Here is a 72,089-nt window from a genome sequence, read left to right as displayed (position 1 = left end):
TCCCTTCTTACCTTCAGCGGGTATGGTCAGAGCGGGGCTGCTGCTAGGACTGACTCCAGGTGCTGCAACAGAGAAAAAGAAAAATGCTTTACCGCAAAGGCAAACTCAGTGTGACTGTTCCTGGGCACGGACCTACACCACTCCTCTGTCAGTGGCCATTCTGTGGTGGCAGCTCATATACAAAAAAAAAAAAAATGGAGGAATATTCAGTGGACGTTAGCTCAGGGTTAATCCTCCTCAGCAAAAAAAAAAAAAAAAAAGACTCCAGACTTTGCCAAATGTCCCTTGAGGGCAAGTCACCCCCAGTTGAGAACCATTGATTATATATCTTCATACACAGCACTATATAATTTGTATCTGTTAATGATACTTCAATAAAGCTAGAATCAACTTTTCACCATAAGTCTCACCTTCTTTTTCTCCCTCTTAAAGAAAAGAGCAATGCTGTTGGAAAATGTTTTTGAAATGAAAAAATGTTGATCATATATTGTTGATCAAAAGAGCAGGCAGCAGACCAGTAGATATAATGTGATCTTATTTTTATATATGGAATATGAGAAGGATATGCAGCAAAATGTTAAAATCTGTTGTCTCTAGATGGTGGAATTATTGCTAGACCTTTTTTTTTTTTGCTTTTTTGGGTATATATTTTATTCTTTTCTACAATTTAGCATGGATTATTTTGATAAGCCAAAAAGTAATTTTAAAGTAAATATCTACAACTGCTTTATCAATCAACTTCTTAGCTATAAGCAGTAGAAGCCAGCTCTTGGTTACATAAGTGGAAGGTGTGTGTTGGTTGGCTATTGGCTGGCTTATGAAAGAGATGGGAAGGCCAGGGAACAAGGCTCGAAAGGAGCAGGAGCCAAGACTCAGCCGCATCTATAGCCAAGGCCAAGCTGTAGAGAGAACCTCATTAGCATGTTGCTGCTGGACTCCACTGTCACCACTGCCATGGGAAACTGTGGCCACCAAACTCACTTTGGCTGCCACTTCCTGAAAATTGCTGCTCTGAATGAGTTTCAAAGGTCCTGTCACTTTTGCATCACTTGTTCAAAATTCAGCATTCTGAGAGCGAGCCTCCAGTTGCATGAACCTAACTCACATGCCCGCAGCTTAGCATCTGTGAGGGGGAAAAAGCATATGTAAGCTCTCTTTATGCTTCCCTCTCCTAACAAAGTCTTCAAAGGAAGAAATTCTAAAAATGGAACGGGGGTTTGTATACTGGTAACCATAAAACCAAAACAGGCAGATGTCTTTTTAAAGGTGATATTTTCATCTGTGTACATGTCTATATTTGCTAAATTTTATGCAATGAGTGTTTCATAAAAGTTAAAAAGTAACCAAAATGATTCTTCACTTCTGTAATCAAGAGCACCCTCCATCTGTCAATCTATACACACATAACACAAAATAATGCACATAAGGTAACAGCATCAGTCACACTCACATGCATGTCTAAGAAATAGTTAACTCTGAATATCAGAATTTGTTTTTAACACTAATTCGATTCAAATCCCAGTGGTCACCCTGACATTCAAGGCAAGGGAATTGCTCTTCACTGCGGATGAACGAAGCGCGTGCCGCTGTCTGGTGCGTCGAGTGTTACCAGCGAGGACAGCCAAAGAAATTACACATCTTTTGTTTCTCTCTTTCAGAAAGAGCTAAGCTAAATCATTTAGTAAATAATTTGAAGTGATCCTGATAAAATGGAATTTTCTGCTCTTCTGAAGAGATTTAAAATCTCCTGAAGCCCTGCCTCCAAACCTCAGTAACAGGATTTATTTCCAGATGAAAATATACACGATTACCTTAATCCAAAGGAAAGAAAGTTGTCAGTCTTTTTACAAGTGGATTAGGTTTGCGTCAGCACTTTTTACGTGTTTCCAATCCTCGTGTTTGTGGGTTTGGTTCCTGTGAGAGGTCGTAGTTTGCAAAGTCCATGAAACAGATCAGTTGTGGTTTAATAGGGAATTAGAAAGCTTTATGCAATCGCTTTTCTTCTGACCGCTGGAAAGAACTCTCTTTATTGAATGGAGCGACCAGGAAACTAAAATCCACAGATAATACCCAGGCTTCAGTCTGCTATGAGTTTTATTCTGCACCACCTCTGCATTCTTTCTTTAGCCAGTGACTGCTGAATGTTGCACCACGTAAAAGCATCCTTGAAATAGAGAAAACTTTACTGCTTTAAGTTTTATCAACTTCATACCATTTTATCCCTTCTGAAAATGACGATTGGGAATGAGAGAGAGAATGAAACTCTAGGGCCTGGGGTAGGAAGTGCAGGTGGGGTGGGGCTTGGAGCTGTACACAGTGGGACCAGGAGAGTGGGCTTGAGGTCAAAAGGCTTGGTTTCAAATCCCAGCTCCACATTGTCTAGAAGTGTGACTATAGGCAAGATTCTAAACTCTTCTGGGCCTCAGTTCCCTTACATGCACACGGAAAATGCATAGCACAGCCATGGGACGTGTAAGACAATAAATTTTAACTGTTATTATATTATCATTACGTTTACTGTATCTATTTCTACCTTTACTAGATATGAGTAGAGAAAGGTCAGAGAACCTGACAGAGACAAGATTTCCTCTTTCACTGTCAAACATTAAAAATTCCCAAATTTTGGCCCACAGAGGAAAATGTTTATAAGCCACTATTAACTCCCTTTCTAATGACTTTAGAAATGGAAATGTTTCTAGTAATGGAAAGTAAGTTCAAGAATCAAGTGGTAAGACTGACGATATGTGCTCATAATTACATGCTACAGATAATGGTAAATGCTGCCATTACATTAATAACATGCAAATGCCTAAAGGAACTAGGATTTTAGCAGCTGCTGCGAGTGCCATCAACCCTCTTCATTGCTTTGTGTGGTTGGTGTGGAGACGGTGATTCTCATACTGTATTGAGAAACTGCTTTTATACCAAATGTGACTTTTTTTATACCAAAGAATATTTCAATATAAAAACCATGGCTATGGGAACATACAAGCAGAAATCTCCATAAACTAACGCTAAGCATGAAAAACAAGATGAGAATTATCATCTATGTACCTCTAACAAACTGGGCTGAGGTTTCTACGCTGGCTGACATCTATGTCCAGTCGCTCACTCAAGCTCTCTGTTTGGATAAGTAAAAGGCATCTCAAAAATCAAGTCAAAACTGAGTTCCTGGTTTGGCCCCCTGCCTCCCAAACCGGCCCTTCTAAACTGCCCTCCCCTACTTGTTAAATGGTAACTCCAAACTTCCAATTGCTGAAGCCAACTTCTATGTCATCCTCTTTCTTTCACTCACATCCAGTTGATGAGCAAATCCTGTTGGCTTTACTGTCAAGGATACTTCCAGAATCTCACCTCTTACTTCCAGTCTAGTCTAAACTGCCATCATCTTTTGTCTGTATTATTACAGTATTGATAACAATATTAACAAATAGATGACAACGTGATATATGCTAGGCATTGTTCTAGGAGTTTTGCATATAATATTTCATTTCATTCTCACACCAGCCCTATAAAGTAGGTACTACTATTCCTAACTGGTAGATAAGGAGACTGACGCTCAGGGAAGTTAAGAAATTTCTTGAAAATGGCAGAACAGGTGTGCTGGCTGGCTTTCACTGTTTTCTGCCTCCACCATTCAGGGCCTACTCTCAGCATAGCACCCAGAATCATCATTTAAGTCCCATCATATCAGCCCTACGCTCAAAGCCTTCAATGGCTTCCCATATCACTCAGAAAAAAGTCAAGCTCCAGGGAAGGTCCAGAGTGTTCTAAATGACCTCATCTCCCTCTACTTGTCATCCCCTTCATTTGATCTCCCTCTATACCAGCCACAGCAATGCTTCCCTTGTTGTTCTGGAACATTCCAGATATGCTATGTGTAAAGCCTATCCACAGATATCTGCATGGCCCCCTCCATGTCATCCTCCAGCTCTTTACTCAAAGGTCACCTTCTCTTTGAACTCAGCCCTGTCACTTTATTTAAATTTGCACCTCTTCTCACCCCCAAACTTTCAATCCACCTTTCCTGACTTATTTTTCCCCTCAGTAATTGCCATTTTCTAACACACTATATATTTTACTTCTGTTTTATTTATTATCTTTCTCCCCCTACCAGCGACAAAAGGCCACCAATTTTTATCTTCATTGCTGTATCCACACTGCATAGAACAGAGTCTGCCGCATAGTGCTTGCTTAATAGATATCTGTTGAATTAGTGAATGAAACATGTTATCTTGTGTGGGATAAAACAATTATCTTGCCTGAAAAATTCCTTATGCAAGTGCTAAACTTATATAGATGAAGTCTTGTAAAGAATGCATATGTATCTTTGTGATGGTTACAAAATGGACCAGTGGCTTATATACATTATATTTAGTCAGGATATAGCCTAATTCTTTCTGTCCTAATTATGTCCATCTTTAACTTAACATGTACCTTTATATTCCACCTCAATCTTCTTCCCTCCAAGGCTATGCCCTGTTTTGGTTTTTGTCCTCTTTTCCTCTTCAGAGCTTCTTTGGTTTCAATATGAATTGGATTTTGCTGTTAAAAAGACTGGTGAGTGGAGTTTCACCCAAAACAATTTGCCCGCAACTCATCAACCCAAGGCCTGGCCCATGTCGTCTATAAATTGGATGCTCATCTCTAAATAATCAGGAAATAAGCATACATTGAATTTACCTTCCCCTAGGAGGATTCTGAAAAGCTAGTGTATTCAATCCCAATCTTCCACTTCCATCTTCTTTCTCTGGTATTCCACATCTCTGGGCATGTTAGCTGTATTGTCGTTATTTCAACATCCTCCTTCCCAGCCAGGAAGTAGCTTCTCCTAACATGATGTTCTTTAAAATATACTCAGGTTAAAATTGTACAGAACATTTGAATGTAGGTCTTCATTTTCAAAGACCAATGCATAAATTTGCCTTACTTCATAAGCTTGTGGCATCAGTGTGTGATAAAAATATACCACACATTTGAATTTAAGGCTTGTTATAACTCTAAGAAATCTCTTACATGCAGAGGACAGAAGAGATCAACAGAACAAACCCAAGGAAAGCGAGATTTCTCCTGCTTTTATTTAAATATGTCTACACACCACTTACAGTGTAGACTTGTAGCTTATACTTTTGCTCATTTATTTGTGTCTTACTCAAAAAAAACTCATAAAGATCAGCTCTCTATACTACCCCTAATGGCCTTTTGAAGTAAAATTAAACCAAATTACAACACAGTGTCTAAAGTCTGGAAATGCTTTCATTTACCGGAGTTATTGTAGAGGCTCATTTCTCACATATCAAAGTATCTTAGAGGCAGACAGCTTTGTGTTAAATTCATTTCCAGTTGCATCTTAACACCTTATTAAGTGAAGAAATTTGATTGTTACTCTTAGAGAGGCTTTTGTTTTTGTTTTTAAAGTCTGTAATAGAATAAAAGTCAAAAATATAAACTGCTAAATACAAATTGGTGTATCTAATTCTTTATATTAATTAATGCTATCCATTAAAATTTTTGTTTCTATCAAAACGGAAGATCGGAAATACCATGATGATTAAGGCGTTAGCTGAAAAAAAATAACTTTTTAAAAAGTGAGTCTATTTTTATGAAAATTTTAACTCCCTACTTCTTTTTTAAAATACTGTTTTTACTATATGCAATATTTAGAAATTATTCACCTAAGTACAAACCATCAAATGAAAAGTAAGAAACTGAGATCAAACCAGGCTATTTAAGATATGTTAACACAATTCAATTGGTTTAACTATTTTTCTCCCCATAAAACCATCCAGGTCTAGTTAGAGATAAATAAAACAAAGAACAGTGTTAATGTTATAGGTTGGATAGAGGATATCATAAATAGGAATATAGGCTTAGGTTTTAGCTATAACTTTGGTTGCTCAACAAATGATATTTTTGGGGGGAGGCGCTGGTGAGGAAGATTGGCCCTGAGCTAATATCTGTTGCCAATCCTCCTCTTTTTGCTTGAGAAAGATTGTCACTGAGCCAATGTCTGTGCCAATCTTCCTCCAACTTGCATGTGGGATGCCACCACAGCATGGTTTGAGAGTGGTGTGTAGGTCCGAGTGTGGGATCTGAACCCGTGAACCCTGGGCTGCTGATGCAGAGCACACGAACTCAATCACCACCCCACTAGGCCAGCCCCAACAAACGATTTTTAAGTTTTCTATTTTACTTGCTACTTTATATTAGTTCAAAATTTTCATCATTCAATGTGATCAAAATATGTCAGTCTTCTCATAGGCTATGCAACGGACTTAAGCAATGTGTATAGCGTGTTATGAATTTAATTAAAAACTACATTTACTCAATATACTGAGATCACTATAGATTCTGTAACCATTGAAAAAATAATAAGGGGATATGATAACATGATAATAAGGAGATTTTACAATTTAGATGGAATGCAACAATTTATCAAAAGGCACAAACTCTCTCTCCCAATATGATATAAATAATTTATAGCTCTCTATTTATTTATAAAGATATGTATATAGAATACATAGAGTGTATTCCTGCATGCTTGGAATAAATTCTACTTTGTCACGGTGTGGAATTTGTTTTATGTATTGCTTAACTCCATTTGGCATTTTGTTGAAGATTTTTTGTTTTCAAGTTCATGAGAGATTGGTCTAACAGTTTTCCATATTCGTTTGTCTATATTTAACTATTTTCTGTTTTTTTGGTATCAGGGTAATGCCAGCCTCATAAAATGAGTTGAGAAGTGTGCCCTCCTCTTCTATTTTTTCTTTCTTTCTATTGTTTTTGTTTGCTGAGGAAGATTAGCCCTGAGCTAATATCTGTGCCAGTCTTCTTCCACTTTATATGTGGGTTGCTCCCACAACATGGCTGACAGTGGTGTAGGTACATGCCCAGGATCTGAACCTACAAACCTGGGTCACTGAAGCGGAGCACACTGAATTTAACCACTACGCTATGGGGCTGGCCCCCCTTCTCTTCTATTTTTTGAAAAAGATTGTATAGAATTTGTGTTAATACTTCTTTAAATGTTCAGTAGAATTCTCTAGTGAAATCATTATAGCCTGGAGATTTCTTTAACTGGATATTTGTCCTATTTCCATTCATTTCTTCTTAAAAATAATCCAGCATCTGATTCATATTGGCATTAGTACTAGTCAATTTTCTCATTCATGATGTTATTTTCTTGGTATAAGTAATTTTCAATTGTATCCTTATGTCCTTTCGATACTATAAGACTCTGGATCCTATTCAATCTCCTATTTTAGCAGACAGTCCCCCCTGCTGAGGTGTAGTACAAATTACATGTGAATGTGTACGTTCAGCTTCTCTCCGGATCTTGCCAACCCACCTAGCAGAAGTGGGGCATTGACTCACACTCATTCATTGCAGATGGGGGAGGCAGAAGTTCAGCTCCCCCTTCAGCCTGGCTGACGCCTTCAAACGTGCTTAACCTCCTCCATGTGGGATTATAAAATCAGCTTCCCACTAGGCTGACACCAGAGTAGCGGAGAGAGAGAGGTGGAATGCCAGGTAGCCCAGCCTTCCCGCACCTCATCCTGCCTCATTGATGCTGGGAAGGGTGGAGGCTTAGCTCCTCCTGGGACCCACTGACACCAGGGGAGGGAGGAAGCGGGTTATCAACTACCCCACCCCCCACCCTACCTATTTCTGCTTGAGTGATGCCAGGTCAGAGTGTGAGGGTGGGATTTCGCTAACATGAGGTGGGGGCGAAGCCTAGTGGTCACCAGCTCAATCTCATACTGCTTAATTAACTCTAGTTCCTATGGGAGAAGGTGGAGGCTCAGCTCACTGCTGGTTTTCTTCCCCCAGGAAGATCATTACCCCCCTCAGTCCATCCAATACTGCCCTGGCATGGTAATTGGAGCACCCCTTGATTCCTTCCAGTGAGGGTGGTGGGTGGAAAATCAGCTGGATCCCAATGACACTATCCCAACAGGGAATCTAATCCCAGCTGCCTGCTTCCCCTAGAGTGGAGGATGGGAGATCGTCTCTCAGCTTAGCCTTCCAGTACCACCTGGCTGGGAAAATGGAGCACACCCTTTTCTCATAGGCTGGAGATGGGGGAGATGGAAGACAAGCTTCCACGTTGGCCGGTCAACACTAACAAGAGGGGGATTGGAACTCAAACCCTACTTCTGTTGGGCAGCCGATGAGGGAGAAGATCAATTTATGCTGGACCAGGCTGAAACCAAGAGGGTGGAATGGGGCGAGCGGTTTTCCCATTGGTGTTCAGTTTGAGTATGGCTGTGTTGCAAAAATGTTTTTCTATCATTAGGCCATCCTTTACTTGGACTTTGACTAGGCAGACAGGCTCTTCTTAGAGCATTTTTTTTTTCTGTCTGTGCCTGTTGGCAGTTCCAGGATGGAGATTTCTGCAGCGTCCTATCTGTACAAATGAAAGACAATAAGGAAAGCCAGAGAACTCACCTCTGTGTCATTCCTCAGTTCCTGAGGTCTCTAGGCAGTCCATCCTGTTTCCACCACTCATAGACTCCTCATGCTTCTTGTATTATATCCAAGGATTTTTAGTTGTAAAGGGGAAGTTGTGGGAGGAATGAGGCTTCTTTATCCCGGCAGAACCAGATGTCAGCTGTATCCATTAATGTATTCTCTCCCTCTCTCCCCACCTTCACTTAAATTATTGAATATAATGGTCATTATCCTATAGAGCATCTCAGAGTCTGAATTTAGTTGGTTGTGTCACTCTGATGATGTTTCACAAGTCCATATATCCCCAGGATTTCTTGAAAATTCGTGTTTAGATCTGGAGGCTTTATTAGATTCAAATTCAATCGGAGGGCCAGGAGTCCAAGATTAGTTCACAGTTGGAAATACAAAATATCTGGTTGCCACTTGACGATTCTTATATAAATCTAATTCATTAGGTGTTGTAAAATGATGACAGTCTAATTCTATCACTCCTTATCCATTTATTAGCCAAAATACTCTATAAAGAGAATCTTCCCTCATCAATCATTTGAGTACCTGAAGATAGCCTAAGATAGAGATCTCTCATTCTTTTTTACAGCTATGTAGTACTCCATTTTGTAGATACAAGTTATTTAACAAGTCCCTATTAATGGATATTTGGATTATTTCTATCCATTTGTTATTAAAATAATGCTGCAATTAATAGCCTATGCTAACTACTTTTTGTGTTTTCATCACTGGTGTTGGGCCTGATTCACAGAGGGGGTTCAAAGGGTAAATGCATCACAATTTTCCTACATATTGCCAACCTCCTCCTCATATGAATTGTACCACTCTGTATTTCAGGTAGGACAATCCTAATAAAATAATATTTGTGTGAAGGGGCTCTAAAAGAAAGAAATAGAGAGGTAGAGAAGAAAGGGATGAGAAGGATGGTGAAAGACAACTAGGAGGGTTCAAGATGCTCACAAAGACAAAGATTTGCCAAATGAAATCTTAAAAGAACAAGGAATTGCCTTGGAGATAATTAAACTTCAGAAACAGCAAACAAGAAGGAGTAGAAACTCAACTGCACAAGATTATTAATAGCAATAACCATTGCTTAACACTAGTTTAATCCTTTTAACTTTTGCAAAAGTCTTTTGCATCTACAGTCTCATCTTTAGAGCAATTCCTGGAGGGTGAAGGAGAAAGACAAAAGGGACATACGTAAGTGATTTGCTCAAAGCCGTGCAAATGCTTGTAAAGGCTCTTAACTCCCAGGATAATCATGACTCAACAGACTAGTTTATGAGAGTTTTTTTCCCCCAGATCAAAAATGCTGGTATTTGTAATTGAAATTGTGGGTACTGTTTGCCTTATTAGATTATTCTCTTGGATTAACTTCCTGGAATGCAACACTAGGACAAGCTCACTAATAAGCACAAGGAACCTGCCTGAGATCATTGTTGGATAAAAGAAACCCTCCTCTTAGGTTCTGACAGTTAAAATATATATTCATGGGATCAGGAGAACAGAATCATAATTATATTAGTAACAGCTCACCTCAATGATTCCTATTATGGGTCTTTAGTCATCGAATAATAAGTAGAATATCTAGTGGCTGGCGGCCCCTTCCGTCTAAAACATTAGGATTTTGTTATCCCTTTTCTTTACACGCAGCTTGCTTCCCGTGATGGTGTTTGTCTGAGAACAAAGAGTACAATTTTTTTTAAATCTATTAATTTTCTAGGCTGCTGTAACAATCAACTTTGTAGTGTAAAACAACACCCACTTAAGATCTCACCTGTTTGTAGGTCAGACGTCCAGCAGACTTGACTGGATACTTTGCTTAGAGCATCACAAGCCCGGAATAAAGACGTCAGCAAGGCTATGTTCTGTTCAGGAGGTCCTGAGGGAAGAATCGGCTCCCAGGCTCGCTCAGGATGTTGGCAGAATTCAGCTGTATGCAGTGTAGGACTGAGGTTCCCCATGCCCTCACTCGGTTGTTCTCAGCTTCTCAAGGTTACCCGCATTCCTTGGCTTGTAAGTTCCTTCTCCCACCATCAAACGCTGCAGTGATAGTCCGAGTCCTTCCTACATTTCGAATCTCCCTGGTTCACCTTCTGCCTCATCTCTTCTACTCTCTTTTACCACATCTCTTTCTGATGGCAGGTGGAGAAAGTTCTCTGCTTTTAAAGACTCCGGTGATTACTTTGGGTCCACCTGGATAACCCAGGCTAATGTCTATATTTGAAGGTCCGTAACCTGAATTCCATCTGCAAAGTCCCTTCAGAGCAGTACCTAAGTTAGTTTTAATTGAATTACAGGGGATGGTACTTTTGCTGGAGGGGGTGGGGAGTCTCTGTCTGCCGCAACCAATGGGCATGTCACATTGCAATTTTTCCGTTTTTATTCTTAAGTGTTACAGGGCGTAGAAGAGTTCTCTTTATCTGACTAAATTTGACCAAAATGTAAAAGCTTCATTCAACAAGTATTTATTGAGCACCTGCTGTATACCACAGTGTTCTGGTTACCAGACTGACAGAGAACAACAACAAAAGGGACTTGCTTCATGGAGCTTATTTTTAACAGTGAGACAGACAAGAAAACAAATGAACAAATAGACAAATGATATGAGAGGACGAAAAGGAATGTCAGAAATGCTATGGACAGACAGATCATGACCCCCATAGAAAGTTCCAAGGACTTTAACTTCTATTTTAAGTGAGATGGGGAACCTTGGAGTTTGGAGGAGGGAAGTAACATGACCTGACATGTGTTTTAAAATGATCACACTGTCTATTGTATTGAGCATAAGCTAGAAATAGGGCAAAGGCAAAAAAAGGATGATCAATAATAATATTGCTTAAATAATTCAGATTAGAGGCTAAGGTGGTATGAATAAGGATGGCAACAGTGGAGGTGATAAAAAATGTCAGATTCTGGATATATTGTGCAGGTAGATTAGGATGAAATACAAAGAAAGAAATAAAAGATAGCTCCAAGTTTTTAGTCTGAATAACCGAAAAGATGGCATATTGGATGCTCTCATATAGTGCATAGATCCCTCTGTGGGACAGATTGACTCATTCCCTCAATTGTGAGATGTGTTACCAGCAGATAGTCCTCAACTCCCAGGCCTCTCTGGAAATCGACTTTAGCTGAAGATAATTTCCTTGTTCAAAGTCACACCCCCTTGCTGGCAGTGTGCATCTAACAGCTGGCTGATATGGGAGTTGGAGACAAAAGCCTAGCACACTTAGTCCATTGAAGGATGATTCCGAAGATCTGCTCCAACTCCAAAATTCCCTGTGAGATCAGCTGAGGCCTTTGCTGACTGCGTCTCAGCCCGGCTTCTCCCTTTGCCCCATCCCGCCTCCTTCCCTTTCTGCGCAGTCATCGATTTTGAGAGCTCTCTCTGATTAAACTTCCTGCACAATAATTTCTATCTCAGCGTCTGCTCCCCAGAAAATACTCAGTCTGCAGCAGACAGAGCCTCCATTTACTGAAATGGACGAGACTGTAAGGAAGAGCAGGTTTAGGTGACAGAATCAGGAGTGCAGTATTGGAAGTATTTTGAAGAAATGTTATCAATGTCTAACATTTATTGAATATTTATTACTTAATAGACACTCTTTCCAGTATTTTACATGAATTACTTTAAAAAACACTGACTAAGGTAAAACTATTATTTATGCCCCAACCACTGCTATAATGCACTTTCAGAAAGCATCCTTGGCAATCCAATGCATGTTGCATGTGAACCATACTTTGATAAGATCTTCTCTGTCTTTGGTATATCATCTGGGTACACATGACCACAACATCAATTATAAAACTCATTCCACTTATAAATATGTAGTTTATATATGTCTTTATGATACTGAATCTGTCCTGTTTAATAAATATTTGTGGATGGCTGGATGAATAGATGAATGTATATATGTATGAATGATTGAGTGAAGAATAAATAAATAATAAACATACAGTAAGAGCACCACTTATGCAAAGGCATGAAAGTGTGACAGAGCTTAGCACACTATGGAAACTTCAATAAGTTTGGTAAGACAGGACTAGATAGTGAGGATTAAAGAGCAACAAGACTTGGGTTGGACAATTAAGTAGTAATCTGATTATAATGGGCCAAGGTTCAAGGTTCCTAGTTTCTCACTTATAGGTTTCTGGAGAAAATGCTAAAAACCAAAAGGAGAGGAGTAAACACCTCACTATTAAGGATTGTTTACAATGATGTGTCAGCTTAACTGAGTATCTTTAAGAGATACTCAGAAGGCTCAAAACCAACAAATAGAGAACAAACAAAAGCAAGGAAATAGGAAAAAGCCAAAAGTCTAGAGTCAAGCTGTCTAATATGATGGCTACTAGCCACATATGGCTATTTAAATTAAATTAAACTTATATTAAAAAAATCATTTTCAGGGTTTGCCCCCTTGCGCAGCAGTTAAGTTCATACATTCTGCTTCAGCGGCCTGGGGTTCGCTGGTTTGGATCCCTGGTGCGGACCTACATACCACTTGTCAAGCCATGCAGTGGCAGGCGTCCCACGTATAAAGTAGAGGAAGATGGGCATGGATGTTAGCTCAGGGCCAGTCTTCCTCAGCAAAAAGAGGAGGATTGGTGACAGATGTTAGCTCAGGGATAATCTTCCTCAAAAAAAAAAGAATCATTTTCTCAGTTGCACTGCCTATGATTCAAATGCTCAATATCCACAAGTGGCTAGTGGCTACTGCATTGGACAGTGCAGATTTTATAGAACATACTCATCATTGCAGAAAGTTCTATTGGTCAGTCTTGGAATAGAGCCATAAGTACCCACCACATTAATGCTGGATAAAAAGCATCATTTGTTATTTAATGGATCATTTAGGACCCTTTTTGTTGGAGGTAACAGAAACCAACTTTAGTTAACAAATAAAAATGGAAGGTTTTATTTTAAAGATACAGTAATAGCTCTATTCAAGGGAGAAATGCGGCCAAGTTTCAGGGAGGGGTAGCAATCTGGAAGTACTCTCTTGTATTTCAATCTCTGCCTTCTCTTCCTTTGCTTCATTCTTCCATTTCTCTTGTGATTTATCCCATAGCTCAGTAATTGACCTTTCGCGGTGCACATCTCAAGTTTCCAGGAAAAGGACGTGACTGACCCTTACTGGGTCATGTGACTACACTTGGTCATATTAGCTAAGTTTGGCTATGGGAGAAGTAGACTTGAGGAGGTTACTGTGTAGACATACCTGCCTAAAACACATCCCAGTGAACTGGGGGCTAGTGCCCCTAGAAGGAAGGTCACTGTGAGTTGGAAAATACCTTTAATAGTGACTAGAACTTAAATTAGCGGTTATTCATCAGCATCCTTCTAATGCATTTAACTTTGTCTCTATAGCTTCTTGTTTTCAATTCCTGGTTTGGGGTGCCAGAGTGATTTGGCTGCAGTATACGTTACCCCACGTGCATCAGAGACCCAAGACAACTAAAACAATTTTATCAAAGGGGCAAGCATAGGGAGGCCACAACGGATAGTGGAGCATTTGGGGGCTGGGCACAGAGGGCTGTATTATCATTATATAAGCTTGAAGGGGCAAAAGGAGGAAGCAGATTCCCAACCCTGGGGACAGAGGGCTGTGGGAGGAGTGCTGATATATGACAGAGGAATGCATCAGTCCACAGGAACCCAGAAACCAGGGAAATGGAATAAATACCTCAACCTTATTCCCGTCTCTATTTCTGATCTGCTGGGCTCTTCCCATTAGCTGACTCCAACCCTAAGTCAGAAGGCAAGGGAGCTTGTGGATGATTTCCATACCAGTTAGCCTCCTGAGGGACAGAGTAGGGTTAAAGAAAAAGGCTAAAGGCAGAGGGGCAAATGGACACTAGTACACACCCTAGAAGCCACTTCCATAAGGTGGAATGTGGCTGAACTGGCCAAGCAGGCAAGACTCTGTTTTTCCTCCATTGACCTAAAATTCCCATTTTTAAGCTTCAGCCTCTGTTGAGAAAACAATTTCAGATTTTAGTCATGTTTATTTAAAAAATAAAAAAAGCATCATATTCTTGAGCTTATCTGGAAGAAAGCAAATGTGCAATAGATTTAATCTACTGACTATTATTTTCAGTGAATGGCAATTTCGCCACTTTATTTATTTGCAATGAGCAAAGCGAACCAGTGAGAAAGGAAGCTGGTCCGTCTCTGTTGATAGGGTAACACACAGGCAAGGTTGGTCAAGGACAGCTGTAGCTTATACCCAGCTTATACCTGGAAAAGCTTTCCAGTGACAGATTAATCCCAATCACCATGTTGAGCTAGAGATGCTCTTGGTTTTTGTTTTGTTTTCGGGTTTTTTCTCCTTTGCAGCCTCAGGCTGCTGTATATTTCAGATGACATGTTTGTTCAGATGCTTTCCTGCTCTCAGTCAAAGAGAATTTAGTCAGCTCACTCTTGGATTCTTCGGCTCTAATATGTAACCTAGGAGCCATACTTTATTTAGAGTTTCCAATTACGTTCTCCAGAGGTGTCTTGGGATTTTTGGAAAATGATTGGTCAGAGGTTGATCATCATTAGACACAGAGTGACTGATATGTGGTTGATGTGCTGGTGATGGTGTCCGCAAGAATATGGAAAAGCGAAGTTTTAAAAGAGAACAGAAAGAGGCAAACCATTTTGTTTTCTGTTAAAAATGTTCCTTTTGCTTTTGGAATGAAACAAATTCTTGTACTCTCTCACTTCGGAGAGCTCCTTCTCCAAGCAAGAAGTTCAAGGCAAGCAACTTGTATTTGACAATTTTGTCAGATGTTGATCCTGCCTTGATTACTAAGAATATTATTTATTCAACTCATTGATGAATTCTCCACTCCACAAGTATTATCTACTGAGGCTCATCTATCAAGTCATTAAATATTAGAGTACTCAAGGATAGTTTTTGTATCTTCTTCTTTCACTTTGTACACTTTTAAGTAAATGTCATCCACACTCATCTCTTCAATGACCGTCTCCAGTCCAGGGTTCTATTTTAGACTTGTTATTCTACTGCTGGCTTGTCTTCTCTCATTTTTTTTTTTTATTCCTAAAACACCTCAAATTCAAGAGGGCCATAACCAAGCTCACGATCTTCCCAACAAACTTGGTCCTCACTTAATGTTTCTCATCTCAGTAAATGACGTAACTATTCTTCTAGTTGCGTACGTCAGAAACCTAGGAGTAAACTCTAGCATCTCATTTTTGTACCCCCTCCCACAAATCCATTACCAATTCCTGTCAATTTTTTGGACCAGATATTCCTGGAATATTTTAACTTTTATCTCCATCAACAACACTCTAGTCAAGACTGCAATCAGCATTCAGCCTATTGTACTTTCAATAGGTCATAATTTGTATTTTCATTCTGTTCTCCTTCCAATCCACTCTTCATTCTGAAACCAGAAGGCTCTTTTAAAAACCCGAACTAATCATGGAGGACAAATACTGCACCCCCATCCTTAATCTCACTTAAAAATAATTAATGATTTTCCATTGCTTCAGTGGGTTTTCATTGCTGGTAATGATAAGGAAAATCCCCTTAATATAGGCAGCAAGGTCCTGCCTGTTCTGGCTCCTGCCTGTCTTTCCAGCTGTATCTCTCTCCAGGCTAGCTCTGACTCTCTCTAACCAGCCACACGGACCATGCTATCTTTGGCCACAGGCTTTTTGCACCTGCTAGTCCCCCTGCCCAGAATGTTTTTTTCTCCTCTTTATCTCAAGGAAGTCACATATCTGTATTGCAAGAGCTTATAATTTTTGTAAGTCTTCATAGCCTCACTTGTCACAATTAACATCTTATCTTCATTTCATAGTTAAGTGCATGAGGGCAGAGACTGTGTCCAATGCATCTTCAGCAATTTGAACTTAATAGAAACTCTTTGTGCTTCTGTTGTTTCATCTATAAAACAAGAATAATAACATGTACTTCACAGAGTTTCTTTAATTATTGAATGAGATACACCAACTTCTTAGGAGGGTGCCTAAATTGTACAGAAACCTGCATTAAATGATAACTCTTGTTGGTGTGTCTCTGTTGTTTTATAATCCTGATTCTCAAGGACTCTGCAGCTTGTAAACAGAGATTGGTTGCACCACTTATCTCAAGAAGATTGGAAGATTGAGTGACTTCCTAATTTAGAAACCAGGTGAGGCATCTTTAAATTGGCCTTTCACAGCTGAACTGAAAGTTTGGGCTTAAGCATTACACCTAATTGTACACCCATTCAAAGCTCTTGCCATTAGTTTGCTTTCTAAGTACTATTTAGTAGCACATGCATTCCCCTGGAAGCTGGAAGGGAGGGACTCAGGTGAAGCATGAAGCTTTAAAACAACATTTTCTTCCCTAATGGGAAATTCTGCGCTGCTCTTAAATGTCCTCTTAACCGACAAACACAACATGCCATTTCAGGATATCGTGACCAACCCTGCAGACAATAAATCATCAATGACATTTTCAACCTCAGTAATTATGCCTTTTGTTTGGAGCTTCTTGATGTTTCAAGCTCAAGCTGAGTCATTTTAGGAGTGAATTAAAAAGAATCAGTTTACAAATTGTTAAACTGTTTACCGTGAAGGGAAAATTGCTTTGGAGATATGGCTGGCTTCACAAGCCAGGATGGCTGATGACAGGAAAAACAAAACAACAACAATAATAAGGCAACGTGTTGTGGTTGTGCAGAAGATGTTGTTTATTCCCTGCTTGGATCCCCGATGCCAGACTCGTGTACCCTCCTCCAAGTTGCTAGGGTTGTGGGTGCCCACAGCTCACAGCTGTGCCCTTCTCAGGAGAACTTCCCTGTTCCCGACAGGAACCACCTCACCTGGAAATGCCTGACAGACAGGTTATCCTCTTCCCTCAGGGAGGGCCCATAGCCAACGACTGATGGCTACAGTGGTATAAAAGTCCAATCCTCTTTTCTCAAGCTGGGACAACTTCATGGTGCTATTTATGCTCCCAAGTTCCCTGTGGGATAAGGCTGAGGTGAGACAGCACCTGAAACCACATCTTTACTTAACTTTTCCCTCGGCCCTTTCCTGCTTCCTTCACATCCTTATAGGTTTCTCCTCAGAGCGCCCCCTCAATACATCAGAATCTGTCTCAGATATTATATCAAGAGAGCCTGACATAAGTCCTATTGGAATCGTTTCAATCCACCACCCAAGCATGTCTAAACATAGAGACTAGAAGTTCTGAGTTCCACATTGGAGGATTTTGGAAGGAATCATTAGAAACACAAGCGAAAAGATAGAAGGTAGAGTGTGAGTCTGTATAAAGCAACAATCTCCTGATATTGTGTCTACGTGATCTGGCTCTGGTGACATGAACTAGACAACCCTTTGAATTCAAAGACCTAAAATTCCATATTGTCTAGCAGAAGATCGACTGAAGGAAAATTCAACTACAGCCATTTTTTGTTGTTCAGATCCTCTGTGCTTAGACTGGAGAAATAGGAAGGCCCCCTGAGTAATAAAACAAGTAAGAAGACTATAAAGGTGCCCATTAGGGACTGTCTCAGCAAAAGAGATTTTCAAGATTGAATCAGCAGAAAATGATCATTCATAAAATCTGGCAGATGTGAGGAAGTCCTTGTTAAAAGAGTACCAATAGCTTCCAGAATGCATAAAATACGGCAGGTAAGAAAAATCAATGAAGAGTTATTTTTCAGACCTTTGTGTTTGTGGATGTTTAAAGATTCTGTCACTATGTTGATGCCTTCAAGCAACTTTTAGTAAAAACAAACATCTTTCCCCAGCTGTGTTTTGAAGTGTATTTTTCATATATTTGAGCATGTTATGATCCATTTAGCATAGCTTTTAATTTTTTTTGAAAAGATGATTGAGTGTCAATTGCTGAATATTTTTCTGTTGTTTATTTGCTATTCCACATATTCTTGGTCTCTTGAATCTTGAGAAATTTAAAACTAGTTTTGCAAAAAGCAGTATCTCTTGCCTTAAAGACAGAAGTGAAAATCAAACCTTATCCCCAGAACACTGTCAACGACCACCCTGAGTTACCAGGGAGAAGAGCTATCAAAAGGTGTTAATGGGGCCAGCCTGAGGCCGGGTGGTTAAGTTCCTGTGCTCAGCTTCTGTGGCCCAGGGTTTCACCGGTTCGGATCCTGGGCGCCAACATGGCACTGCTCATCAGGCCATGCTGAGGTGGCATCTCACATGCCACAACTAGAAGGACCCACAACTAAAATATACAACTATGTACTGGGGGGTGGTTGGGGAGGAAAAGCAGAAAAAAAAGTAAAAACAAATAGTTTTTAAAAAGTTGTTAACTACCTGGGAAGCATTTTCTGTGTCGTGGAAAAATGGAGTTTTTTGTTTACGTGTTTTCAGAACAATAGAAATTTAGGTAGAATGGATGAAATTAGTATAAATTCAAAGAGGGAGAAATGTAGGTTATGAAAATCAGTATGGCACTTTGGATAAAGGTAATTAAACAATTACCTTTGATAATTTGCTGAATATTTAATCAGTTTGAAACCCTCCATGCCTAGGACTTGTCATGACTGATCCACTTCTGTCACACGGATCTCATCTTAAATGTTCTGTCTTCTGGGAGGCTTCCCCTGACTTCCAGTCTCCATGACTATTCAGTCACGCTCTATAATACCATTCTAGTCTATCTCCCTGCACAGTTCTATTCCAGCTATCACCCATCTGTCTTCCTAATGATCGGCTTGGTTCCTTTCCTTTCCTTTCCTTTTGTGTCTATCTCCAGTGTCTAGAGCAAAGTTTGGTTCATGGTGGATGTTCACTAAATACTTGTTGGTTGAGTACATAAAGAAATATCCCCATTAGACTCGAAGTTCCAATGAAAGAAAGGATTAGATCTCTTTTGTTCAATGCCTTGATGGTATCCTCAGTGCCTGGCATGTGGTAGGTGTTCAATAAATATTTGTTGAATAAATAAGTTATCCTGAATTCTGAGGATAGAGTGGGAAACAAATAAGAAAATGTCCCTGGCCCTGTGGAAGTTGTTAAATCAACGAACAATACTTGAAGTGGCTCATTCACTCCTGACTTAATGGAAGCAGGAAAAAAAGAAAAAAAAAAAATTTAGAATGAATGGGCTTCCACTCTGGAATGAGATTTAAACATGTTTAGCTGTAAATGGCTTGAAGCCTTAGTGTGCACAATTGTAAATACTGTTTAGGAATATCTGATGTCAGTTTTTATTTTCTTCTCACAAGAATCTTGGATAGGAAAATGTTCTCAGTTCTCATGTGGTCAGATCTCTTCTGAAAGCCTACTTTGCGGACCATGCCTGACAGCTCTTCCATGTCACCTGCACTGGGACCGAGTGATTGCTTTTTTCAGGAATGTATTATATGCTGCTTTTTCTCAGATCCTATTACTTCAATTGCTCAGAGTTCACTTTAGCTTCAATTTTCATCGGTTGATATCTATGAAAATTTTGCTTCTTCCAACACACACTGTAAAATGTCAGAGTAATTGTTAACCCCGGAAGGTGACCTTGATCCATTTGCTTGGTTCTATAGCCGCTGCTCTTACCAGAGCAACTAATTCTCACCAATAGTTCCTTGCTTTCTGCTTAGAGAATGGAGGACAATTCAACCCATTTTTTACTAGTATGTTTAATTTTCCACAAGCATCTTTGTTAAAAATAGATTTCTCCAATGTTCAGCTCCATGACACTTCCTGTAGGCCACTGTTACGTATTCCCTGGACAGGAGAAGTCTAACCTTGTTAAGCATTTCGTGTCTAATAGCATTCCAGCCTCTCTGGCCCGGGATCTGTGCTGCCCAGAGGCTATTCCAGATTTAGCTCTTCCAGATCTCCTGGTTCTTGTCTAATATCAGATAGCTGATTACCCTCTTACCACATTACTTAATATTTGTGATTTCGTGGATGCAGAATCATTTTCATTTATATAACATTTTTGAAATGACATAATTTTATTATTGGAGGGCATATTAGTGGTTGGTCGGGGTTGGGGATTGGGGCAGGAGAAAGATAGTTGTGGCCGTGAGAGATCTTTGTGGTATTGGATCTATTCAGTGTGTTGACTGTGGTGATGGATATAGAAAACTACATGTGATAAAATTGTATAGAACTAAATAAAAGAGATACACACTCACATACACAGCGATGAGTAAGTGTAACAGGATATCTAAATAAGACTAGTGGATTATATCAATGTAAATATCCTGGTTGTGATATTATAGGATAGTTTTGCAAAATATTACATTGGGGAACTGGAAAAAGTGTACATTGGGTCTCCTTATATTATTTCTTACAGTTGCATGTGTATCTACAATTATCTGAATAAAACAAAAATGAATTGGATGTGAAATATAAAGATGCATGCAGGTGGGAGGACAAAGAGGAAAGAAAGGAGTGGGAAGGGAAAAGGGAGAAGGAAAGGGGGATGAAGCAGGAGGAGAAGATAGTGGAGATGGAGAATACAGAAGAGCAGGGGAGAGAAGACAGGAAAATGAGGAAGGGAGGGAGGACCAGAGGAGGATGGAGAAGGCGGGGTGTGGGGAAGGAAGAGAAGGAGGAGAAAGAAGAGAGAGAAAGAAAAGGAAAGAAGGAGAATAGGGAGAAGAAATGGGGAGAGGCACAGGAAAGAGAGGCAAGAAGTGAGGTGGAGAGGAGGAAGGAGGTAGAAATGGGGAGCTGGGGTTGAGTACTTTGCTGACTGTCGATCTCAAAGGGGAAGTTCTGCAACTCAGCAGAGACACCTGACTGTTTCATCCCATCATTATTCAGTAAATTACCAGCTTGGGACACTTGAATATCCCTCAAGTTTAAAAAAGAACTCCTCTCCCATAGCTGAACGTGTCCTGAAGACATGTCACCTTACCTGTGGAAGACTGGGTGTTCCGCACCCAGGTAGAGCTATTTGGGTAATTAGTCATCCTCATAGTTCCAGTCCCTGACAAGTATTGCTCTGGTGGCTTTAAAATGAAATTCAGCTGAAGAAATCCAAAACACACTCATGTTTCTTCTGAGTATTTGGATGGCTCTTGTCTGTTTGCCAACCCTCTGTGCCAAGAGCAAGCTAATTGCAACGCAACTAGCTCTTTGGCTGATAATAACTGACTAAACTGAAAATTCTTTTGCCTGATTGAAGAGTACTGTGTTCTAATTTAGACACTACTACTAATTTACTGAGTGACTACAGGCAACATATTTGACCATTGGGAATCTGTTTTCTCATCATGAAGGCAACATGGTATACTTTATGACAGCATGGTTTCAAGGCCAGACAGATCTGGGTTTAAACCCCAGCAATGTCACTAGCTTTGAGTAAGTCACTTAACCTCTCTGAGCTACAGGTATTTTGTTAATGAGGTATAATAGGTCCCTCATCACAATAGAGTTATTATGAAAATGAGAACATTGTTGTATATGAAGCCCCTGACTCATGGGAGCTCCTACTAAAAATATTTTTCCCTATTTCTATCCTAAAAGGAGTTGTAGTAATAAAAGTTAAATATTTTGAGCAATTAATGTGGACTTAGACAATGAGTTAGGTATCATCTATGCTAAATCAGTTCATCTTCAATGTAGTTTTGCAATGCAGGTATTCCCAACTTTATTTTACGATTGATGAAACTGCAGCTGAGGGAAGTTAGGTAAAACCATACCAGTGATAGAGTAACTAACAAAAAGAGGTCTGACATAGGCAGTGATGTTCAGAGACCAGGTTAGTTCCTTCAGCACTTCATTCACCACGAGAGCCCTGGCTCATGGAAGAGCAGCAATCAGGAGAAAGCAAGCCAACAAGCAGACAACATAATCATCTTCCATCATCCAAGCAACCAGAAAGTAAAAATGGCTGGTTCTCCTCTTCCTACAGCACATTCTAGTTCCCTCTTTCATAAATGATACTAGGAATGAGACTGGACAGGTCAGGATAGATGCTACAAAACCTCCACACTTTGCAGACCATCTATTCTCTCGTGTCCGTCTTGCTAGCTCTTCGATTGCTCTTCGCTGACAACCCCAGTGCTCACCGCTCTGTCCTTTTCTTGATTCATCCTTTACCACTTTTGCCTATATCACCTCTTCTAGTGCACCAATACACTTAGTTTAGAGGGTGTTTTTTGGTTGTTTCAAGCAGTCAAGTTTAGCCCTTCTCCTCAACAGTATTGTAAGATTCTTAGATTGAAGGACTGTATTTTCCTTATTTTCTGTTCTCAACAAAGTTAAAGAGTGATGGGACATAGTAGGTATGCAGTTATATTCTCAGTGAATTAAACTATAAAATTTTTGTTCTGACACCAAAAAAATAAAATACCATTCAGAGCAATGGCTAGAAGACACTGACATATTTTGAAATTCTGGCTAATTAATAACTAATAAGATCATCCTGTTTTAGTATAAATGTTGGAGACTATTCCTTTCACTATTGATGATTGGTATCTGGCACACTTTAGGAAATCAATTAAAATCATTATTGATACCATCATCTCATGGAATATAGGAAAGTACTTATTTAATCTATTGCATTTATTCATATATTTTTTCAATAAAAAATTATTGGGCATCTATGTGCCAAGTAATATGTAGGTGAAGGAAATATCGTCTCTGTCCTCAATTACTCATAGTATTTGAGTAAAGGGGGCACATAACTGAAATTAATCAAGAATGTTTTCCTCTCTGACCGCTCTGGATAACAGGAAGTTCACTGTTTCTGAACTTTGACATATCTATAATTATGTATGCTTTTCAGATATATTAACTTAAGGGAATGTATCTTTTCTCATGCTGTTTGACTCCAGATCAGTTCCATTTCTGCAGTAATGCCAGGGAAAAATAAAGTATTATTGTCAATGTTTTATTAAAGGCACCAACATTGCTGTTTTTCATTACACAAAGCACTTGGGGGTACCTGAAGTATGAAAGCTGACAAAGAGAAGCCAATTCTATTCTCTGTTCCATTGATCTGCAAGGAAAATAATTCCAAAGATATGCTGGTTGGGGAGGGAAATTGAACTTCCTGGGTTAGCTTTATAATAGTGTTTCTAAATAGAGCCATCTACATAAGCACCATTCCCCAAAATGGATTGGCTCATATTTACATGATGAAGTACATTTTCTGAGAGTAAGAATATGATCCTGGAAATGAACTCAAAGAGCAAAACAGTCTTTCGAGGTTGTAACCTGATTGTCAGACTTTGTTGTCTCCTTGAACATTTTGAGCCACATGAAAATCACATTTCATCCAGTGTAGACTGCTATTATTACTCCTATTTCCATTGAAACTTCATTTTGTAACTAGAAATTAAACATAAATTGGCAAATAATTAGAAAATGTTCCCTTTGATTTTTTAAAATATGTATACCAACAAAGACATTATAATGTTCGAACATCATGAATATATATAAATATATATATCATGAACATAAAATTCAATGTATTTTAACAACTTTGAATAAACTACCTGAAGATAAATTAATAGAATATTATTATAGCTTAATAAAACAGGATCAGGAACTATGCTAGCCTATTGGGAGAATTAACTTAAAAAATTATGTTTGTGTATCATGTCTTAGGACATATTTATTGGAGATTTTATTTCTCTTGATTTCCCTACACCACATCCAAACAGGGAGGTATATAAGGCACCATTTTGGAAGGGAAGCGGAGAAAATAGACAAGTGCCTCCATTTACTGTTACCCTGGCACTGATGGTGGGGCCACAAAGTGTCACAACCATTTTGGAAAATGACACAGCATTTTCTGATAAGATTGAAGATGCACATAACTTACAGTCTGACATCTACAGTGGAGAAACCTGGACACCAAAGGACTGGCCCGAGGGTGTTTATGCTACTGTGTTTAGAATAGAAAACAAACAAATAGAAACAACCCAAATGGCCTTCAGCTTGAGACTGGATATTTTACAATTGTGGTTTATTCAAAAAAGAAAACTCTTGCAATGAAATTAATGACCTAGAACATGGATCAACAAAATTTTTTTTAAAGAGCCAAAAAGTAAATGTTTAGGTCAAGAGGCACAATTGAGGATATTATGTATGTGCTTGTATACCTATTATAATTATATAGCTCTTTAAAATATAACTATTTAAAACCGTGAGGAGAATAAAACATCTTTACCTAGCTGGTTGTCCAAGACTTAAACTAAAATAAAAAATAAAATAAAGTACAGGTGGTGGTTTGGGTTTGATCAATGGTGTAGAGTTCACTGACCCTTGGCCCAGGCAGTTTCGCATCAACAGAGATGAATCTGAAATATGTAATGTTGATTTCGGGGTGGGGGCAATAGTCAAAGAATACATTATGCGTAATTCCACTTACAGAAATCCCAAAAGCATTCAAAACTAAGCAATATGTTGCTTAGCACTAAATACACATGTAGTATAACTATAAAGAGGAAAAGAGGATGATGAATCACAATACTCATAATAGTCATGGCCTGTTCGTGGGGCGGAAGATGATTGGGATCCGTGAGGATCACAGGGATTTGGGGGGTGTATTAGTAAAGTTTTATTTCTTAAGCTAGAGGATGAGCATAGAGGTGTTTATATTTTTTCCTCGTATCTTACATGTGATACAAATATCCTTTTATAAATATTAAATAATTAATAAAATTTTTTAATGGAGGTTAAGTATCATTTTATGAATATCATGATTTTATGTGACAAAGAAAATAAAATGCGATGTGGTCGAAAACCAGAGACACTGCATCCAACACTTATATAAAGAAGACATAACAAATCAGACTGGGAGGGAAAAAATCTGCTTCACCTCATGTTTGAAGCTTTGCCCTAAAATTTCCGAATGAGGGAAACGAATCACTTCTCTGTGACCACACCCACTTGGCTGAATCACCAATGGGACTGAGCTGCATAAACCCTTTGGTCTGCTCTTGTTTGTCTTGGTTCCAGTGAGAACTTTGAAATTGTCCGAATATCAAGTTCTGAGAATATTTCCACAAGTGAAAAAAATAACATAAACAGAAGAGAGTGCCTTCCCCCGGTCTACAGAATGGCATCTGTGATGATTTCAATCAGGGCTCACATTAACTTAAAGAGGCCACTGTACCTTTGTCATCCCTTTATCTCTGCTCTCTGACATTTGTTCATAAATGGTGACACAAACACTCAAGAGAGGCTTTCTGGTTCAGGGGAATGAGGGGAACAGCCTGGGACAGTGTGCTTGATCAATGTCACGACTGGTGTCAAGAGATGGTCATTACTGCCCCGCAGATTTATTGCCTGGGTCAAAGCAAGTTACTTTCTCTTTCTCTAGCCCTGGCTGCTGAGGTTTTTAATCTTTCTCCTATGTCTTGTCTTCTCTCTTGCTTGTGGCCAGGCCAGGGGCATCACGAGCACCTTTTTCTTTTTATTTTAATGGAGAAGGTCAATTAACATGCTGATTGACATATTGGAAATCATGAGTCCATGAGAGATGAACACAGTCACTGAATTGAAGGATTAAAATTCCTAAAACACACAAACAAAAAACACCCTCTTCAGTACAACCACCTTTTCATAATCTGCAGCAATCCCTTTAGCGGGTAGTTACCTATTAAATTGATTTGTTCTAAATTCATCTACGTCAGCACTATTGGTCTTCAACAGCAAGCTTCCAATATATAGCGACTCTATCTGTTAATTATTTTTCCACCACAGGAGTCATTCCATAAAAGCCCCTTTCACAAATATGCAGGCATGTGATGTCTGATACGCTCTAGGACTTTCTGTGTACTTTCAGGGTACACACACTCAATGGCTGAATAGACCAAGCTGCCCCACAATGAGTGGTGTGATGGGTTGATAGGAGACTGTGACTAAGAGGAGAACACAGTTCTCATCTCCAGGGGCAGCTGTTCCTCCACTCCAGCACCGGAGTCGGAATTGCCACATCTTCTTACTCTTCAAGGGAAGGCAGAAATTTACATTTTTCGGTAAAATTTCTCATTTTTAAAAACATCAGGAAGGTTCAACAAAGCATGCAAGTTAGCAAAACTTAACTAAAAGCAGCTGGTTTTCAACTTCTGACCTATTAGTCATCTTTTTCTGCACTTTTCCTGAGCCATTTTTTAATCCTCGAATTCACTCCCTGTCTCCTTCTACGTAAGAAATCCGTACCCAAGACTCCGCTCAAAGGTCTCTTCCCAGCCATTTCCTCTTGAATATTTCTAAAGCTCAGCATGCTTCACATCTTATTAATACTTCCTTAACAGTTGTGTGCTTATCTGCCTGTACTTTCCCTCCATGAGATGGCTCAGTCATCAAGATCATGCGTCATTTATCTCTTTGGCTCCATGCACCTACCTCTGTAGCTGGATCCGTTAGAATCCACTCGTGTGTTCAACATGTAGCTATGGAGCTCCTACAGGGGCCAGGCATTGTTATTGGTCCTGCTGATGCAGCAGAGAACCAATCAAAGTCCATGAACTCTTGAAGATCACGTTCAAGTAATGGAGACAAAAAAAAAAAAATCAAGAAAGTAGCAAATTAAAAGAGAAGACAAGGCTCCTAAATTGGTCCATAATAACCATAAATTATATGGATAATAATGCCATTGTTTTAAAGAGGAGTTAGATACAGCCCACAACTGGAATGAGCTGGTCTCACTGTTTTCGGTGCTCACAGAAGGGTGTCCATGGAAGGTGGAGCCTACCAGCATAACCAAACCTACCTGAAGGAGGTAGTTCTCATTCTTTCATGAATGCACTCGTTCAGTCATTGGATGCAGGTGACAGATGGCATTAACAATTGTGGCAGGACTTTATTTATTACTTTTAGTACATGAATCATCACAAACCTGAGTATTTGAACTATCATTAACAATATAATCATTATTTAGAGTGGAAGGAAAAATCAGTCAAGCTTTACAGATCCATACTATAAAGTGATGGCAGAACTTCCAAAGGCTATGGGCCATGGTTCTTATCATAATAACATTTTCACTCCTGTTTCAGGCCATCATTTATACCCTAGCTTGGCCTCCTTTTACAAAGTCCTCTTACTGAATTATGTCTGGATCAGGGTTTACAGTGTCCCCAATTTGTTTTCTGGTTTTTCTTGGAAAGAACTACATTATGGAGTGACCCATTTTTATCAGCCTCTATTTATCCCCGTGTAGAATTATTCACCCTAGAAAAGGTCTGAGGGAGATGGAATAATTCTCCAAATAATAAAACCTTGTAGTCGTTTACTCTGACAATACCCATAGTGCAGAGGTGCGGAGAAGTTACTGCCAGGCGGAGCCAAAAGATAAGGTCAGACACTGAATTTATTCATGAAAATAGTAGCAAGATGGTTTGGGTTTATTATTTTTTAAGGTTCTTGAAAATGCATTACAATGCTTTTAACAAGCATTCTGCATGAGAATATCAGCACAACGCCGCACGGGGAACCAAGGCTTCTGTTTGAGCAGGTGTTTGGGGGGAATCTATAAAGCTAATGGCTTAAGTGCAAATCATCATTGTATGAGAGGCTGCTGGCCCTGCTTAACAAGACTCAAGCTCCAAGAGAAGAAAGTCTCCTGTTCAAAGAAAACTGTCTCTTCTCCCGTTATTATAAATATATACACAGGCGTTTGAGAGCAAAGGATAATCTATGGAGTTTTATAATGCTAAAAAAGAGTAGCTTTCCAACTGGAAATGTTCTGTGAAAGGCAACAACATTTTAATATGAATTTGTTCTCATGCAAAAGAATAATTGTCATACCTATTTTACTTTTTTTTGGTAGGTGCTTGTGTAAAACGTTTTGAGGAATATTTTTAAAAACGTGAACTTTGGGGATTTAACCATAATGAAACTTTGCATCTGTATTTTAGGTCTTGTTCACATTTGGAGAATGTATTGAGTAATGTATAGTACATTTACGAAAAATGCAGCTCCAAACAGCCCATAATTGTTGAGCTACAAAAATCATGGAACCTGGGGAAATGATAAGAAGGACTAAATGTTGATTGCTTAGAGAAAGAAAAGATAGAAACTCCTGACTTATGAGTAATTGGAAAGGAATTTTTGAAAAACGGTCCCATTTTCATGAAGGTTAGCAAAGTACCAGATCAACATATATAATTTCCGTATGAAGTACTGCATATTTAGGAATAACATGAAGCAGCGTCATCATTCTAGGAACTTCAAACATATCACATGCTAAAAGTAAGGAACTGTAGTGTGCTTCCTGGCTTTATTATGCAATTCATTTGTTGGACTTCCAACTCAAAAATGAGGAGAAAAAGGTAATTTTCTCAACTGATGAATACTAACAATCAAAAGCTCCCAACAAGGCCCTGTAGGAATCTCAGGCATTTTTAACAAAGGTAGAAATAGGATGAAAGTCCAAGTGGCACTGGCAGCTGGAGATAAGCAAATGTAATTGTGAAGTCCCGAGGTGGAGAAATGCGTTTGGTTGGTCTCTTTAAAAGGAGACACAAAGGTTTAGGGCAATGTTACAGAAGAGCAGGATCTGTTGGAAAACAGAACCTTCTTAATCTTTTCGTTAGTGGGTATGCTTTTTTTCTTTTTCTGTTAGGTGTATTAATTTATAAAGCACCCTCCTTAAAAAGCAGGCATTGCCACGGAGACAATGCATGGGAACCGTTTTTATCAGAGTCACCAAGACTTTGCTGTTCTGTTGATTTGGCATGCTGTTGTTTGCTAGCAGATATTTGTGTGTGTGTATGCATGTGTATGTGTGTGTGTGTTCACATCCAATCTTTTTAGATAGAGATACCCCCAAATTTTATTCCTGTTGAAATTCTATCCAGACTCTTAAAGTCCACATGCAGCTTCTACCACCAGCCTTATTTGTTTTATGAAATTATCTAGGGAGTTTGTCAAGGTGGATCAAAATAATGCTGCCTCCATTTGGCATAATCAAGTAGATAAGGGTGGGCAAATTCAGGTCTACAGAACCCAGGAAGGTACTACGAATGAGCGCAATGAGTCTGGTGGGGATTCTGGAGACGTCTAACTCCATGTCCTATACACAGAAGGCAGTCCATAGTCAGTGCAATAACATCTTGCCTTGCCATAATGTATCCCCAAATATGTGGGAACTGATTCTTTAGAAGTGAGAAAATCTGAACATACATATGGAATTTTCTAAGTTTTCCTTGGTGATGACTAATACAAACTTCTAAACAATCGTCCCATCCTCAGGCCAGATTTTGCAAATTCAGGTTGGTCTGCAACCCCTGGAAAATCAATTTCCCATCTCATAAAAGAGGGAAGGATAAAGTCATGCCTGGTCTATGGTAAGTAAATACTGTTCTAGTGATAGTTGACAATGGGTTGAAGTCTTTATCAAAATAAAAAAAAGAAATAGAAGCAATACAAATCGGCTTTTAAGCCAAATTCTAGGAAACATTTTCACAAATTTATAGTATTGATTTTTGTTTCATTTCTTCATTTAACAACGACTTATGAGGTACCCAAACACTGCTGAGGAAATATGGGGACAATAGAAGAGTTTCTGCTTGTTTATTTGTTTGTTGTTGATGTAGGATCTCATTTCACGTTTGCAAGTGGGTGGAAAGGATCTAGCAGAACTGAAAACAAAACTGTGACTTTGCCCAGCAGAAATGGAAAGACCACACATTATTTTTAAATGTGCAACACAGCATTCTCCTGCAGACAAAGTTCCAGAGTACTCCATCCTCTGGGATGATATTTGGTTCCGCTTCTGAGGTTTCTCCCAGTGAGGGGTCTAAGGCTTAGAGCTGCAGTATCTTTTCCTTCCTCCAGAGTCCTCCTCTTCAGTCTCGCTATCGTTCTGTGGTTGGTTAAATCAGTTTTGTCAAGATAATTGGAATTTGTAGAGTTTGACGCACCAATTTTAGGTTAAAGGGACACATTTACTTTCTTACATAAAGCAGATGGATCAATTTTCCCCAGCAGCAGTCTGCTAATAAAATATTTTCTCTCTTCACTAAATGCATGTAAATATAAATACTTCCTCACCAGTAAAAGGTTTAACCCTTCATCCCATTTAAAATCTGGGAATTGGAGGGGGGAGGGGAGTAGAAGAGAGATGTAAAATTGATGGGAAAAGTTCCAAAGGAGATGGCTTTCTTCAAAAATTAAATTAACATAAACCTGGCTTTTCCAATCTCTCCTTCCTTCTTTCCTTCTCTTTTTTTTCTCTCCTAAAGCATTTTTTATTAGGGGTGGCAGAAGGGAAAGTGGAAGCATTTACCCAGAAGGCAGATAAATAGCTGCTGAACCCAGAAGCAGGCGTTTTGCTTTCGTGGCAACTGGAGCCTTCAAACCAGGGCTGCACTTCCTCCACAATATTGATAGGAGATGTTAGCTTCTCCTGTATTTGTGTAAAATATGTGGAATGAAGCTCACTGCCTATAAAGAACATATTCTGAAGAAAAAGACACTAGGTAGTTATCAATTCAATTGTCTTTGTTCTTTATGTTTGGATAAGGACTGTACATTCACAGAGAGATAAAGAAGCATGAACCCAGACATACGCAGATCTTGTGAAATACCCAAGATATTTCACACCTGGACGGCACGTGGGAGACTATCCGATAGCTCTTGTTTTAGAGACAAGGAGATTGAGGTCCAAGAGACCAAAGGTCACATTGCTAGTGAGTAACAGAACTTGGAAAGAAATCAGATTTTCAAAATTCCCGTCTTGTAAAACCTGTACCTAAGTTAAGTACAGAAAGGGAAGAAATGATAATAATAATAGAAGGAGCCACAGTACATTTCCCACGTGCTCCACACCAGGTACCATGTTAAGCGCACTGTGCTTTATCTCTTTTCACCTTCACCAGGTACTATTGTAATCCCAATCTCACAGTTGAGAAGACTGAGCTTAGATGGGTTTATAGTCAGGACTCCATACAGTTCTCTGTTACTCCTGGGATGAGAGTCTTTACCAGTGATGTAGGACATACTGGCCTGGGTCAGTTCTTTAGATGCATAAGTATGTAAAAGATTGATGGCAGTTCAAATACCTTTAAACCTACCCAATTCAGAATGAACTGATATGTTTTAAAAATGCTGACACTTAATATTATATGGCAATAGTTGAGAAGTCTGGCAAAATTACTTAAATATTTAAAAAATTTGCTTAACTTATTTTTATTCCTTCATGAAATCAAACAATTGTTTAAGGCAATTTTTATATCAAAAAAATGAAATTATAAGCTTTCTTTCAATATCAAGATAGTCCATTTTCCAACAAAATGACATGTGTTCTCCTCTTAAGTATGGTGGAAAGTTCACACAATCCCAGCATGTCCAATGCCCTTTGTGTGTCTTCCACACGAATTTCAGTATCAATTCCTGGCCCCCAGTGAATTCTCAATCACCCCATCGTTAGTTTACTTCTTGGTGTGTGCACTTGTTTCTATGCCATTTTGGGTAAATCTAAGGCTGTTGGGTGTGGTCAGCTTTCATTAAAGATTTTGGGTCATGGGGGAAGATAGAGCAGAACACATGACATATTACAGTGGTATGTTTGTCCACACTCTTCTTATGCTGTAGGAAACCTTTCATTCTCCACTTCCCACCCAAAGCCATGTCACTTGACTCTTCTCTTCCTACTATGAATTTTCTCTTTTTTCATTTTTCTCTTCCCTATGTTTTTGAGTCTCCAAATTTCTGTCTCCCTTGTCCCCTAAGGAGAAGATTCAAAATTCCATCTAATTTAATATGCAGAGTGATTATTTTTAAGTGACATAATGGCCATAGCAAATGGACATAAGCAAACAATGGAATATATTGTATCGCATAACCAAGAAGTTCCAGGGTAGAGCTGATTCCGAAAAAGAATCAAGCACAGAGGTTCTGGCAGTGACCATAAATAAAGAAGTATTTATGAGTATTTACGTGCATTTAGTGAAGAGAGAAAATATTCTTCTTTAGGCCTTGGCTCTGGTTCCTCTGCATTAGCTCTACCTCTAGGGTCCATGTGGTGGGCAGAAGCATACGTCCCTCAAGTTTTGAGTTCAAGTACAGTGTGAAAGAGAGGATGACTTTTCCAATAATCTTATAAGAGTCCTAGCGTTTATGCTTAGTGAACTGACGATGGCCAACTCAAACAATCATGCTGGCTGTGGATTAAGCCAAGGTCACTGCTACAAACCTAGGGAGGCATCAGCAAGATCACAGAAATGAACAGTTAAGGGGGACCTCAAATAAAATTTGGGGATATTTTCAGAAAAATGAGGGATGGTCTTGAGGGAAACAGCAATGGACTATTATATACATTTTGTCTAAATTTCTCCCATACTAGACTAGTCTTAGAGTAGGACTCACTTTTATAACCAACATGTCCATTGAGATATTTTTCTCTCAACAAAAAGAAATTCTCTCTATAAGAGTACTCCTGTATTCCTTCTAGCCTAACCTTCAACTCAAACTTCAGCTAGCTGTTAAAAAATAATTTCTTTTCTCCCACTATATTGAGAAACTTTCTAAAGTAATATAGATAGATTTATTTCTATGATTCTTTAATGTTCAAATACATGGACAAGCTGAATGAAAGCAGACCAAGCGTTGCCTAATGGAGGATCTGTTTTAATGGGTTGATAAAAATGATTTGCAATTCAAGCACAGCTTCTTTGCAGAGATAGAAAAGGCTGGAATAGGCTGTTGCCATAATTTGAGGGTGCCCATAAATTAATATTCAAACCTGTTTGAAAATTGTCTTGTTTTATGCTATGCTTAAAAATTGTGACATTTATCAGCAAAATGGATGACTGTGTTTATTGCAGGTTGAATTTTGAAGGTTTTAAAAGCTGTAAATAGTGATTATATATTTATAGCTTAGATATTGACAGATTTTACTGTTATTTTCCTTTATGGCTATGATGAGAATATTTGGGGTGCAATACATAAGAAATGCATTGAGTAATTAAATTATGGAATGACTATAAAATGTGTTGCACAGTTCTTGACTCAACAAGCTTTACATGAGTTCTTGCTATTATTATTAATAAAATAATGATGATAATGATGATGATGATGACTGTGTAGCTTGGAGATAGAGAGGTCCTATGTAGACCCATTAAAGATTAGACAATATCAGACATTGATTAAGAGGCCCAAAGGGAAAATGAGAGGAGTGTGGCTCCATCACATTTTTCCTGGCATATAATTTACTAACTCAAGTGTGTACATGTGTGTGTGTACATACACAATACAATGCAATGTACACACACACACACACACACATACCCCGTGTTCAAATCACCAATACAACACCTATATCCCAAAACATAAAATAATGATCTCTGACCCTATCCTCTTGTGGCAGAGCACGAGACTAAACAGTAAGTATAGGGCTGTAACATCCTCACGGCGGTTTTCCTAACAAAAATGACAAGCCACTGGCAACATAGCTGATAAAAAGTACAACGGTATTTCACCAGAATTCTAACAGTTTAGAATTCAAATTATTATTTTGCTCCATCAGTATTCACTGGTACCTAATATTTCTTTTCTTGTTCTGTCATTGCATATTTTCCCAAGGGTGGCAAAATATGATTACCAATCTTTAACTTATGATTTCCTACCATATTCCAGCATATGTGAAGTACTTTTAATTCTAAAACATATATGATAAAAAGGATTTTTATATCACTTTTTCAAAGGAGAGCCCCTTTCATTGTACACATGTTTGGCTTATGGGCTGATGAATATAGTGCCTAGGAGCTTCCAGTCTTAGTTTTGCGTCTGAGAAATGGAGTGACTCCTACCTACCCACATAGGGCAGTGGTGAGACAATGTGCAGTGCCTGCAGTAGAGGCGTAATGGAGACTCAAAGACACGTGGAGCATCCCCACGTCTTTAGACCCCTCAAGTTTGCTGTTTGTGTAACCACCCTTCATCGTCTTTAAGTCAACGGCTCTTCCCCACTCAGCACTCTAAAAGTTATGTTTCAACCAGCACCAGAATGACTTAAGGAGATGGTTTTGCCTCTTCTTTCCCCTACCAGACTCGTTCTCCACATTACTAATGGGACATCCAGACAGTTTATTTTTCATGCATCGTTCTCAGTATGCTGTGCAAGCGTCAGCTGACTCAGCACATCCTAAACTAGAGAAGTATCTCTCTATGAATACAAAGCTGGGACCTAAATCGCTAAGGGCAATGAATTGTGGATGCCCACTTTCATCAATCTCTTCTACCAGCTTATTGCACAGGAGGATTTTTCATTGTAGTGACTTTCTGTTGAAATTTCAAAGATCTGTGCATTTCTCTTGGGCAAGAGTCTTATGGAGGCAATGACTATTTTTCTTCTTTTCTCTATTTGCCCTTCTTTCTTTGTGAAGCCTGGAACAAAAGCTCCTATGTCTAGAATCTGTTTTATTGTGTTGCACAATGATCAGATGTGCAACAAGCTTTATAGAGATTCTGTCCATAAAACATATTGCTTCTTTTCAAACCCCAGTCAGTGGGAAGAAAGAATGAAGGTGGGTAGGGATAGAAGAGGAAAGAAGGGAAGGAAGGAGGGAGGGAGGATAGAGGTAATATCACATGTGGAAGAACTGAGCTCTGAATTTAGACAAAACTTGTCTTAAATCTTCTCTCCACAACTTCACTTGCTGTGCAAATCCAATAAATAAGTTACAAGGCCTAAATTTTCTCATCTGCATGATGGATATATCATTATTATCTACTCTATAAAGACATTAGAAAGATTAAATATTATAATGCACATAGAACACCATACTACTTACTTCACAGAGCACATGGCCATTTTAATTTAGCTATTATTAACAGTTATTATCACATTTATAAAACAGCCATTGGTGGTTGTGCTGCTTGTAGCTAATTCAATGTTATTTGCATCCCTGCCAAACAACTGAAGTTTAGAATAGAATATTCTATTATATTAAACATGGAAACAAGAAATGGAGACTTAAAGACAATTAAAAGTCTACCTGGAATGTGATTTATGACCGAAGAGATCATAGACTTTTCCTAAGATGTGAGAAATGGCAAAAAGCAAAAAGCACTCAGTGCTTCATGGCCAAAGGACTGACTATAGACAAAGGTGAAAGAATACCATTTACTCAATTGTTTCTCAGGCACCCTCTGAGAAAAAGAATGGGTTTACATGAAAAAGAAGGTGGAAACCACAGAAAAGAGGAGTGATTTTAATTACATTATAAAGCTTGTGTAACACTGGAAAAAATTCGAATCCAGATATGCAGTTTGTGGTAAGCACGAAAGCCACAGTGGGCAGAAAGAAAGAAGATATTTGTACCAACCACAGAAGTGGATGAATACAAAATACTTCTGAAAATTAAATCCATGTCCATGGAGATTGTCTTGATCATTATGAAATGAGAGATAAGTGACTATGATGAATATATTATATTTCAAGAGAAGATTCTGAAATTCCATAGTCAGTAAAATGCTTAAAGAGAAAATTCTGTGATGAAAGAGACAAAGCTATAGTAGAAATCTAGAAGTGTTATCAATATTTGACATAAGGGCATTTATTTTATAGAAATAATAACTTTCTCTGTGCATGGACATGTGCATATTTCCAAAGTCATTATCAATTAATGACATTCAAAGGCCAATTATTGTCTCTCATTCCAGATAACATGATAAACGAATGTGAGGATATGAAATGGTATTTGATCTCCTTAGAAGTGAAAATGTACTTAAATTATAACCTGGTAGTTTGCTCCCATTTGTGTTAAGAAGAGTGACACAAACATACGTACCTTTACACATGGAATCTAGAGAATGCAAAGAAGATGACAATAACAGTGTTTGTCCTGGAGAGTAGGACCAAGGAATTGAGAGATTACAGTGAAAAATAAAAACAAAAGAAAAGAAGAAATTTTCACTGAATATTCTATTCTACTATTTAAAATTTTATAATGTTCATTTGATCACTAATATAATTACTCCACAAAACAAGTAAAATATTCAACTAAGACTAAAAAATAATCAGTTAAGACAGTTATTTTTCAATGGTCTTATTTATTTTCATTTAGATTTTGGTTGATTCTAGGACAATATTGAACATAATATATCAATATATAGGCAGTAATAATATCAGCCCCTCTTTGCTTCCAACACAATAGTGTTGGAGCCACAGACACAATCTTTGGATCATTTAAAGCCGGATGACCAGACACTACAAGTCATGAGGAAGTACCTGCCTGAGGTTGGGCCAACCATTTTAATTCCTTAGAGAGACTGACACGTGAGGTGGTTTATTTAGGGATTCACTAGCCTTGTTGACCTTCTGTGACAGATTTTAATTTCTTCAGATTCTTACCAGTAAAAAGATTGCTAGTCCCTTTCCTCAAATATCAATAATAATTAATGGCTGGGAAGCAACGTGATGGCTAACAGGGCAAATGACCCTCTGTCACTACAACACCGAATGGAAATGTAATTTATATGCCAGATAAAGATTTTATTACTTTAAGATGTTTTAGATTCAATTAGATAAACAAAAGAAAAAAAAATTTCAGGAATTCCTTTTATTCCTGAACTGAATCATAAAGCTTTAATATAAGTAAAGGTGAGAATTAGATCCCATTGAAAATATATACAACGCAAGTTAGCTTTTGAGTATATATTATCTTGAGTGGGCAGCTGGTTATTTTATGATACTTTTTATGGAGAGATAAAGCTCCTCAACCCATTTCAAAGTGGCTATTATATTACCTAGAACTCAACTTCTGGCATCAATAAACTTCTTACTGCTAAACTTATAGAACATTCTGATCAACATCTTATTCTCCTTCCTGTCTGTACCGGAAACTTGTGACCATCAATAGCATCCTGATCCTCTGTTAGGTTCTCTTAACCAGCTTACTCTGTACAGCGGTCTCACTTTTTCCAAATACTGTCTTTGCAGGAGTGTCATCTTCTACCCTATATTTTAATGACCATAGGCTTCTTCTCTTCTCACTTTACATGCTCTCCATGGACAGCCTCAGCTACATTCATGGTTACTACCACATTTTTAAGCTTTTATTTATTTTTTATTTTTTTCCTTTTTCTCCCAAAAGCCCCTTGGTATATAGTTGTATATTTTTAGTTGTGGGTCCTTCTAGTTGTGGCATGTGGGACGCCGCCCCAGCGTGGCCTGACAAGCAGTGCCATGTCCGCGCCCAGGATCTGAACCCACGAAAACCCGGGCTGCTGCAGCAGAGTGTGAACCCAACCACTAGGCCATGGGCCGGCCCACCACCACATTTTATAACCTGCTGGCTTCCCAAGGCTGCAGCTTCTAACCAGATCACTCAGCTAGAATCAGCATTTCCTATCCAACTGCCTGCAAGCCAGCTCTCTTTTGCAGTCCCATAGCCTCTGAAACCCAGTGAATACAAAAACCTGTTTCATCATTTTATCCGTTTCACAACCTTTCTACCAGCTTCTCTCTCTGGCATCCCTTGCAATATTGAATACCACCACCTAGTTGTTCAAGCAATAAATGAAGACATCATCCTCTATTCCAGTTTTCCCAAGCTTTCTGATCATCAGCATCACTGTGTTCGGTGTTAAACACAAATTTCCAGGTCCATCCCCTGACACTCTGATTCAGGAAACCTGGAGTTTAGCTGAGTATATGTGTGTTAGTCATTTCAATTGATTCTTATGATTGGATGGGCTTGGGAAACACTGAACTCTTTCCTCTCTCTCCCCAATTAGATCGATTTTAAAATCCTGTATATTCTGATTTGTGAATAGGACTTGAATCCATTCATTTTTCCATCCCCATGAAACAAATTGAGATGAGGCCAGCATCCTACATCTCCTCTATCGCCACGCTTCCCCCTTAACTTGTCTCTCTTGCAGTCTGCCCCTGCCTGCCTCTCCTGACTCCTGTCCTTCCTTACCTGTTACCTCTTTCTTTACTTGACTAACTTCCACTCACCAGGCAGATACCAGCTTAGACATTAATTCTTCTAAAAAGCCTATATTGGCTTCCCAGTTCTGAAATAACTGCTTTCTAAGCATTCACTTAAGACAAGTGTTTCCATTGGAAAACTGATGAGGCTATCTTTTCGTATAGTGTTGACTTCCATCACCAGATTTGAAGCTCTATGAAAATAGAAGCCATAGCATCCCTGATACGTTGCACAGTAGTTTGCCACACGTATTAATTGAATGAATCAATTAATTGATCAATTTTTGAACTAGGATGATGTTACGAACTAGGATTATTAATATGCAACCTATGAGTGAAGGTATCAGTTCATTGACTGATGAATGAACACAGGACAGAGTGCTAATTTAAAAGGCAAATCAATAAAAAATGGAAGAGTTTGTATTGGATACACAGAAATGACAAGTGCCCTAGGGCTGTCATATATGGACGCCACTTTACAAAGATAAAACATTGAATTTCAAATGGTATAAAATCTGCTTTAAACTTGTGTGTAAAGAGCTTTTGATAACCTCTTGGAAAGGTATCTAGCACAGACTCAGAAATTTGTTTAAATTATAATAATTGCTATTAAAATAAAATTAATCAAACATGTTGTGTAAAGACCCATTAAACATATTTAGATTTTGAAAATTGCCATTAAACAGATGAGAACATAATGGAAGTGCACTTTTAGCATAATTAATGACATAGTTGTCATTAACATGGCTAATTGTTTGTACTCATTTAAACCCTAAGTGTGCGACTATTCTCTTGCAGTGTGATCATTCCAATTCAGATCAGAGAAGGCATTGGTAAAACAGAAATAGGTAAACTAAAGAAATGCAATGCTATCAATTTGGGGATAATAAAAACTGAATTAGGAAAGACTTCTCCAGCTTAAGATGGTGCGGTCCAAGTGGTGCATCTGTCACCTCCTCCATATGTCTTCCCAAATGCTTGGTAAAATATACAAAGAGATGCAAAGTGTCGTTGTTCGGAACGATGGACAAGAATTACTAATATGCAACTACCCTGGGCCCCATTTCCATTTTGAAAAAGGGATAAAACCACCCCAAACAGAATCATTGGGTAAAACACACACACACACACACAGACACCACTTACTCCACATTTTCATCTCTGCATCAGGCAGAGCCTTTTTCCCCAGGATGCCAGCAGCCACACTGCTGCATGGACTCTCCTACAGAGGGTCAAAAAACAATTTTACTCCTTCGTCATTTTTCTCCCCACCCCATCGCACAAATGGAGGTCCCCAGACCATATGTCTAAACATTTTACAGTTATAAATTCTGCTAACATTATATTAAATAAAATATATTCTATTTTCATATTTTGGCAAGTATATAGTTACAATGACAAATTTTTTAAACACGTAAATTTAAAGCTTTTATATGAAAAGCTGGCAAACTATCAAACAGTACTAAATGTAATTATTATTGTAGACGTCTCTGTTTTCTATTTGGACAAGTAAAGAAATACATAATTCATAAAATGTTTCATATTTATACCATGTAATATGTTTTTCCTGTCTCCATTTCAGCAAAATCACAAATTGCAATGTTGTAATAAACATTTTCACAAAATTTGTGCAGTATTGACAGCAATGGGCTAAAAAATTAAAAAAATAAAATGTAATTATGCAAAGTAAAATAGATTAAGTAAATTATAAAAATGAAATAAAATAAATTTTTCTATCTTTTAAAAAGTTATTTGTCTTAAATTATTAAAATGATCTCAAAATTCTAAATGAAATACAAATTAAAATCAATGAATATCAACACTTTAAATCAAATTATTTACATAAAGCCGAGCAAGTGTGATCTTTGTACTGCTGTTACTACTGGAGCTGATTTTTTTCTAAGGAAGCCACTCAGGAAGCCACTCAGCAAAATTCATAAAAAGAGATGCTTACTAAGACACATCTGGGTGAAATTCCTTGATTTCAAGATCAATAAAATAAGGACATTGGAAAAACAAACAGCAAACTACTAACAGTGCTTATTTTGGGATGTTGGAATGAAACATAATATGTATTGTTTGCACCTTTCTGTCTTTTCTAGTTCTCCACAAAGTACATACACTACTTTTTAATCAGAGTAAAAAATAAACACCATTTTTTGCAAATTACACCAGCTCGTGTCTATTAGCCACTTGCACCCAAATTTTCCCTTAATTGTTATGCTATCATATTAGAGCTATTTGTTAACAACCTTTCATTGTGAAAAGAATGCATGAATAGGCATTTAATTGCATGAGGCATTTGTACTGAAATCATTTTACTAAACCAAGCTTGGAACATCTGCAAACGTTTGTACCTAAACTACATATTTGAAGGAACAACAACCAAAAAGCACAAAAGCTCTGAATCAAAATCAAGATAAAATATTTCAACACAAATCAGCTGCCAAAACCACAGTAGAAAATCAGTGTTGTTTTATACACAATTTTGATTTGTTTAATGAAATATCAGTTGTCTTGATGCAAAATAGCAAAGCTTTCCAAATAGAAAGACAGTTTCCTTTAATACATACTCAATGAGAAAAATCACAGAAGGTAAGGAGAATAATAGCAAATGCAACCTTCTTTGGTTTTCTGACTCCAAGAACAATTTAGTTTTCTTTCCAAACAAAAGCATGTTGCCACCATTCTCAAAAACAACAGAATAAAATTGAGCTGCCACACCCAAAGAACATCACAGGAGAAGGCAACCACTATCTATAATGGATAGAAAATAAGTCATTGAACTCCTTATTCACAGAAATGGATCTGAAAAATGGAGGTGCAAGTGTTAATTCTCCTGTATTTGTCAAAGCGTATGTGTTCCATAAAACACATGATACTTAGTCTGTTTTTAGTATTTCTCCAGTTCTGTTTCTTGACCGTTTATTGAATAAACTAAAAAAAATAAATTTTGGATAAAAAGAATGACAATTTGCTTACTCAACATAAACTGCCCTAATATTGCTAGTGATTTTCATACTCCCAGGAACTTGAAAATATTAAATGATGATGTCAATACAGCAAGGTATAAAATCAATATCACTTCTCAAAAGGTTAAACATAGAGTTACCATATGACACAGCAATTCCACTCCTAGGTATATATCCAAGGAAGTTAAAAATATATGCCCTTACTCACACACATAAACTTTAACAAAAATATTCATAGCAACATTATTCATAATAGACAAAAAGTAGAAATAACCAAATGTCCATTAATTGACAAAACAGTAAAAAAAAGTGGTATATCCATACAATGGGATATTATTCAGCCCTGTAAAAGGACTAAGTACTGATGCATGAATGAACCTTGAAAATATCATTAAAAATAAAAGAAGGCAGACTGGAAAGGCCACATATTGTATGATTCTATTTACATGAATTGTCCAGAAGAGGCAAATTCACAGAGACGGAAAGTAGATGAGTGGTTTCCAGAGGTTGGTGGGGATGGGAGGGTGGGCAGGGATGAAGTATGACTGCTAATTGGTATGGAGTTTCTTTGGGGGGTGATGAAACACTCCGGAACAAGACAGCAGTGATAATTGCACACTTTTGTCAATATGCTGAGTCACTGAATTGTACGTTTTAAAAGGGTGAATATTGTGGTATGTGAATTACAACACAATTAAAAAAGATGAAGAAATTAACCCGTTGTCAAAAAATTCCCCATAGCTTTGTTCCATTAGAACTCATATGCAATATTATGTGATATTGTTGCAATGTTATGTTACAAAATAAAAGGTCTCATTGTCAAGAAAATTTGAGATATGCTGAATTAAGTAGATTTCATTTCTGAAAGACTTTACAGAGTCCTTAGTTTACTAAGGTGCTTTGTGAATCTTCATATTTCCTAAATACGTTTTTCCTCTTCTTCTTATGGACATTCTCAGAGGACATCTGTTTTGCAAACACACTTTGAGAACTGCAGCCTTAGAAGAATAGTCTTGGAGAATGTACTGATGAAAATAACTTAAATTTTCCTTTGATCAAAATGCAATTCATTATTTATTCAGATGCTCTATATTACTAACCAAGTTGCTGATATCTACACATTACATCATTACTGTAAGTTTTTTCTTTAAATCTATTAGTCATAGAGTTTTGGACGCTTCAATACTTCATAGGAAGTATGTCCTTAACAAACTATGTTGGGGTGAAATATCCAATAAAGTTAAGTGACTAGAAATTTAAGCAAGACTACTCATTATGAAATTAATCAATTAGACCCTGTGGAGAGCATTTTGGCAATGTCCAACAAAATTATCAATGTGCCTATCATTTGATGTAGCAATTCCATATCTAGGAATTTATCCTTATATATGAGTGAAATATTTTACATAGATGGATAAATAAATGGATATGAAACAGATTTGGCAATAGATAGATATAGATACAGAAAAAGAGATATGAATATTATTTTAGCCAGCTTCTGCAATGGTTCCTAATGATTCTCACCCTAGGGTATTTATGTCCTTGTGTAGTCCCCTCCTACATTGAATGGGGTTGACTCATTTAACCAATAGTACACTGTAGAAAGGATGAAATGTAACTTCCAAGCTTAGGTAATTGTGGCTTTCACTTTACTCTCTGTCTCTTGGATCATTCACTTTGGGGGAAGCAAGCTGTCATGTTGTGAAGACACTAAGGCAGCCCTAAGAAAAGATCAATGTAGCATGGAGCTGAGGTATCCTCCCAATAGCTAGTGAGGAACTGACTATGGCTATTGCTATGGAAATAAGCCACTGTGGAAGCAGAATCTCCATCTGCAGCCAAGCCTTCAGTTAACTTAGCCCCTTGACTGCTAGCTCTAGAAATTCTGAGCCAGAACCATCCAATCAAACTGCTCCCAAATTTCTAACTCACAGAAACTGTTTTAAGCTGCTATATTTGGGGTAAATTTTTACACAGGAATACATGACTCATATAGTTGTTTATTATTTTATTAAGTACCTTGTTTATAATAACAAAAGGTTTTCAAAATCTAAATGTTTATAAGCATTGAATATACAAAATGTAATATACATATATTTAGTGAAGTAGGTACAAAATTAAGAAATATCTATATGTGGATGTAAAATATTCTAATGAGAAAAAAATATGCAGAAAAATTTGTGGAAAAAAGATAATTAATGTATGTCCACACCTGCTAATATATACATGAAATATCTCCAGAAGGATACATAATAATTTACTGACATTTATTGATTCCCTTCTAGGGTGACTGGGGGAGAAAGATTGTAAAAGGAAATTTTAATTGTAATCTATATGTTTATTGTATTTTCAATCATGTGACAGTATTACACTTTTCTTTTTCTTTCTTTCTTTGTTGTTGTTGTTTGTTTTTTGCTAAGGAAGATTTGCCTTAAGCTAACATCTGTGCCAATCTTCCCCTATTTTGTATGTGGGTTGCTGCCACAGCATGGCTGCCAAGAAGTGGCGTAGGTCCATGCCCGGGAACTGAACTTGGGCTACCAAAACAGAGTGTGCCAAACTTGACCACTAGGCCACAGGGCCAACCCCTGGGATTTCATTTTTAAATATTCATTTTTGCTACTGGTATGGCAGCATGAGAAGTTCAGACATTTCTCTTCCACAGAAAACAAATATAAAACTGTACAAAATTATTTTTAAAACAACTGAAAAGTGACCAAGCATTCAAATGAGAATGGTGAATTTATAGCCTTCTTACTTGGAGGTATATCTATCTCTCCCAGCTTAGGCAATAAAAACAGAGTTTTACTAGTCAGGGGTAGTGGACTCAGTTTGGGGCAGGTAGCAGAAAAGCTAGAAATTTAAATGGGAGATAATGAGAGTGAGAGATCTGTAGAAAGGCTGAGAGAATACTCTCTTCACACATTACTAGCTGACCTTTAAACTGTGTGTGTGTGTGTGTTCAGGGGAGATGAGGAATCTGGCAAAAATTGAAAGTCCTGGGAAATGTGTGAATCAAGTGCATATCTAAATAAATTTCTTAACCCACACAAACTCAGGCAGCAGAGAGTAAAAGACTCACCGTCTTGAGGTTGCTGAGCATAATCTCTGCCCAAGTCATTAGTTGACTGCTAATTACACAAACACAAGTGAGCCAACTAGAAAGCTAAAAAACAAATAAGCAAATAAAACTTCAGCACAGATTTTGGTGACTACTCTGAGTGAGGGAGACAGATCTTACAGTTTGACTTCAGACAAATTATGTGCCTACAAAATAAAAACCTCAACATTTGGAAGAATAAAACAGAATCTAGAGTTGCTACAATGTATTGTCTACAATGTGTAGTTTTAAATAAAAAATTACTAAGACATGTATATAAACAGAAAAGTGTTACCCACGTTCTGGAAACAAGAAGACAATAGAAACTGACTCTGAGTAGGAACGCATGTTAAACTGAGCAGACAAACACTTCAGTGCACATGTTATAAACATGTTCAAATAATTAAAGGAAAATATATTCAAATAATTAAAGAGAAATATGATAATAATAAGTGAATAAATGGGAAATTGTGACAGAGAAATGGAAACCATCAAAAAGAAAAAAGTGAAAAATTTAGACATAAAGCGGACAGTAACAAAAATGGAAAATTTATTAGATGGGCACAAGAGCAGATTTGACATAGCGGAAGAAAGAATCAGAGACTGGAATATGGACAACAGAAATTTTACAACCAAAAAACAGACCAAAAAAATGATGAAAGATTAACAGAGCCTCAGAGAATGTAGGACAAGGTTAAATACCCCAACATACACACGATTGGAGTTCAAAAAGAGACAAAGAAAGGGCAGAAAAATTATTTGAAGAAATAATGGTGGGAAAGTCCCACCATTTGGTGAATTTCATAAAATATGGTGGAAAATATTACCCTACAAGTTCAAGAAGGAAATCCAGGTAACACGAACCTCCCAAAATGTCACCTAGACACATCACATTCAAACTGCCAAAAGCTGATTTGTAACAGAGATAAGTAGAAAATCCTTAAAGCAGCAAGGGAAAAATAATCACACACAAAAAATGGGTCAATCTTAAATGCACGTTGTTAACTGAAAGAAGTCAATCTGAAAAGGTTACATTCTGTATGATTCCAACTGACAACATTCTGGAAAAGGTAAAACTATAGTGAAGATAAGATTATTGGTTGCCAGAGTTTCAGCTGGAGGTGAGGAAAGGTTGAATAAGTCAAGCACAGCAATTGTTTGTGGCAGTGAAACTATTCTGTATGATATGATACTGTAATTATGGACACATGACACTACGCATGCGTTTGTCAAAATCCATAGAGCTTTACAGTACAAAGAGCAAACCTTAATGTATGCAAATTTAAAAATCATTTCGAAGGTAGGGGATTCCAAGATGGAATGCAGAAAGTGACAAAACAATCTAATTGCATTAGAAATACATGAAACAATTCATTGAAGGGAATGGGAAAAAAAGATGCTTGCCTAAGTAACTTTGGAAACGAGTGATGTCTTAAGGTTAGAGGCAAAAGAAACTGTACACAAGCACTGTAGTTTCGTATGCAGTATGGGTTAACAACTGTGATAGTACTATGTGTGTATACTATAACTGCACAACTAAGAAAATAGACGGTGGATGGTGAGGACTAGATTTCTCACTGTTGGAATGGAAAGTTCCAGATGAGCAAGAGTAAGAGAGTAGAATGATCCATGTGATAATGCATTAGAATAGGATATAGAAGGATGAACTCATGTTTAGCGTAACATGGATATAGTTATATAAATAAATATTTATCGATCTGCATATATACATGTGTTTAGAATATACTTATATTTCCTTGCTCTGCTAGCTTAGAGCATTGAACTCCGGTAGCACTGAGCACACCTAGTGCCCAGATCTCGGTTTCTAATATCATAATCCAGTAGAAGGAATCAGGTATCCGTGGAGAAATAGTCAGTTCTAGGAATGGGGCAGAAAATATACAAGATAAATCTGGAGCACCTTATAGTACCGAGAAGATTCCACCATTTATATGAAAACGCAAAGGACTTAGAATAACAAAAATAATTTTTTTTAAAAAAAGGAAGCAGGAAGATTTACCCACCCAACTTAATGCTTTATTATAAACCTAAAGTAATTAATATAGTTTGGTACCAGTGGAGATATAGAATTATAGATCAATGGAATAGAAAACTTCTACACGAAAATATAGGAGAAAACCTTTGCAAACTTGGGGTAGGAAAAGGTTTTTAGAAGACAGAACGAATAAAAATAAAATAATGATAAATGAGATTTCATCATGTCTGACATAAGGAGGTAAGATATGATGATAAAACCCCTAGTTGATTACAGTTCTTTGCTCTGAATAGGCAACTGTTTAACGTGGAGGCAGAGCTGGGGTACATTAAAGGGCCTATTAGGTGTTTAAAGGATATATTAGAGAATACTAGTGGATAGAATAGAGAAACCCTGAAATTTCAATGGCGTAACAGTAGTTTTTGTTTTGCTCACTCACATAAACTCCAATTGGGTATGTGTGGGAGGGGGAGTTGCAGGGTCTGTTCCACTCAGGAATCCGGGTTGACAGATACATTGTCATCTTCCACCTGCAGCTTCTAAGGTTACTCTGGTGGTCAACATTCAGATGACACACAGGGAAGAGTGTGAGAGCCTCGCATGAGAGGTTTATATGGACCAGGCCTAAAAGTTGTGACATTGCTTCTGCCCACATTCTCTTGACTCCGGCTCAGGCATGTGGTCGTACTTAACTGCAAGGCAGGCTGAGACACATAGTCTAACTGTGTGGCTAGGAAGAAAATGACATGGGTTTGGTGAGCAGTTAGATGCTTTCTGCTACAGAGGAGAGAGTGAACGGTGGTTGTTTTTTGCCTGCCCACAATCCATTTTCCCTTCTTCTGGTTGAAGCAACCTGATTTGATCTGAGGTGTCCCAATAAAAGTCTATGTATTTGGGTGGGGCCTCAAGGTTCCACATTATTTAATCAAGCCAGTTAGAGCCAACGATCTTTTAGCCTGGGATTATGTTGGAACTGTTGGGAATTACTAAGCTGGTCGCATATGCACATGGAGCTCATGGTGGTCATCTTCATCACCACTTAAGGAGCGAGCACCTTATTTAGAAGGGAGCCGTCAGAGACGAAGGGAGAGCAAAGACAGGTGGAGAGGAAAGAGCGCTGATGACATTGCTTGAGTCGCTGGATCTAGTTGTACCTTCAGCAAACACTATACTTGACCTTCTAAGTTACGTAAACCAATAAATTCCCTATTTTTGATTCAAACAACTTGCAATAGTTTTCTGTCCTTGACAACTGAGAATTCTTAATGATACAAAGAGTTATTGGAGCAAGGATCCAGATAGAGAGAGGGGTGAGCAAAACCTGGATCCACTGGCAGGGTCAGGGTAGCCAGTGGTGAGATTGGGTTCAAGACCATGATGTTTTTCAAAAGGGTCAATGGCGTGAGAACTTGGAGCAGCATAACAGGGCAGGTGGCCTGTCTGAGACAAAAATAGAATCAACTGGAACTATTTAGCTTTTGCTCACATAAACACTGGTGATATATTCACTCCACAGACATGGAATCCGAACATTCTGATTTCTCTCACTTAAGGCTTAAATTGCTAGGGCACGATCTCCATTTGGCCTGTGATGAAGCGGGCCTGGAACGGCAGCTTTCACAGGAAGCCAAGTCTTTCTCTCTTTAGAGCAAGTCATGAGCAATTATGCAGCACGGAGGAAATCTCACAACTTTTAAACAAATTATTCTTGTAGGAGGGCACTTTCTGGGGAGTTTGAAATTAGTCTATACTGAGAGAAGTTAATTTACTAACCTCCATAATTTACCACTCTTGATCTAATAATACCTGGTCAGAATGATTTAAATCTGAAATTACACCCTGACTGACAGTATCTATTCCAGATGCCAGGGAAAAGCAATTTAAAAGAACCAACTGGTCAGTCTCCCTGTATAACAAGGAAAGAGTGCCCTCTCATAATTGAAATGGCAAGTGACCATGCTAGGTACCACTTTTTTTTCTTTTTTAATGACACAATGAACAACTAATTAGTCATTGTTTTAGCCATCTATGCAACATTATTTCAGCTGTTAATCCATTGATGTCATTCTGATGACACTTAATCAGACTTGATTTTGTGTACAACAAGCTTCCGTTTGCAGCAATAGTGCTCTCATTATGTGGTTGCATAGATCATTTATCAGCTTTAGTCTCCACTGCCTGAAAATATTAACAAGATGTGGTCTCTGTGTGAAGGCCTGTTTTGCTTTTTCTTACTGCCTCTTGTTCATTTCACATTACAAATTTGTACTTGGGTCAAATTCAATTAGTCTCTGAAACACGGATACTCATAATGATTCATAAATTAAATGGTCCCTGCTACCACCGAATGGGAAATAGCTTTACTATGTGGGGGACTGAGGCTTCTTTTACTTGATTCCTTTTATTTAAAAATCAAGTCAACATGCTTCACACAGTAAATTATGTTTTTTCAAGAGATTCATATCCTATTCCAGCTCCTGTCATAATAATTTCCATTCACAGAAAACAGAGAGGCTTTTCTATCCCATAAGTCATTACTTGAGCCTCTGAGGCTAATCAAGTTATGAAACTAAAAATAAAGATGAGTTTGCACTCTGATTCATTTAACAAATATTTATTGAGCAAGTACTGTGTGCTAGGCATTGTGTTGCAGGCCGAGAAGAGGAATCAAGAAATAAAGCAAACACTGTCCTTATTGGGATAATTGTGAAAGAGCTGTAGGAACTTTCCCCAAGAAGGACTATTACTATATACATATTCTTGAGAATAAGGAAATTATACCCACTTTATAGAATAGGAGAGGCCTAGTGAAATAGTTGTACCTTCCATTACTAGTAATGAGGTGCACTCTTCCCCTTTCAACATTAATTTTACATCAGTTTGGGTATGTAATAAATACACTATCAAATTTGAAATGTTTGCATAGAGTGTCACTTGCTAATGTTGAAGCTTAATTTGTTGAATTAATTCTTGCAATGAACACAAAGTATGCACCTACTGTTTGCTAAGGGAGCCACGAAGGGAATAATCAGCACAGATTATATTGTGGAGAATGTACCTTTCTCATGAAAAAAATACCTGCAGAGTCAGCATGTTTTTGAGTAAGACTTGTTCATTAAATAGAATTGTCTTTTCAAATCCTCAACCAGTCATTTGATCACTTTTTTTCTCGTGGAGTCATTCAAAAGATTGTCTTGAGAACTCATCTGAGAGAATACTGGATATTTCTGAAAAATTTATATCAAGGGAAAGATGACATATTAATAATCTTTGAGAATAATAAAAGAATGCTGAAAGTCGACAGCCTGCCCATGTCTGGGAGGAGAAAGCACTCCCTGTCACGGGAGATACCAACTTCCCGGGATTGTTTTCGAGACGTTAAAAGATACAGTAAGGATATTTTAAAGGAGATGCTGTTGGAAGAATCACTGGGTTTCCTTCCAAATGGCTACTTACCAATAATGTCGTCTCCTTTTGTCCAGCTCCATTTCTGAGACAATTTCAAAGCGAGAGCATGAAGGGCAAAGGAAGAGGAGATTTATATAAAATAATCTTTTTCCTGTGTCAACCAGAGCTACAACCTGGCAACAGACAGGTGCCTCAATATAGCATCAGTCAGCTGAGCTGAAAAATGTTACATAGAGAATAGAATGCTTCAAAACACAGAATTTCTTCTCTCGCTGCATTCATTCCTGAGTCTGACAGTGACAGCTGTTGAGTCTCAGTTTTGGAAAGTGAAAACACTAGTAGTGGGTGAATGTTATATATGCTTCAGCCAGTGTCTACCCATCCCCACTTCTAGCACCAGGATTTTGTTCTCAGAGCCCACGTCTGACATTGTCTCCATCTTTGTAACTCAGTGAGACTAACACTGCCCACGTACGGCTCAGGATGGACCAGGCATTCCGGGCCTGGGGACAGAGTATGCAGTGCCCACGGGCCACTGGGACCCTGGGCAGATGGCCCAAGCTGGCAACAGAGTTTCCAACTTATGGCTTCAATTGGAGCTCCTGGGAAACAGGATCTGTCTTTCCCCTGGGGTTTCAGAGAATGTAAGGCTTGGTATTTAACTGTCATCTCATTACAACGTGAGGTGTGCTTATCATAGAACAAATCTGATACAATGGAGGGCAGAGTTCAGAGGTGGAGAGAGACGCCTTGATGTGAAGCCTGATATAATACATATTTGGAATTTTCATTTACTTAAACTAATGATTATGTTAACTAATTAATTTTTATTTATTTACTTTTTAAGCTAGATTGAAATGACCTGAAAGCCTGATTAACAGGTGTTGCTTATGGAGACTGGCTGCCCAATTTGCAAATTCCAAGGCTGCCAGTCATCAAATTATCTTGAGCAATAGATTTAACCACTCTGAACTTTAGGTACCCCCATGTAGAAATCATAGACCTCAAAATCTTGCTGTGAATATTCTATGAGTATTTAATTAGGGCATAGAAAAAGGCTGAGTTGCACGTTTTAATCCATGTAAACGGCTCCCCCTGGAACATCCTCCAGAAGACACCATTTATATAGAATACAGCATGAGAAGTGTTGACACTAGGAAGCGCATGATGGAGCAGCCTTAAAGATGTACGTAAGGTCACCTGGATCAGTGCCCTCACAAATATTTTCCTTCATGTGATTGCCAAAATGTCAGACCTGGAAGCAATCGAAATGGTCACTTCATTTAACTACTTCAGTAAACAAAAGAGAAAACTGAGGTCAAGAACAGAACAGGGAGTCAAATGGCCAGTTACTGCCAGAGATCAGCCTGGATTTCAAGTACCCTGCCTCCTTATAGAGTGATCTTTCGATTATATCCCTTTAATTGCAACAATTTGGAAGACGATAGTGTTGCTCTTAAACCCCGATCTGAGCAGCTCTGTTTAGAATGCTACCAGCTGGCTTGCTTATTTCTAGAGTCAAAAAAATTAGAGGAAAAAAAGATGTTGGATTAACCTTTTGCAGGTGACATTGAGTGTCAGTTGCTATGCAACTCAACAGGGAGGATTTACAATCTGCAGGAACTGAGTGGGAAGCAACTGAATTTGACTGAAAATTGAGGTCTGAGTGAATAATAGAAGTGGGTGGGGCAATGGAGTCTGCTTTTGCTGCACACATTTATTGTAGAATATGAATGGTAAAGAAAATTAAGGTTTTTCAGAATTTTGGGGGCCACATGTTTAGCTAAAATATTTAGATAGTTGTTCTTATTTTATTTCTCTAATTGAGTATGTAGACATGGCCTATCACAGATGAGAACTGTATTATCTTTATGAGATTCTCACTTTTCCCCTTTGAAATTCAATCCAGTGTTTAGACTGAATGGAGGGTCAACATAATCCCAAAGCAGTGGCCCATATGGTTTCTTTTAAAAACAAATAAATCAACATTATACAGCTAATGAAAAAACATGAGAGAAAGCAATTTTTGTGATACAATCAATGAAGAGATAGAATTTTACAATTTTAAATAATTATCTGATACACACAAGTAAATTTAGGTAGTATTCAATTACCTTTTGTTAAAATTCTTAATACAGATATTTGAACAGTCAACCATCTATTGAATTTGGAAATATGCAATTGCCATCATTTTCCACCAACTCCTTTTCATGTTTCCCTTACTCTCTTGTAATTTCTCTTCCTTGAAAAGTCCCAGGAGTTCTTTGCAACTTCATTAGTTTCCAAAGCCCCAGTGTCCTTTGCCTACTGTGTTTTACTTCTCATGTTGAAAAGCCTCATTAATTGAGCTTTGTTTTTCCCCAATATTGCATCAAAACCTATCTGTGGCAAATCTAATGTGCTCTCATCTTAGGATCTCACAAAAAAGCAAGCAAGCAATCAAGAGGCAAAAATTTAGCTCTTGAGAAGATGATAGGTAGTTCTTATCTGTCTCCTCATTTTTAATTTCCAGTGTGAGGTCACTCCTAAGTATTGTTCCAATAAATTAGTTTCAAAACTTAATGTTCTAGTTAGGTTCTAGTATATGTGGGACTTGAGCCTCATTTCTAAAAATATCGTACACCAGATATCCTAAATTCCCTCCTGCTACAAAATAAAACTCTGAATAAAATATACTTTAAAATAGCCCGTTAAACAGACAGCTGTGATATGAAGTGAGGCATACAGCCAGAAGGTCATGGAGGCAAGAAGTTGCCCTAAAGCTTTTTCCAATCTCATGAGTCACATGGAGTATTCAGCTGGGTGTCCTGAGGAAAATAGGAGACTAGCCTTAGTCCCTTGGAAGGCGAGGAGTTGGAGCAGAGATTCCTCCATTGTCTAGAATCTCTAATGGTTACAACTTCAGTGATAAGTTAAAATGAAGAATAACCCATCCCACTTCACAAAAGGAGTGGTCAAAGACCCTTGCCTGTGTAAGCTTTGACTCTCTCTGCGGGGGAACATTTGTTCTTCTTGAAGTGTACAATCTACAACTGGCCCTTACCTGGATTTAGGGTTTGACGTTACCGGTGTGATATAAAACCTTTCAATCCCAGAAATTTTTTTAAAGTGATCCTGGTGTAGTAGAGCCTCCAGAAGTCCACAGAAACTGGTGCAAATCCTCACTGGGTAGCATTCTTAAACCAGGTCTCAGAGAATTCCCAGAGTCAATGCTTTAGCAAGCAGGGGATTGTATTGAACATCATAAAACATGGGGAAACAAGGTAGAATGAGGAAGAATCAGCAGAAGTCACAAATAGCAGTATCAAGTCCACAATATTTTAGTTATTGAAAGTATCAAATAAACGTATTACGCATGTTTCAAGAACAACTTGACAATATTAACTAGGAATTTAAAAATTGTGCATACACTGAAGAAAAAGAAAGAAGACTTCTCAGATGAAAAATAGATTTTATTTTAATTGAAATGAAAAGAGAAAAGTATGAGTTAGTATAAATCTGACAGACAAAGAGAGAATTAGGAAATTCAAAGATATATAATACATATATATATACAGTCAGTATATATACACAGTATCTATATATACTACTGATGTCTAGCATGTCAAAGCAATAGAAAAATATGACAAAACAGTTAGGAGCATGCAGGATAGAAAAGTCCTGCATGCTTACCCAGAGTCCCAGAAGGGGGAAATGGAGAGAATTAGAGAAGGATTATGCAAAGAGAAAATGCATGAGAGTTTTCCAGATGTAATGACAGACATAAATCATTAGACCATTGTAGTGAAACTGTAGAACACCAAACACTCAAAGAAGACCGTAAGAACAGTCAGAATGCATAGAAAAATACCAACAGAACAAGGGTGAGTAGATCAACAGCGGACTTTTCCACAACTGTAATGGAAGCCAGATGACACATACATAATATCTTCAAGTGATGAACCAAAAAAATCCCTCTCGATTTAGAATTTATGTTCAGTGAAATAATCTTTGAAGAACGAGGGTAAAATAAAAACATTCTCAGATAAAAACTGAAAGAATTTACTAACATAGACCACCACTTCCAAAGGATGTCTTTTACAAACAAAGAATATGATCAGAGAAGAAAGATCTGAGGTGCAAAAGAGAGAAGTGCAAAGGAGACATTGGTAAACCTGTAGGCAAATCCATATCAGATTAAAAATGTCTGCATACAACAGCAGTAATAATGTCTAATTTGTAAGAAACAGATTACAGAACTAAAACACTGCCTAGCAGCTTATGCTCTGAGAAGGGAGTGATCAGAATTAGTAAATTCTAGGCTACTTCAGAAGTACAGAAAGGGGATTAATGTTAGATTTAATTATATGTGAATGTTAAAATTTCAAAGATAAAACCAGAGCATATGGAAAGAGGGTGGTTAACTTCTAAACCAATAGAAAGAAAAGTGTTAGAATAAGAAAAATCTATAAAGTAATCCAATACGATGAAAGGAACAACAAAAATGAAAACAGAGAAAATTAAAATAACAGAATGAGATTGAGAAATAAAACCATATACATCAGTAATCACAATATATGCAAACTTATCTGATTAAGAGACAATGATCATGAATTTGTAATAAAAATTTCCAACTATATATAGTTAACACGAGATAGATTAAAACACAAGAGTAAATTTGAAAGGAAAATAATGAGAAGAGATATTACAAAATATTCCTCAAAATTTTTGGTGGCAATATACTGAATGAAACAGACCTTCAGACAAAACACATAAAGATAAATCGCACAAATACACTACAATAAAAATTTTCAATTTGCTGAGAACATGAAAGCTGAAAATTACATCTCTAACAACATAGCTTCAAAATATATAAAGCAAAATAAAATAAGAATACAAAAATAAATTGATAAATTTAAATTAAATTTCATCTTATGGACACGTATTGAACTCCAGACCCAACATTAAATAGCACATGTTATTTTTTCAAGTCCACAGAGAATATTTACAAAAGCAACAAAAAAGATATTAGAACTTATGGGATGCAGTAAAAAAGAAATTAGAAGAAAATATAGAAACTTAAATTGATTAAATAAGAAAAAGAAAGGATATAAATTAGTAGAGAAAAGAGGTTAAGGTAAATAAACAGATATTATAGTTAAAAAAAGGATTATACATTTTTTTTGGAAAGATCAGTAGCATTAGGTGATTTAGATAGAAGAAAAATATGCTCATAGCTGCAACCGAATTTCATAAACATTACGCTCGTGATGGAGAAAGAGGTGCTCATTTTGTTATCCCGTATATACTTTCATATATTGAATATTCAATAATAAAATTTAAAGTGACAAATACCCCCAAAATGTATGCAGGGTCTGTGTCTTCTTTTAATTGTAACTCTTAGCAACACAACACTCTTTCCATAAATATAGCTTTATACTAGAGCTAGCCTCTAAAAAGGGGATTGCTTCCTTCTTTTTGTAACCCCTCTTTCAGCTTCTGTGATGACAATCTCCTATTTTTCTTCCTTCCTCATTTTTTTCAGTCTCCCTTGCTCTGTGCTCCTCTTCTGTATAAGAGATTATCTGTAGATTTGAGGGGTTTTCTAGTCTTCTTCCTAAACTTCTTCTCATTTCTTTTCTCATTATGTGATCTCATTAAGTACCAGGAGTAGAACATTATCTTTAATTTAATGTTTGTGAATGTCTGACCTCTTCTCTGATTTTCTGATGTATTCCAATTATCTTCCAGAAAGGTAAAAGTTTTTTAAAAGCCCCCAATATCTAAACAAGTACTGAAGACATTTCCAAAATTCTAGGATAAAGAAAGAAAATTGCCAATGATCTGATCAAAGAAAAAAATGGTAGCAATAAAAGAAAGGAAGGAGAGAGAGAGAGAGAGAGAGGAAGGAAGAGAGAGAGAGAGATTGATTGACATATCCTACATTCTTACATCTTAAAAGCAATACCCATGAGTCTTTAGTACTTTGATACTTAAGAATTTTAAGCTCACAAGTTCAGTTTGGAAATGCAATTGAGAAGTATTTTTTGATGAGTAAGTTCTTGGAAAGTATTACTTTTAGTATCCTTCCTGGGGGGAAAAACCCTCTCAAATAACTATTTTAGCCAGAGATAAAAAAAAAAAATTTAAAAATGGAATTATAAAACATGTAATAACAAAGTAAATAATGAAAAGCATTGCTTCAGATATTGTTAACGGTTCAAAATTCATTGAAATGTTAAAATCACCGTTAAAAAAAGATATTCAAAGAAATTTATAATGATATTGTGGTGACAATAATAAATAATAAATCTTAAATATTTCATATTTTGAAAACATGCTAATAGATAATGTTTTAATCTTGATGATCTTATTTTGTTTTATATTGAACAGGAAAAGACTATTAGAACAGAAATAGGGTAAAGTTTCCAATCCCTAGATAAAATAAATAGAAGAGGAAATGTGAAAAAGACACAGAAAGTATTTGAAAACGGAAACAGAAAGGATAAAGAAAAAAAGGAAAACCTAAAAGAAGTTCATATAAACAGAATCACACAAATGTATTCCTTTATAGGGTTTCTTTTTCCCAGAATAATGTTTTAGATTCCACTATGCTATTGTGTGTATCACTACTTTGATTCTTTTATTGCTGAATAGCATTCATTTGTATGAATACTGCAGAGTTTATTTATTCTTTCTTCTGTTGATGGTCACCTTGGGATATTTCCAGGTTTAGAGCTTCTGTAAATATTCTCGCACCAACCCGTTCATGAACATGTGTTTTCTTTTCAGTCTTGGGTAAATTCCTGAGTGACCTTGCTGGCTCCCAAGGAAATGTATGTTTAATTTTATTGGAAACTGCTAAAACTTTTCTCAAAGAGGGTGCACCATTTTACATTCACCAATGGTATATGAGAGTTCAGGATGCCCCACATCCTCACCAACTTTAGTTGTTGATGTTTTTTTCAAAAATAGCAGCTCAGTGAGTGTGAAATGTTACGTGCTGCTTGATGAAGGACGCACACTCCCTGTGAAGCATTCTTGCCAGAGATGATAGAGATAGATAGATGGATAGATGGATAGATAGATAGATAGATAGATAAATAGATAGATAGATGGATGGATAGATAGATAGATAGATAGATAGATAGATAGATAGATGGATAGATAGATAGATAGATAGATGGATAGATGGATAGATAGATAGATAGATAGATAGATAGATAGATAGATAGATAGATGGATAGATAGATGGATAGAAGGATAGATGCATAGATGGATGGATGGTTGGATGGATGGATAGACAGATAGATAGATAGACGCATAGATACAGAGAACAGAGAAAATCGTTAAAGTATAACACAGAAATGCAATCAACAAAAGCCACACTGTGGGAAGTTCTATAGGAGATACGGTCTTGTTTCTTCAACAAATAAATTGTTGAAGAAAACAAAAAAAGACAAGAGTTGTAGGAGTTGGAGAAGGAAATTTATAGAGTAAAAGGGTAAGTTGTTAAATTTATCTCCTGATGTAGGTGAGTTACAAGGGTATTTACCTCATAATCACATTGGTTTTGTGTCATTTACTGCGTTTGTTTTATGTTTAACAATTGAAAATATATTTGAGAATAATCATATCCTAAGTAACAACAAAAGAATATTTCAATAAATTCTGTGAACATACTGCAATAAATTTGTCAATGAAAAGCAAAAGGAATATAAATCAAACCAATTGAAAAACTTGAAAAGATGGAAACAACTCCACAAAACTGAAACTTGAACAACCACCTGTGATGGGAGTTGAAATTTTGAAATGTACATATGTACATCCTTAACTTCACTAAGTAATGCCACCTTGTTTTTCAAAGTAGCTATGGCAATTTGCACTCCCCAGTAAAGAAATCTCCACTTGGCATCATCTCATTTTTTAATTTTTGCTAATATAGCATGTGTAACATGGTATCTCATTGTGGTTGTATTTGCATGCATGACTACCAATGATTTTGAGACTATCTTACAGTGTTTACTCACCATTGCTATTTTCTTTTATAATGCCTTTAGTAGAATGGGTCATTTTTCTTTTTATCATTTATTTGTAGATGCTGTTTATATTTTCTCAATGCTAATCTTTGTTGGTAATATATCTTAAAAGTATCTTCTCCCATTATGTGGTTTACCTTTTCACTTTTATAATATTTTTTGGTAAAAAGTCATTAATATAATCCAACATATTAATATTTTCTTTATGATTTCTCATTTTCATCATATTTATAATTTAAAATTCCCTATTCCAATGATATAAGATATTCTTCTAAGCTTTCTTTTAAAAATTAAAGTATTATCTTTCAAATTTAAACCATAAATCCGTCTGGAATTGATGTTTGTGTCTAGTATGAGCCTGAGGTTCAATTTTATATATTTCCTACAGAAGTGAACCAGCACAATTTATTAAATGGCTCATCATTCCTGCAGGAACCTGCAATGGAGGCTGTGTAATACGTAAAGTTTCACATATGTGTGGTTACATTTTGTGGTTTTCTATCCTGTTCTATTGGTTTCTTTTATTATGCCAAGTACAGATATACTTATGGAATGAATTATTTCAAAGTGAAGGAACAGATTATCCCAATTTTTTTACATTACCCCAGAAAAAGAAAAAAAAACACTTAGAAGGATCCCTATTTTATATTTCAAAAATTAGTGCATCTTTTAGAGTAAAATTTGAAAGAAATCACACACACACCCAAAGTAATATCTATCTCTTTTATAACTACAGAATGAATATTTTTAGTTAAATATTAGCCTACAGAATCAACACAACAGAACTTTCTCTCCATCTATATCATTACCAAGTTAGGCTAACTCATGGACTACAAGCATTGTTTATAATTATGAAATCCATAAGTCTATTTTGTCACATTAGAAAGTCACACTATGAAATCCATAGAGTCTATATATGGAAAAAAATCATTTGGAAACCTTTAACATCCATCTCTAATAATAAATTATATTAGTAAACTAGGAGTTTAAAAATTATTTGATAAAGAAAATCCACCTGAAACCAACAGCCAGTGTTGTCTAAAGATAACTAGAACACAGAAGCATTCTGACTAAAGCATGAACATCCAATTGCTGTTACCACCACTCTAACTTAGTAATGCTCTGGACTCCTAGCCAATGGAATTATAAAACTTCACTAAAAAAATTTAAAAAGTGAAATTACCAAGGATAAGACAAAATTCTCAGTATTTATAGAAGATATTATTAGTCAAATAAAAATAAAAACACAAGGGAGAGTCAACTGGAAAATCATATTAAAAATAGGAACTTCAATAATTTTGCAAGACAAAAATAAATATGATAAAAATGCTATGTGAAATAAGGTGAAAAACAATGACAACGGGAATTAATGAAAGAAAAAGAATGAATCAACAAAAAAGGCTAATTTTAGCAAAAATAGAAATCAGAAAAATAGTGGACTTATTGATTATGCTTAGGAAGTCGTTCTTTATTCTTGCTAATCCAACGCTTCTAACAGCCTTACGAGCCTAATTGAGAAAAATAAGAGCTAAATTGCAAAGCACAATGTCAAGATGGATAAGAGGGATAGTGTTTCAGATAATAGAGAATATTAAAGTGTTAGCTTTCCACATAAACAGTTGGAGGGGAGCAGTGAGAAGACTGACTTTCTAGGGGGAAAAAAAACAACCAAAGTGACTTGGGTTGCAGACAACCTAACAGAGCACCAACTCTAATGAAAGCTTTTGAGAGGCATCAAAGAATTACTCCTTCAAAAAAATCTCTGCCCTTGGCTCATTTTCCTGATTCTTTTATTTAATTTATTATTTTTAAAACATTTATTATTGGGAGCCTGCGAGCACCAGATGTCGCTCCAGGACCCAGGAATACAGCTATGAGCAAATCCCCACTTTAAGAGCACAGACAAAACTAAATACGTAGATCTAAGATGTCAGGTGTGATGAAGCAATCACGTGTGAATGAGTCCAGGTGAGGAGGAAGGGTAAAGGGCAGTATGAGGGGCTGTGAGTGCATCTGCCTGTCCGGGCTCAGATCCTTGTCAACTACCTAGTAGCTGTGTGCACTTCAAACATTGATGCCTTGTCTTTCTCATCTGCAAAATGGGATTGATAGCACTTACGCCACAGCGTTGTTGTAAGAACTGAGTTAACGTGGGAAATCTTTAGAATAGTGCATGTAATAAATATACAATATAATGGCATATTTATTATATATAGTAAATATATATGGCATATAATAAATCCTAGCTGTGTTAGCTTAAGGAAAATGAGAGGAGGTTCTTTACATAGCGTACCAGGAAGCTTTTCTGATAAGATAGGCTAGAAGAACACCTGAAGGAAGCAACAGAAGATCCTGTGGCAATTTGGGATCAGTTCCGAGAGAGAAGATATGATAGAAAGTCCCTCAGGTGAGAGAGCCAGCGCTTGGTATATTACAGAAACCACAACAGGAGCCCTAAGGGGAAAGAGGGAGTGAATGAGCTGCGAGAAGAGTAGAGAGGAAGGGAGTGGATCAGGGCTATAGCGTTTACGGTGACACAGGGAGCTTGGGGAGTTCTCAGCAGAGAAGCGCATGTTCTGACATAGTTGTTGGGTCCCTTCTGGCTGCTCCATAGAGAACGTAGCATAGGAGACTAGCGATGGAACCTGGGATGTCAATCAGGGCCAGGCAAGAGATGGTGCTGCTTGGACAAGAGTCTAGTAGCTGTTTATTTACACTTTCTAAGAAAAGGTAATCTCCAGGTTATTCAAAATTTTTTAAAACTCAGAAGAAAACTGAATTATAAATTTTTCAATTCAACTAGAAAGGCTAGCATTTCTGCGTTGCCAAAACCTGAAATAGTATGCACATCTGTGTACACATGTGCACCCCCACACACACAGACACACAAACTCATGGTCCTGTCTCACTTAAAGATTTAGAAACAAATTAGAAAAAAACATAAATATTAGCACATGAATACCAGATGTACCAAAAAAGCGATGGTTAAATTAGAAATAAAAATATAAATGCCATAGTCCATCTTGTTTATCACTTAATGAAAATGCAACAGTCACTACTTTTTAGAATTAATGGATAAAATAGCCATAGTCATAATCAGCACTATTATTTAACATTGGTAATCAGGTTTTAGCCAAAGCAAAAGACAAGAAGGGAGGATGGGAGGGAGGAAGAGAGGGAGAAAAAGTTGAGGGAAGACAGGCAGGAAGAAAAAAGAATACATCTCGGAGATGACAAAGCAAAATTACCCTATTTTTTAAAAAAAGGAAAGTTATTTTGTCTAGATAATCCACAAAAATTACCTGAAAAAGCATTAAAAGTTTTAAGAGATTTCAGTAAGTTGACCCGCTACAAGTGAAATATATGAAATCCGTAGCTTATCTATGTGGTCAAAATATTTATCCGAACATATAGGGGAAATGATCCACCTACTATAATAAAAAAAGAAACATGAAATTTCAATTAAAATAAACTAATAAAGGATCAACACGTAGGATTTCAATAAAGAAAATAAATTAGTGAGCTGTTATACATTGTATACCTATATCACATACTATATCATATATTTTGTAACATACTATATGCTGTAAGTTGTGTATTATATAATTTATTGCATATTATATGTTATCTACCACAAGGATTGCATAGAGGAAGATAATCTGGCATATTTAATAAACATAGTTTATAAGATTATACAATAAATGTCATCTCAGATGAGTGAGATTAAAAGCAACTCATTTTATTCTTTTGCCACTTTTTTTTACATTTAGTGTGCATGGTAGGGCAAATTTTGTAATGATTGAAAATTTCCCCTTACTTATCAGTAGCGGGTGCGTATCTACATTTTATTCCAACAGTTTCAATTCCAGATGTATATTCTGAGGCCAAAAATCAAAGCTTTAGCTGTAAAGCTTTAAAAGTACAAAGATTTAGCTTTAAAGACATGCCTTGAAGTGGTGTTTATAATATTGAAGAATTAGGGGCCGCCCCCGTGGCCGAGTGGTTAAGTTCACGTGCTCTGCTTAGGCGGCCCGGTGTCTCGCAGTTTTCGATCCCAGGGGCGGACATGGCACCACTTGTCAGGCCATGCTGAGGCGGCGTCCCACCCAGCACAACCAGAGGCACTCACAACTAGAATGTGCAACTATGTCCTGGGGGTCTTTCTGGGGAAGAAAAATAAAACAAGATTGGAAACAGATGTTAGCTCAGGTGCCAATCTTTGAAAAAAAAGGTAATATTGAAGAATTAGAAACGATCTAAATGTCTAACCATAGGAGGCTCTTTAAATGAATTTTTTTTCATCCACGCAATGGAGCTGTGCATATGTGCATGTGTGTATGTGTATGTATTTCATGAAGATCACATTGACTGGAAAATGATCTCAATAAATTGACCAAGAAAAAATGAGTTTAGTGAATAATTTAGGAAACACGTTGTAAAGCAAGCATAGTGGAATTTTTATTACACAAATGTTTTGAAAAAAACTAAGGGCATCTGTACAAAATACAAAGAACAAAACAAATCTCAATTCATTCTTTTTTTATACTGTTATATATTTTCTACTGAATCTATAATAAATATATATTTTTATAATAAAACATTTTACTTAAATTTTTTTATCATTTCTAATATTCAGAAACTAGGAACATAATAAAGTGCCTGAAATAATAAAATTGCCAAGTATATGGTGTTATATTTAAATGACAGATAACATTTTCTATTTTCTATTCTGATAACATTTACATAAGAAGAAGAATAGGAAGCTGATGAAACTAGCTGATAACAGAGAATCTGTCTCCATTAAGGCAAGTACACCCTGAAGTAGACATCTCAGTTTGTAACGGTAATAAGCAAGCTGAAAGTCATCATTTCTAGATGGGGCCAGTGGAACAAGAGCTGATATTTTCAAATTTGCCTCTATTTGGAATGATAAATTCTCAAATTCAAGGGATTGTAGTTGTGAAATCAGGAAAATCTCAAGGCCCAGGATAGACTTTCCTTAACTGGTAATTTAAAGGGATGGATTAAAATCAAGGATCTCAATGTCAGAAACACAAAAATAATTTTTAAAAAAGTTCTGAAAAAATGCAGTTTCCTAACAATTATAATGCATCACAGCTAATTCATTCACTGAACTACCAAATATTTTTTTTGAGGAAGATTAACCCTGAGCTAACATCTGCTTCCAATCCTCCTCTTTTTGCTGAGGAAGACTGGCCCTGAGCTAACATCCATGCCCATCTTCCTCTACTTTATATGTGGGGCATCTGCCACAGCATGGATTGACAAGCAGTGTATAGGTCCGGACGCGGGATCCAAACTGGCGAAACTTGGGTCATCGAAGTGGAACATGCGAACTTAACCACCGTGTCACCAGGCCAGCCCCATGAACTGCCAAATATTTCTTAATCATAGGATTGAGGTAAAAGATGAAGTGGGCATTATTGATACTAAATAAATAAATGTGTCCTTATTCTCAAGGAGTTTATGATCTAATGGAGGAAAAGAGCTAATATTCGTACAGTACTTTATGTTTACAAGTGAATTCATAGACATAGCAAGCTCTGTATAATAATCTCCCAGTCACCTGACTTTGTGGAAGTCTGCCAAGCTATGAAATTCACTGGTCCCTTTTAGTCCTTGTTTTGCTTGACCCCGTTGGTCACTTTCTACACCCCCCTAAAATACCGTTTCTCTCTTTGCTTCTGTGACATTGCATACCCTGTTTTTCTCTTAGTTGCCTCACTGAGTTTACCAGCTTCTCTTCCTCTGCCCGTCTTCAGGGTTCCGTTCTGGATGCTGTATCCTCTTTAATTCTATACTTCTTCGGTTATCTCTGTTCCCTCCATGTCTGATAATTCCCAAGTCTACATCTTCAGCCCAAACCTCTCCAGATCTGGATATTAACCTCTTTTTTGATATTTCCATTAATTATGTCACATGCATCTCAGAGTTTACATATACAAACATGAAATCATCATCTTTCTTCCCAAATCTGCCTGTATTTAAACAATTCAAATTTCAGTAAACAATATCATCATCCCAAAAGTTGCTACAGTCGGAAACCTGCGTCATTCTTGACACCTCCTTATGTGTCCAACTTGGTTTACAATCAGTGACCAATACCTGTCAAATAAAATTCCTAAATATCTCTCAAGCATATCTCTTCTGAATCCCATTCTCAAATATTCTGATTTCAGTGATAAAAGAGCACATGGGAATGAATTTTCAAGGCCCTAATTTGGGATTTGTCAGTAGAAAAGAATAAAAGGTTTTCATTATATGCTAAAGTTGCAACCCAAATCTCCAAATCAATGTATGCTAACGTAAAAGGAAAAAAGGAATATTTGTATTAATATCAATCGTCATTATTAGTTATTACATTTTAAATAATGCTACATTAGCCTGATCTTCTTATAACATTTTCATTTTCCTTTCACATCTGTTTAAGGGTCACAGCGTTTTACATGGAATAAAACTAACTAAAAAAAAATGCTCTTGGCTCAGCACAATATGAAGCACTGTTCACTTACAAAGCATAGGATATTCAGGAAAAATGGTGCAAAAGCCATGTTTAAGGTACTACTTTTCTCTGAACTCTAATGGGAGTATAAGATTACATCCATGGCATTACACCAAGATTTTAACAACATAACTTATTCGTGGATGCTCTTGGCCATTTCCTATACAGTACTACTCATCCCCAAAGATGAAGAAATGTGGAGAAAGCCCTGAAGAGGACCAGGTCATATTAAACAAAATGTCTCATCCTGCCAATGGATATCTTTAAAGTTACAACACAGCAGCGAAAGGCTCATAACAGCTACAGCAGAAACACAGAGGAGAATTTGACAAGATCCAGAATTGGTTGGTTATATTCAAATAAAAACCTGAATATAAATGGATAATGTTAAAATTCACGAAAGGAAGAAGTGAGTATGATGACAAAGGGCAGATAGCTCAGAGAGTCACGAGCTCACTGGTGAATGACAGAAGGAACAAAATGTAACCTTGTCTGTAAATAATCTGCAATAACATTTGCTCTAGGGCCAGCCTGTAACAGAACATCCTATGCAGAGTGTAACACATTCTGCCCATAGGTAATGGGGTTTTATAAAGAACAATATATTCTTAGATTCCCAGAACACACAAAAGCAACCCTTATTTAAATAATAAACAAGATTTAGCTATGTTCATACAATTCAACACGAATAGGAAGCAGATACCTTTCTGAGTAATGTAAGTCCAACAGGATCATTTAAACCCAAAAAATCTACTTCGGTAAATTACCGAAAGTGGCAGTAATCATTGTTCAGAAAAACTGGGTTATAGGAAAGTTTTCTCTTCCTTTTTACCTGGACACCCCATCCCCAGCAGAGTTTGGCTTGAAGACCCTCTGCCCACCCTTGGTTGGTGCTAATGTAAGACATAACACCGTGACTCAACTGCAGCCCTTATATGCATTCCCCTCTGATCTTTGCGGAAAAGTGAACTAGATCTCTTGAGCTAGTTCTTCTCCCAGGCATAGTAAGTAGCCTTCAACCTCTGAGCTAAAACATGTAGCTGTCTGAAGGATGGGATTGAGAAGTATGCCTTATCCAGGCTCAGTAGCAGAGTGCCCAATTGATTAATAATGCCTGTCGTGGGCAAAGGAAGAGTAAATTGTGTTTCCCTGGACTTGCTATCCTTCAACCACTTGGATCATTGGTTTCTTGGACTCTGGATTTCCTTTTGAACCTTTATTGATACTGGGTTTCTGACCTGCTATTCAAGCTTTTACCTATGAATCAATGGCTCAACCATCAATTAGGTCTCTGTTTCAGCATTCTAGTTATCTATGGCATGATTACTTTTGTTGTTCTAAAAAAGAAAGGAATCATTTCTCAGAAAGAAAAGATGCCTTCAAAGAATGAAGACTAGCTGTCATTCCTTCCAGAGAATTTCTATCTGTGACTTCTTTTACCTCTTTCATGTCAACTATTTAGCTTTCACCTGCACCGATGATTTTGGGCTCTGTTCTGACTTATGTTGTATGAAGCTCAGGCATTTTGAGCAGCTGTTGACATTTCTACATCCAGTTGTCCCAGACTATATCCAGAGTTTCTGGGAATTTCTCCTGTATGAATCACTAAACAGATTTATGACTTATATTCCAGATAGTCTCAATTTACCAGCACCAATTTTACCAACCCAGGTAAATGATAGACTCTAAAAATTAAAGGGATAAGATGTTACAACATCTGTTTTAACTCCTAGTCCCAAAGGGGCTTTATCTCAGCCAAGTTCTACATCACTCAGAACAATAATTCAAGTGAGAAGTTGCCCAGAATCCCACGGTAGAGTGCTCAAGTTCAAGCTCATGCCAGTCTCACTAGACCAGACTTTCACCCTGGCTTAGACAGATGTTGGCATGAATGCTGTGGGATTTTTAAGTCTGGATCTCCTTAATAGAGATGCTGAGTTGCTGTATTTTAAAAATTTTTGTACCAAAATGTTCACATACTTCCTATAACAGCTATATATAATGAGTAGCAAATTACGCTATTCCTGCACACTGAAAAGAAAATAGTACCAGATTGAGTCTCAAATTGTCTTGTAAATGCAATAATTATCACACAAGTGACAACATGAATTAGTTTCCTCTGGTGTGGAACTGGTTGGGCAAAAGTATGCTTAGATATTACGCTCAACAGAAATAGTTTAAAAATAGTCTTCATGTGTATCTGCAGTCTAATCCAGTAATAACTACAAATAAATTATGCCTGGTGAGAAATTATGGTTAACACTGAATTTTATTTTTTTAGTTTTAGGGGAATGTGGTTTAATAAATTGGCCAACATTAAATGGGGATTTCCTTATTCCCACATTCCTTGATGTATTCTTTTAACTAATTTGCCCAAGATAGTCTGTCTTTTATTTTACTTTGTATTCTCACTTAAAATAATTTGAAAGAGCAGGGTTTGAGCATTAGTTTTAACATTAACCACTGAATGATGACAGTGCAACTTCCAACTTTTCTAGTCTCTGTTCCCTCAAGGGCAACATTCTCAAAGTTGTCATCACCTTGTGATTTGATGGCTTGTGTACATTCCTACCTGCCCATTTGAACTGCTTGACAGGCAGAACCTTCTATCATCAGGACCTAGCATTCTTAATTCAAAATCTCTTGTCTCTCTGCCCACTGTGTGCCAGGCACTGTTCTGGGTGCTGGAGATAGAGCAGAGAAGAAATTTGCTCTCACGGTCATATATTCTAGCACCTAGAGACACTTGATTAGTATCTATTACACAAGCCATTGTGTTGATCTGTTTTTGGTGTCTCAAACTCAAGTGTCCACGGAAGTAGGCAGGATAGAGCCTGACTTTGGGAACTAGAAATCATATGCCTCACCTAAAGAGGGTAAGCACTGCTTAGTCCTAGCTGATTGCTAATATGTGAAAAAGTGTCCCCAGTACTGCATACTCTTCTGTTTTTTTATAAGAATAGCTGAAGAATTCAGGGTTTTCTAATGAATCTCCCTTCTGAAGAAATTTACAACTAATGAAAGTTGTAATGAAGTGTTGGGCAAGCAGCCAAACGAAACATAGCTAAGGGTAGATTTGATCCAGGGTCTATCAGTGTGGGACTTGGAGTGAATGAAGTTTATTTCCGAGTTTCCTTCCACCTCCGGCATTCTGTAAAAGTCATAAATCCAAAGCTACATAGGAACTCTTCCATCAGGGAGCGGACTGGTTTCAACGGTCTGTTGATTAAATTGAGGAAGCTGAATTGGATGACCTCTAAATTCTCTTACAATTCTAGGAACCTACAAGTCAACTTTAAGAAAAAATTGACCAGTGAATTAGCAATAAATACAAACCACAAGAGAAAACGAAAACTGGTGGTTTTTCTGATTCACTTTCTTTAGAATTCCTCCTCATCACTAGGCAACTTTAAATTTTTTTTAAAAGAATATTTCGGTGCTTTATTAAAGTTGAATCAGTGAATAATGTGAATAATTTTTCTGAAATACAAAAGACAGAAGTACGCCACTTTCCACTCATGGGCAAATTATTTTGCCAATTAAATGTATTTAAAACTTTCTAATAGATAGTGTGTCTATCTTTCGATGTTACCTAATCCAACTAGCAGGTGAACTCAAACAAACCAGGAGGCCAAAAGATGGTTTAGAATATTCCTCCACCATTCTTACAGGCCATCTTTAAGACCTTGCCAAGTCTGCCTCACACATAAGAGAGAAAAAGCTAAAAAGTTCTGGTAAAAGTGGTTTAGGAAGATGAGAGTCTTGTTCACTCAGCCCTTTAGGAAATACAGTTTGAAAAGAACCAGGCAAAATAATTTTCTGGTCTGGTCCCTCATGATCACCTGGGATTCCATTCTTGACCTACAGTTCTTTTCAATCTGCACATATGCTCCAGCTAAGTAATCTACTCCCACAGTTCCAACTACCATGTTAAAGACGCTCAGAGACAGGCTTGTATCTGGAGTCTCTTATGATATCCGAAGGTCCATAGGTACCTGGACCTATTACCTTTTTCCTCAGAATAGGCCCTCCTGGAGTCTGTCTCAGCTGTTGGAATCACCATATATCCACTCACTGAGGCCGAAATCTTGGAATTTATCCATGCTTCTCCCCTCACTGTTACTTCCCACATTCAATCAATCTGCCAATTTTACAGAAAAAACGTTTGTCCCCGTTCTTATTACAACATCCCTACTTGCAATCATCATCATCTCTCATCTTAAATATTTCACTAACTCCTTAATTGGTCCCCTTGCCTCCAGCAATGCCCCTCTCAATACCAACTCCCTTGTGATTAATCTGAAAAATAAAGCTGATTAGGTGACATTCTGACTTTAAACTTTCAAAATATCCTAATCGTGTACAGAATAAAAATCCACTTTTAAAATATCACACACAAGACCCTCCATGTTCTAGCTACTTCCCGCTTCTCTGTCCTTCTCTCTTACCACTGTCTGTCTCATTGCATCACAAATTAGTGTAGATCCTACACAGGGATACCAAACGCAGTTAACATACCGCGTGGTGTTTCTCATCTCTGTGGTAGCCTTTTATCAGGCTATCTATCTCCAAGGAAGCTTCAAACAGCCAATTTTTGTTATCCTTTAGATGTACCCCAGGCCACCTATTCCAGTATGCCTTCCCTGACTCCGGAATACAGTACTCCCTTTTAATGACGATTTTTTTAAACCAGCATTATTGAGGTATAACATACAAGCCATAAAATTTACTCATTTTTAGCGCGCAATTCAGTGGTTGTTAATAAATTCACAGGATTATGCAACCATCATCACAATCTAATTTTAGATTATTTCCATCATCCCTAAAACAAACTTAAAAGAAACCTTGGGTGCTCATTTGTAGTCACTCCCTATTCCCCTCTCCAGCCCCAGGCAACTGCTAATCTACTTTCTATTAACTGGGATCACACAACATGTGGGCTTTTGTGTTTGTCTTCTTTCACTTGGCATAATCTTCTTGAGGCTGTGGTACGTAACAGTATCTTTCTCTTTTTAAATGCTAAACATTATTTCATTGTATGGACATCTTACCTTTTGTTTATCCATTCACCAGGTGATGGACTTTGGGTTGTTTCTACTTTTTGGCTATTACAAATAACGCCGCTAACTGGCATTCTTATACAAGTTCTCCTATAGTCTTTGTGTGGACAGAAGTTTCCATTTCTCTTGGGTTGATATTTGTTTAAGGAACGGCCAAACTCTTTTGTAGAGTGGTTACACCATTTTACATCTGTGAGATAACAGAAAACATATATAGTGGTCTCTGCCCCTGGTTCCTGGCACAGAGCTCCGAAAACTCTTGTAATTTCCTAAGTAATAAGAGAACTAGGAGCATCTTTTGGTCTAATGAGGTGACTCTGGGTGGCCTCCTGGATGGCTCCTGGATGGGGACTAGTCACTAGAAAGACCAAACATGGTTAGAAGCTTGGAACTTTCAGCTTCACCCCTCTTTCTCCAGAGAGGGGATGAGGCCCGAAATGGAGTTAATAACTGATCATGCTTACATGAAGAAGCTATATAAAATCCCAACAGTGTGGAGTTCAGAGAGCTTCCAGGTTGGTGAACATATCCATGTACCAGGAGGGTGACACACCCCAACTCCAGAGGGATGGAAGCTCCTGGACTCGAGACCTTCCCAGATCTCACCCATGTGCCTCTTCACCTGGCTATTCATCTGCATCCTTTACCACATCCTTAATAAAATGGTAATTGTAAGTGTTTCTCTGAGTTTTGTGAGCTGCTTTAGCAAAATAGACAAACTCGAGGAGGGGGTCATAGAAACCTGCAATTTGTAGCCAAGTTGGACAGAAGTTGTGAGTAACCTGGGGACCTGCTACTTGTGATTGGCATCTGAAGAGGAGGACAGCCTTGTGGGACTGAGCCCTTAACCTGTGGGATCTGATGCTGTCTCCAGATAAATAACGTGAGGATTGAGTTAAATTGTAAGATACCCAGCTGGCCTCACAGAATTGCTTGGTGTGGGGAAAGCCCCTATACGTCTAGCATCAGAAGGATTGAGTGTGATAGTAGTGTAAGAGAGTAAAGCAGAATCACAGGAGTGATGTGGGTTTTTCTAAAACAACATCTCAACAACAATGGATGTTTTAACAGTGATTTTAAAGACCGTATTTATTACCATTTCTATACCGTGAGCTGAATGCTTACAAAAATTATTCAGCATTCCTATTGGTTTCTGGGTAAGTAATATGGGCTCATTAAAGTTCACTGAATAAATTAATAAGTGAAGTTATTCGTGATGCCTAACTTACAGAGCTAACTGTAAAACAAATCATCATTTAGGCCCAAAACTTATCTCACCACTAGTCAAGTTGTTAATGCCTTATTATTTAATTAAACCTCAGTTAAGGAAAATATTAAGGATCATTACTCTCTAGGAGTTTAGGACACAGTAAGGCAGTGATTCCGGTTCTCAAGACATCTGTGGTCCTGTGGCAGAGACCACATTTGAAACAGAGGATTTAAAACTATGTTCCTTTTAGCAGAGATATTTCAAGGACTGTGCAAATGTTTTCTTTGAATTTTATTAAAATATGATTAAATTATTTTTAAACTATAATAAATTATTCTGCCCCATCAAGTGTTATATACCAAGTGGTAACGCACTGCAACCCCAAAATGTGCTAACTCATACTGTCAGATTAATTTATTTTATGCAGCTCCGGGAATAAAGCTACTTTTGCTTTATCTGTGGATATATATCGTGGTTGCATTTTAGCAGAAGGTGAATGATGCAATTATAAAAAACTCTGACTTTATGCAAAATTGGAAATAATTCTAATCTCTCTAAACTATCTTTTATTAAGAATCACACAATATCAAAGCTTGCCTTGAATTGTGGGAATTTTGAATCAGGTTCAGTTGTCCAGAAAAATCTCTGTATAGAAGGCATCTTCCATATAGTAGGCATAAGCAGGATTGTTGTAGTTGTACACTCTCCTTTAATTTAATATACAAGCTTATACCGGACAAACAACGTAAGGTAGTAGAAGAAAGTAAACAGTACGTGCCCTCCACGTTCACTTAAAAACCCAGCAAGAAGAGGTCTCGCAATAGAGGAGCAGCACGTATCAGACCAACAAATATTCCAAGACAGCTGCAAACTGGATGGATTTTTATAAGTCGTTTGAAGAAACTTGTGATAGAATCTGTAAGAGGTTACCGATTCTGTCCCTCTTGCATCCATACTCTCGCAATGTGATGTTGTATCTCCTCCCATCAAGAGGTAGAGTCTATTTCTCAAGCCCTTGAACCTGGATTGGCCATGTGTCTTGCTTCTGTCCATAAAACACTAACAATATGCACAAAAAGAGGCTTGGAAAACACTTGTTCTTTGAGATTTACCTTTTTGCTATTTTGAACACCAGAGACCACCATCTGAAGAAACTCAAGTTAGCCTGTTGGATGAGAGACAGACGACCTGTTTTCTCTTTTTGGTAGCCTGCTAGCACCCAGATATGTGCATGAGGCCATCCTAGACCACTGAGACACCAGTTAGCCCTCCAGCTGATCACAGGTACAAGAGTGAGCCCAGCAGAAACAAGCCAAGTGGCTCAGATAAAAACTGCCCAGCCAACACACAGAATCGAGAGTTACATGAACAGTTTGTGTAAGAAGCCACAAAGTTCTGGGGTGTGTTCGTAGACAGCAATAGACGGTTGATATAATGTAGAGAAAAAGAAAAGTAGATAAAAACAGAAGGAGATCAAACCTGGAAAGAAGGGATTCTATTGTTTGAAATCCACACCT

The sequence above is a fragment of the Equus quagga genome, chromosome 12 (assembly GCF_021613505.1).
Source record: "Equus quagga isolate Etosha38 chromosome 12, UCLA_HA_Equagga_1.0, whole genome shotgun sequence".
In the NCBI taxonomy this organism is placed as follows: Eukaryota; Metazoa; Chordata; class Mammalia; order Perissodactyla; family Equidae; genus Equus; species Equus quagga.
The sequence above is the reverse complement of the archived record's forward strand: the minus strand, read 5'-3'. Positions refer to the sequence as shown.